Raw genomic sequence first — 71,669 nt, 5'->3', positions numbered from 1 at the left:
TGGCCATTTGAGAGAAACATCCCGCGAGGGCCATTCACCAAACCACAGGGGCCCAAACGCCGAGGCCATACTATCGAGAGGGTTGTACTACTAAGAGGGACATACTACCAAGAGGGCCATACTTCCAAGAGGATCATTCTGCCGAGAGGGCTATTTGTACAAATCGAAGCAGCGTTATTTGTAAATCATTTGGGAGGGCTGGCCCATGCAAGCAAACCATGTGAGGCCCAACGAAGTGAGTCAATATCGAAAGGGTCCTTTATTTTCAAATAACAACAAAGAGGGCCATCAAAAACCACGCAGGGTGCTAAAGCAAAAACACAGGGACGAGATAGTCATTCAGAGTTAAGCGGTGTTGAGAAGGTCAACCCACAAAACCAAGAAGATACAAGCCAAAGCCACGAAAGGATGGTAAAAGCATAAGAGCAAGAGCTGAACCACAACGTTACCCGAATAAATGGAAGAAGGTTAGCAGCCGCCAAGGAGAGGAGTAGGCTGATCAAACCCTACCCAGATGCATGGGGAGGAAACGTGGAATGTATTCTTACATAACCAGTCGAGATAGAGTGCCCATGAGAGTCAATCTCTCCGACCAGGAATTGGAAGATCGCTCCACCCCGTGCTCACCCCTACAAATATGTTTTCATTTTCTTGCATTGCTTGCTTTGTTTTCAAAAATTCCCGCAACCGGTTGGGCACACACCAGAAAAGTCACAAAGGCATTCCTGCATAAGGGATACCCTTTTTCTTCAATCGAGTCGAACTATAAGTGACTTGATTCCCAACTAGGGATATGTAGGTGGGCTCAATGCCAGAGAGTCAGTCACACTCCAACAAAACACTTTGGGTTTCTCAGTTTTGACATTGGGAAATTCAAAATTTGTTTAAACCTGCACTTAGAAGTCTGATTGAGTCGAACTATAAATGGCCTGAATTTTCATGTAGCCCAAGATAGGTAGGAAACCCAAAGACCAGGGTCTGGCCATATATTTGGAAATTGTATCAAAAAGAGACGTATTTTGAAGTTGGTCAGCCAAAAATCAAGTTTATCAAATTTCGATGATCAAGGATGGGTCCTCCATCCCCGAACACCGAAGGGGCAGTTGTTGATACCTAATTTTTGACCTGCAATAATTTTTTTTAATTATCCATAGTTCTTGGTATCAAATGGAGTGAAATATGTATTTTGTACAAAATTATTTCGACAATATTTCGTCATTTCATTTGGCAAAATTAGTGCAAATATATTGTAAATCATTTAAAAGTAATTTACGTATTTTATTATGAATATGAAAGTATTTATCAAGACTAAATTAAAAAAATATTTTACTCCATTAATTCAAGAAAATTGATTAAATAAATATATGGTCAATTTGCCTCTCAATTTTAACGTTGCATAATTTTATTTGCATGCTCAAATTAACTACAATTAGCCATGTGATAAATTGTGGTTATATTTGAAATAGTAAATTAATTGCTATGTGTTAATTGTGGCTATATTAGAAATAGCCAATCACTTGATTAAAAGTCGATTAGGGTTGTAATGGCGATAATTAGTCATTTTACACATTTAATCATATTGGAATAGTTAGTCCTTTAATTTGCCTAAAATGAAAGATTTAATTAATTGTCATGTTTTAAAATTTGGCCGTCTATTAAATTTCGCATGTCCTCCCGTTGCAAATATATACATATATGCACGAATATACATGTATATGTACAGATATATGGGTATACGCTTGTATACATGTATAAATGATGGGTCATCCCTTCTCCATTTGGAAATCTGGCTTAGTCCAGCCCAGTTGGACTGAGACCCTGGCCAATCCCCAACTCCCTATACAAATACGCCAAACGACGTACCAAATACACCTTTCATTCCTTTAAACGGGGGCATTTAATTATTAGTCACTCTTTAGTTTTTTATTTTAGTATAGGTGACTCAAGTTTTAATAATTAGGTAGAGGTGATAATTTTCTATTAGTGTTTAAGGGATTTGAAGTTGCTTGCTTTCTATTTTAAAACTTTAACCCTCAATCTTTATTTTTAACACTTTGCACTCAAGTTTTATTTTTAACACTTTGACCCACCCTCGCCCGGACCCCGCCGCCCCCGACCCCATGCCCCCACCACCCTCCCCCCCCCGCCCCCCGCCCCCACCCCACCCCACCAAACGTTTTTTTTTATTTTCTTTATTTTTTTCACCCCCTCCTCCTCCCAACCCCCTAACCCCCCCTCCGCCAAAAAAAAAAAAAATTAAATTTTTTTTTAATTTTCTTTTTATTTGTTTTTTTCACCCCCTCCTCCTCCTCCTCGCAACCGTCCCCCCACCCCACCCCCTTCCCCGCCCACCTCCCGCCCCACCCCCATCCCGCCAATTTTTTTTTTTATTTTCTTTATTTTGTTTCACCCCTCCCTCCTCCCAAACCGCCCGCCTAACCCCTCACCCCGCCCCCGCCCCCCCCCCCCCCCCCAAAAAAATAATTAATTTTTTTAATTTTCTTTATTTATTTTTTTCACCCCCCTCCTCCTCCTCCTCGCAACCCCTCCCCCCCACCCCACACCCTCCAAAAAAAAAATTAATTTTTTTTTTGATTTTCTTATTTATTTTTCACCCCCCCCCCCTCCTCCTCCTCACAACTCTCCCCCCACCCCCACCACCCCCCAAAAAAAGTTTTAATTTTTTCTTATCAGTCTCCACTCCTCTTCCCAATCCCCCCCCCCCCCAACCCCCCCCCCCCAAAACTATTAAAAAAAAATATTTTTTTTTTATTTTTTTCACTCACCCCCCCCTCCTCCTACCACCCCTCACTACCCCCCCCCCCCCCCCTCAAAATTGCTTTTTTTTAAAAAAGTTTTTAAAAGTTTTTTTTTTTTTTGCACCACCCCCTCCCCCACTCAAAAAGAATATTGAAAATAAGTTTTGATTTTTTTTTAGGTTTAGAAAAGTTTGGATAAAATTCGTTGTTGTTGTAGTGTGTTTGTAGTGAAATAGATGGTTTTTCCGTTGTTGTCCTGGTATGGTTCGAGGTTTAGGAAAAGATATCCAATAGATGTTTTTTCTCGTTTTATCCTGGTATTTATCTAGTTATGTTTATAAGAAGATATCCAACAGATTTATAGTTGTCAGAACAAGTTCTACACTTGTGGCAACAAGTAGATAATGTACAACAACTACAAATCATTGATATAGCTTCGCTTATTTGGTTTTGTTTTGTATAAAATATCCAAAGCAGATTTGTAGTTGTTGTCCAATAAAATGCTCCATAGTTGTTAATTGTGTTATAATAACAATGCCATTTGTCTGAACTTTATGACATTTTAATGTTATTCTTTTTAGAATGTTAATTTGTTCTTGGTGCTTGTGAACTTGGTTTATATGATATGTTGATCATGTTCAAATCACAAATGTGTGTGTTGTTAATAAATTCTTTCGAACGCTTTTAAAGTTAAAAATTAATGAACAAACAGAATTGTTACAACAACTAGTAACTTGTGTTTTATCCAACCGCTAAAAGATTTCCGAAATAAGCAACTGCTGCAACAACCTCGATGTGCCTTATAAAGGTAACTAAGTTACATGTTGATTTTTCCAACAAGTGGAGTGACTTGTTGCGGAAAGTTGGTAACTTGTCGTGTTTTATCCAACAAGAGTAAGGACTTGTTCAACAACTATGTCTTTTTCGCAACAAATACTACGCTTATTGCAGAATAGATACACACTTGTTGCAACGAATGTACATATTACAAACAGAATCTGGGATATCATTTGATTCACCCATATTTGGTGATCAACAAGGGAATCAATGACATTTAGTGATAAACAAAGAAAATCAATGATAAGTAGTGATCGATATAATACTTAATCAATTTGATGGTAATTTGAGTGAATATGCACTAAATCCAATGATCATTAGAGTGAATTGATGTGAACGACTTGATTCACCCATATTTAGTGATAAGCAAAATGAAATCAACGATATTTAGTGATCAATATATAATACTTAATCAATTTGATAGTATTTTGAGTCAGGAAAGATGATCTACTAAGTCAGTATGCACTAAATCGAGTGATTATTATAGTGAATTGATGAGAACTACTTGATTCACTCATATTTAGTGATAAACAAATGACATCAACGATAGTTAGTAATCAATATCTAATACTTAATCAATTTGATAGTATTTTGAGTCAGGAAAGATGATCTACTAAGTCAGTATGCACTAAAACGAGTGATTATTAGAGTGAATTGATGTGAACTACTTGATTCACCCATATCTAGTGTTAAACAAATGAAATATATATATATATATATCTACTAACATCCTTAATGGATTAGATAGTAATTTCATAGATTAGATGGGCAATTCTAAGTGTATTCTTAGAACAGATATTACAGTTGCTGCAACAGATACCATAGTTGTTACAAAGGATACTATAGTTGTTCCAATGATACTACGCTTGTTCCAACAGATACTACATTTGCCGCAATGTATACTACACTAGCCGCAAATGCATACTACTTGGTTCACCCATATTTAGTGATCAATAAAGGAATCGGCCATATTTAGTGATAAATATGGAAATCAACCACATTTAGTGATAAACAATGGAGATCAACCATAATTATTGATCAATATATATACTTAAGCAATTTGATGGTGTTTGGGGTCGTGATAGATGATCAACTAAGTCCAATGCGCACTAAACGGAGTGATCATGGGAGTGAATTGACGTAACTACTTGATTCACCCATATTTAGTGATAAACAATGGAAATCAACCATATTTATTGATCAATATATACTTAAGCAATTTGATGGTGTTTTGGTCGATAGATGATCAACTAAGTCCAATACGCACTAAATGGAGTGATCGTGTGGAGTTTAATTGATGGGAACTACTTTGATTCACCCATATTTAGTGATAAACAATGGAAATCAAGCATATTTATTGATCAATATATATACTTAAGCAATTTGATAGTGTTTTGGGTCGGATAGATAATCAACTAAGTCCAATACGATTAAACGGAGTGATCATGGGAGTGAATTGATAATAACTACTTGATTCACCCATATTTAGTGATAAACAATGGAAATCAACCATATTTATTGATCAATATATATACTTAAGTAATTTGATGGTGTTTTGGATCAGGATAGATAATCAACTAAGTCCAATACACACTAAATGGAGTGATCATTGGAGTGAATTGGTGTGAACTACTTGATTCACCCATATTTAGTGATAAACAATGGAAATCAACTATATTTAGTGATCAATATATATATCTACTAAAATCATTAGTAATTTGTTGCAACTTCTTCCACAACTGTATGATCTGTTGCAGCAGATTAGTAACTTGTTTAAACAGATTAGTTACTTGTTGGAACGGATTAGTAACTTGTTGAAACAGATTAGTAATTTGTTGCAACTTCTTCCACAACCCGTACATTATCCGTTGCAACAGCATTAATAACTTGTTTAAAAATGCATTAGTTACTTGTTGAAACGGATTAGTAACTTGTTGAAACGATTAGTAATTTGTTGCAACTTCTTCAACAATTGTATGATACATTGTAATTATTTAGGCAATTTGTCTAAAGAGATTAGTAACTTATTTAAACAGTTAGCAATATCGTGAATATGTTGCAATAACGGAGGAGTTGTTGCAACATATAAGATACCTCAATTTTGCAACATATGAGTAAGTTGTTGCAACATATAGATACCGCAACATATGAGATACTTCGTTAAATATGAGTAAGTTGTTGCAATAATTCAAACAAGGTGATTAATCTCGCAACAATTAGTCAACTTGCTTAAACAATGATCCATCTTTGAAAGATTAGTAACTTGTTGCAACTTCTTCAACAAGTGTATGATCCGTCAAAACAATTAACTCATCCGTCATACATATTTTTTAGTTTTTACAATAATTTAAGCAATTTTTTAATTTTTTTCCCAACAAGGTGAGTAATTTGTTGTAACAACTAAGCAACTAAGCAACCAAGCAATTCTACTATATGCATCTATTGCAACAATTAGTAAGCAAAATAAATAAGTTCATAAACAAGAATTGTTCAATGTACCACCTTGGCTCCAAATACCACAACTAATCAAAATAAATAAGTTCATAAACATCATTCACAAATAACATAAAGGACAAAATATTTATAATTATTTATGAAAAACTACTATTATACATATAAATAATTATAAAATTTATGTATATAATTTATTGGTTTGGTTCGGTTATTTATTCCGTTATTTTTTAATAGAACCATAACCAAACTAAAATATTATCGGTTTTTAAAATTTAAAACCAAACCAAACCAAATCAAATGTTTGTTTTTTTTATTTGGTTTAGTTAGATTTTCGGTTTGGTTTTGGTTTTAACCAAAACCGTGAACAACCCTAGTTGCAACAACTAAAAATCATGGATATTTTCTACAAACAACCAAATAATCAAGCTATGTCCAATAGATTTGTAGTTGTTGCAACAAAGATTGTCTACTTGTTGCAACAAGTGTAGAGCTTGTTGCAACAACTAAAAATCATTGATATCTTCTACAAAACGTAACCAAATAATCAAGCTATGTCCAACATATTTGTAGTTGTCATAAACAGATTGTCTACTTGTTGCAACAAGTGTAGAGCTTGTTACAACAACTACAAATCATTGATATCTTCTACAAGGTAAAAACAAATAATCGGCTATGTCCAACAACAGGATTAGTAGTTGTTGCAACAGATTGTCTACTTGTTGCAACAACTAAAAATCTGTTGGATATTTTCTACAAATGTAACTAAATAATCAAGCTATGTCCAACAGATTGTAGTTGTTTACAGATTAGATTTACTTGTTGCCACAAGTGTAGAACTTGTTGCAACAACTACAAATGTACTGGATATCTTCTATAGACAACCGCATAAATACCAGGACAAGAACAAAAAAAATCATATGTTGGATATCTTTTCCTAAACCCCGAACCATACCAGACAACAAAAAAACCTTCTATTTCACTACAAACACACAACAACAACAACACTGGATTTTATCCAAATTTTTCCTAAACCCAAAAAAAAAAAAAATTCAAAACTTCCTTCCAAGATTTTTTTTTTAAGGGGGGGGGGGGGGGGACGGATTTTTTTTTAAAAAAAACAAAATTAATTTTTTTTCGGATGGGGGGAAGTAAGAAACCAAAAAAAAAAAATTCAAAACTTCTTTTCAAGAAAAATCATTTATTTTTAGGAGAGGGGGGAAGGGTGCAAAAAATAATTTTTTGAAAAACTTCCTTTTTGGAAGGGTGGGGTGTAAAAAAAAAAAGAAAAACTTTTCAATTTTTTTTGGGCGGGGGGGGGGGGGTTTATGAGGAGAAAGGTGAAAATATAAATAAAAAATCAAAAAACAAAATTTAAAAATTTGGTGGGGGAGGAAATGTAAAAAAAAAATTAAATTTATTTTTTTAATTTTTTTTTACGGGGTGAACAAATAAAGAAAATAAAAATTAAAAAAAATATGGGGGGTGGGGGCGGGGAGGAGGAGGGGGGGGGTGAAAAAGCAAATAAAAAAATTAAAAGCAAAAAAAAAAAAAAAAAATCGGGGGGGAAGGGGGGCGGGAGGTATGAAAAGCAAATAAAAAAAATTTGGGGGGGGGGGGGAGGGTGGGAGGAGGAGGGGGCTAAAAAAGAAATAAAAAATATCAAAACTTTTTAAAAAAAAAAAAAAGGGGGGGGGGGGGGGGGGGTGGGGTGTGGGAGGGAGGGGGTGGGAAGAGGGGGACTGGTAGAATAAAGAAATAAAAATTATCAAAACTTTTTAAAAAAAAAAAAAAAAAATTGGGGGGGGGGGTGGGGGGGGTCGGGTGTGGGGGGGGGGTCAAGGGAGGATGAGATGAGAAGGGGGCTAGTGGGTTTTTGAATTAAGTGATCTTTTTGTATTTTATAAAAGACAAGAAGTTTTAAAAAATACACTTTGAACCTCAATTATCTTAATCCCATATTTAAATGGGTTTTGAGATGAAATGGTCCCCACAAGTCACCTATACTAATTTCATAACTAAAAAGTCACCTTTAGTTAATTCTTCCTAGAAACAAGGGTATCTACGTGAAAACCCTAGGCACTGCCGCTTCTCTCTCTTCATCATTATGCCATTTTAGGCAAAATCAAAGGTATATGTTTCGTTTGTAGTGTCTGTACAACCTTTCGGGCAAGCATTTAATGCTTCTCATACATTTCCACCATATCACAACCCGAACAAGGTATTAGTTTTGTATTTTTATCTTTTCTACAATTCACGGTCTAATGACTGAAATCCTTAATGGGTTTTGTAATATACGAATTTGAATACCCGTTTTTGACTTGCTTTTGTCGGTTTGAGGGGAATTCAAGATAATTCCCGCCAAATTTCACTATTCCACATTGAAAATTAGGGTTTTAATCATTAGGTTTGGGGTTCTATATAAAGAACCCCACTCTTCACATTTTAGAGAGACAAAAATTCACGAAAATACACAAGTCCCACATTTGAGAAAAAATATACTCTATATACGTAGGGATCTAGTAATTTGCTGGAACCTTTACTTTATTGAGTTCGTTAGTTGAAAAAATTAATTTTTTTCTTTTGTTTGTGGCTGAGCTTCGGGGCTAAGAAGCAAAAAAAGATCTCCAAATTCCAATCTCGACCTAGGCTACACACAAAAAAAGGTAAATACTCTTCCTTCGAGTTATTTGCTTTAAATTCTGGTTCATTTTGTGCTTGATAGTTTAATGTAGAATAATTACGTGTTAATTAGTCATTAGCCTATTTGTAGTAGTTTATATATGTTTAGTTGATTAGCTTAATCGTGTATTTAGCCTAGTCCAGTTATTGGTATGTTAATGCTCGGTGGATTAACTTATCTGTTGGTAGACCTTGATGTTTTAGTATAATATAACTTCTTGCTTAGTTTCTAATTGACTCATGAGCTCATTCCAGTTTAAGCTAAACCTTAATTGCTCATTATATCTTAATTTAGGAACCACACATGTTAGTTTATTGTTTTGCTGTGTATATTAGTGTGGCTTAGTCCAGTTCAGCTATTGTTTCAACCAAATATAGGCTAAAATGAATCTGCCTAGTCGCCAACATGCTTGCAAGCCCCGTTTAATCTGAAAAGCTACCCAACCATGTACTCATTAAAGATTGTCTAGTCCCTAGCTTGTACAAACATTATCTGCAACAAACTTTGGTCAGCTATGTGTCATTAAGGTCTTTATGTACCCATTCATTCTTAAATTGCTGTCTGTTTGGTTTAAAGAAGTTTATTGGTGAGTCTAGTTACTATTGCTACATTTGTGAGAATTCTCTTTTGTTGGTTTGCATGTACCTCTGTTCAAAGATGGGTTGAATCAATACATATGCTTGTTGTGCCTTAGCCATTGCTTTAGCCATCATGATGTTTGATCCCCAATGTTTATCTTATCTCATCTGTGTCAAGTTTTCCCTTTGTATGTAAACATATGGCTAAACCCTGTTGAAAGGGAATAATCACGTTTAAAATAATTAAGTGGTGGTATTTTCTAAGCAGTCTATCAGTAATTCTATAATAGTGTCTTGTGTAATTGACAATACTGTGTGCTTAGACCTTTGTATAATCCTTCACCTCCTACTTGTTCAACTGGGCAGCCTAAGTGTGCTTTGGGAAACTTAGATGCTGCTCACGATCATTTGACTTCAGTTTAATGAGTATTTATATGTCTATCATGATAGAAGAGTTATTTGAAAGCATGTTGTCGTGCTTTTGAGTTGTTGAGAGGACTAAAATTTTTATTAGTGATTGAGAGTCTTTTAACAGGGAAAAAGTGTTGTGCTTGGATGGACAATTTCACTTAATATAAAAGAGGATTTGTTTGAATCACCAAAGTGTAAGAGTAATTTGCTAAAATGGAAAGATGGGATCTGTGTGTAAAGATAACACTTGTGCATAGGTAATTTTGTGTCCTTCTTGGTATGTCTGTTTGTACCCTACCCTTGTTGTTTCTATGAAAATGCTATGTGATTGGTGGACTAAATTGTTGTTCCTCTTCTAGAACAGTTTAAGTTATGTCATGCACACTGGCCTATTTTATTGCTTGATATGCTCCCGAGTCATTTGAATTTGCTTGTGCTTTTCTCCAAATATGAACGAAGAGAGGGTATTTTGTTTTGTTCCTATCTTCAATCAACATGAGTGCCCATGTAGTCTTTTTTCTTTTTCTTTTTTTTTTTTTTTTTTTTTTTTTTTTTTTTAATTTAAAACCACATAGCAGGATGCTAGTAGTATTTGATTTCAAAATCAATGAATAGGTACAGAAACCCATCTAGTCTCTTTGTATCCTGAATTGGTAAAATGTAATGCTTCATTTTGTTACATGCTGTGTTTGAAATTTCAAGTCAAAGAAAATAATGTATGCCAATAACTGTTATGGTCCATGGAGTCTTTATTTCCCCTCCCTTATTTTCTTTGAAAGCTGAATGAGAAGACTGAATTGCCAATGTATGTGTTACTATTTACTCGATGAATGTTAAGGTAAAGGCCAAATCCATCGACAGACACATGAGGTCGTTCACTTCTTTCATTTGAACACCTAAAGTGGCTCTTGTTCCATTTAGACACTTCAGGTGGGCCATTCCTATTCCACTTAGACACTTTTTGCACCGTTATCGGAGCAAAATCAACACGCCTCTCTACGTGGATTAAGTGGCCAATTAAATTGTGTCACTCATTTAAATTGTGCCAACTCAATTAAATTTGTCCAACTCATTTTAATTGTAAATTCACTAATTTGTAAATTCGTGGAGTTTTGACCATTAAAAATTGGGGCTTTTGGGCCGGTTGGATGTGCAACGAGGGTGGCGCCCCCTTGGTGTTAGTTTTGCTCCGATAACGGCAAAAGTATCTAAGTGGAATTGGAATGACCCACCTGAAGTGTTTAAATAGAACAAGGGTCACTTTAGGTACTCAAGTGAAAGAAGTGGACGACCATAGGTGTCTGTCGATGGGTTTGGCCTAAGGTAAATGAATAGATCGGATGTTGATGCCTATCCTTTACATATAAATAAGTACATGTTTTCTTTTTGCGTTTGAGTCAAGTTGAAAGTCCAATTTTTCTTGCCTATACTGTTTTCTCTCTTCCTTTAGCATTTTGTTAGATAAAGATATCATTAATTATAATCCAATGGGTCAAAAGTACAATACGCTCTCTGCGGATAAATATCATATTAACAAGGCTCGGAGAAGGGTAAACGAGGGTAAATGGGTCAAAAGTACAATAACGAACAAATGGGTCATTACATTACTATCTTTATAAAAATAGAATATCTATAATTACGAATAATAAATAAAGAGATTTTGACCAAATATTTTGATCCTTTAATACAATATTTATAACAAACAATATTATACGAATATATATATTCATCATTAACTACTTTTGCTTCGTTATATAAAGTGTGATTAAGCTTAAAATTTGACAACTAAAAATAATAAATTAGATTTTATGCATCTTCTTTGCCTATAATAGTGAAATATTATTTAAATGTCTATGTTGTTATGGGTATACAACAACCATTCTCTATAATAGCTAAAAAAAATTGGACCCACCATGCTATTTTTGAGAGGTTTGACTGTATATATATCACTCACCAACTAAACATGAGAAAACATTTTGTAGGAAAAATGTTCCATGAAAAACATGTTTTAGGTAAAGAAAAATGTTCCAATTGATGAACGTTATTCCTTGCTTTGCTTTATCTTTTCCTTTGCTTTATCCAAATCAGTAACCGTTACATGGTGCTTCAAAATATTTACATTGTTTTTTCTTTAATGTACTGCAATATAGGAATTTCTAGGTATTCTGTTAGATCATAGAGATAAGATCTTCAACTACATGCAAAGAAAATCACATTCCTCTGATGTTGCTGAAATTGAAAAGCAAAACTATAATAATGAAAAATCTTTTGTTGGAGGAAGAAGTTCAAAGCCGGTTAACCATTCAAATCAGAACTTCCAAAGTAATCATGCTAATGCTTATTAGATGACTAACAAGGTAATGCTGCTCATTGTTCTTTGAGCGATGATAATGTCAAAAGTGAGCGATTCTTCTAGACAGTTTGAATACTCAAAAAGTATGATTAATTGTTGCTTTCTCAAAATGTTTTAATGAGTGTCAAAAAATGTAGTCCTACTTGCGGTTGATCTAGGATTCCTACGTACTCCATAATTTTTAGGTTTGAAAATGAAGATTTTGAACTATTTAAGCCAATCGATTTTTATTTCTCACAGGCACATCTATGCACCCATCTACATAAGATTGAGTCAGATGAGTTCTGGAAAACCCACCACGACTTGTATATTATATTAGATCTGCGGACATTTATCAATTAGAAAAATATTTGACATACGTAGTGTAACTATAACCAGTAACATTTTTTCCACCTAGACCTAATCTTTACAACACCATAGGAGTGAATGTATAGCCATGCATACTGAACCCTATAGCATCAAGTTTACTTAGTAAATACTTTGGCTAAAGAAGTGTGTACTAACACTGTAATGACCCGTTAGGTATTTTTGGTTGCTTTATTACTTTTGCCCATGTGAACCCTCCCCTTTGCTTGTTTAGAAATTTGCTAAGTTATGTAACTGATAGTTCTAAGTGCACTCGTGTTTTGATGATTGTCAAACAGTTTCAGAACTAAATAGAGACCGGGTCTATAATTTGCTCTCTGTGCACCTTTCACTGTTGGCAGAGACGGCTCTACAGCCGAGCCACTTGCTGCACACAAGTACAATAGTGAGTTGGCCCATGCTTTAGGTCAAAATTGATGAGTGGTCTCTTTTCACCCCACATGCACCCACTACAACATGATGGAAACATATTTGGTAGACTTGAAAACCTTATTCTAAATCGTGCAGAATCTGCCGACACAAGTTTCTGAAGTGCTCTTAAGAACAAAGTCATCGACAAGCCAAAGAACCTGATCCAGACACAAGATATTATCTATGTTCTTTAGGTTGTTAGTCTTTGTTTACTTGTGCTTAAACTGTAAACCTACTCTTCCCAAAAAGGAAGTTGTTTGTAGGTGTTTTAAATTCTCAAGATTGCTTCCACAAGCTCTTGAGTGGTACACTAAGCTAGAGTTAGCTTAGTTGTATTAGTTGAATTCTCAAAGGTTGCTTGTTTGAAGAGTGCCTTCACAAGAACTTTGAGTGGTACACTAGGCTAGAGTTAGTCTAGGTGTATTAATTTCCTTGGCTTGAGTTAGTCAAGTGGACGTGTTTGCAATCGGTGTGTTGCAAAGGTTCAGGTACTATGGGAGTTAGTTCCTAGGTTGCTACTATTATAAGGCTAGGGGGATTGTGGGAGTTAGTTCCTAGCTTACAATTGGTGGTAATCTGAAGTTTCTCGTGTAGTGGAGTTGAAATCCTACTGGGGTAGGTTGTAGTTTTATTCCCTTGAGCAAGTAGTTTTCCACGGTAAAATCATGCCTTCGTTACTTTCATCGCATAAATAAGTGAATCCGATACACAAATATGTTTCTCATATATTATTTGGTGGATGCACAGCCTGCATCAATTGGTATCAGAGCGCGTGCTTTCTAAAAGGTTAACACCTAGAAAGGATATATGAAATGGTAGCCCCACCAAATCTGGAAGAAGGACAGTCATTCACCAAACTTCCCAGATTTAATAGAAAGTACTATGGATGGTGGAAGACTAGGATACATGATTTCATCATAGCTGAAGACTCAAAGCTATGGGATGTCATATGTGACAGTCCCTACATTCCAGTTCACACGGGTGAAGACGGTAAAGAGACCACTGTCAAAATAAGAAAGGAATACAACAAAGCTGACCGAAAAAAGATTGAAAAAAACTATAAAGCCAAGAAGATTCTTGTGTGTGAAATAGGATTGGATGAGTACAATCAAGTCACAGCTTGTTCATCAGCCAAAGAGATCTGGGAAGCGTTTCAAACTGCCCATCAAGGAACAACTCAGGTGAACAACTCCAAGATTGACATGCTCACCATGAAGTACGTGATGTTCAAAATGAACGAGGGTGAATCCATTCATAAGATTCACACCAGATTCACTTTTATAATCAATGAGCTCTACTCTCTCGGAGAAGTCATCACAAGCACCAAGCTGATAAGAAAGTTACTTGGTGTGCTACCTGACTCCTGGTATAGCAAGGTAAATACTATCTCTGAGGCCAAGGATCTTAGAAAATTGACAGTCGATGAAATGAAGACTCATGAGATGAAGATGATCATGAAGAAGGAAGAAAAGAATGAGGTGAAGAAGGAGAAGAGCCTAGTTCTCAAAACTGCAAGAGGAGACTCAAGTGATGACGAGTCAGAAATGGCTTATCTCAACCAAAGATTTCACAAAATGATCAAGAAAAGTAGGGGATTTCCCAAAACAGGAGGCTCTAGCAGAAACTTCAAGGGAAATGACTATTGTTATCATATATGTGGGAAACCTGATCATTTCATGAAAGAATGTACTCAAAACAAGCAGGACAGTTATAACAAGACTGCAAAGAGGAACCAGGTCCCTGACAGGAGTTTTAGAATGAAATAGGCTGACAGGAGTTTTAGAATGAAAGAGGCCACTGATGAGATTGTGAAGCAAGCACCTAATGTTACACCCCATAGTTTCTGTACGTTGAGATTCGTTCGGTGTTAGCTATTCAATTGCAGACATCGGAGTTATTGTCGAGAAGATACAAGATCATAGATGCTCTTTTTACAATTATAAGAGTCCGAATTCACCTAACAGGTTATAGAAGGATTGGAAAACAAGTGAACTAAGGAGATTAAGCTTTTGAGGCTTTGAAGGAAAGTTGGGCAAGGTTTGGTACGAAAATTTTGGTCTAAATGGGAGAAAGAATATCTTTTAGTATATTAAGAGTTTTGAAGTGGAACAAAAGTCTAAAGTGAAGCTCGGGAAGCCTAGTTTCCAACGCAACAAACCGCTCCTCAATAGGACATCGGGGTAAGGAGATATGGACATTACAAGTCGGGCTGACACACCAGGAAAATGGTCTGTGCGAACGCGCCAGGGAGCGGCGCGAACGCGTATAAGGCTAAGGGCCAACATAGCGCGAACGCGCTGAACAATTTTGAGGCCCGGGTTCGAGATGAAGGTTATATTATAAGAGTGCAATAATAATATACATGTGACATTTGGAGACCATATGGTATAAATCAGGTAGTACGTTGCTTGAGGAAAGCCCTCGTTACTGTAAGCTAAGTGGGATCCACATGCTGGGGTTCTATAAAGGACATATGAAGATATATATGAGTAGTACTTAGAAAGTTGAGCAAGTCCTAAGAAGGACCCTTAAGCCAAATATAGGCATAAGCCCTCCAAAATGACGATTTAAGGAAACATTTTCGGATGATCTGACTTGGAGGGGACAAAACGACATTATAAGTTTGGAATTTGGAAACCCACAAAGAATGAAAGTTGTAGATAATTGAAAGATAATTCCAACCACAGGTCGTGGGACCTCACACGATATCGGTATCAAGAGTTATGACCTTTTTACTGAACGAAGGTGCGGTAAAAACTAAACGCCGCAGCGAACGCGCCCGTGGGGGCGCGATCGCGCCGAAGGAATTTCGTCGGTCCCAGCAGTAACTCCGGACCGTTATAAAAAGGGGGTTATCCCCCATTTTCTAGCCAAACACACCCAAAAACCTCTCAAATGCTCTAGAAAATTCGCTAACCTTCCCACACCCACTTTTAAGCAAAAACCAGGTATAATTTTCAAATTCCGGTCCGGATAGCGTATAGTTATTGTTGCAGAATCATATAGCGGCATGTTGTGGCCTAAACTTAGGGTGGAAAAGTGAAGATACAAAGAATATTAAATGGAGAAAGGTATGGATCTCTTCATATTTATGTTAATACCGGCTTATTCACGAAAATAGAGCGTAAAATGATTGATATAGTGAGTCGAGTAGTTATGAAAGTTGGAAAACAAGTAAAGGGCCGTTTTATATAATACTTTGGTATGGGAAATGACGTTATGGATGTTGGTATTGTTATTGTTGTTATTGGTCGTTAGATTAAGAATTCAGCTAGGCATATAAACAAGGGAGATCTTTGCCGATTTTCGGCAAAATATAAAATAGTTTAGTTTGAACACTAGGACAAGTGTATGATAATGAGTCTAACATTAGTGTGAATCCTCTCTAATGTAGATTTACGAGCTCGGACGCATAGGCGTAGCTAATAAGAGGCCGAGTAGGTATGTTAAGGCTCGTCCCTTTCTTTCAAAGGCATGATTCCTGTGATTATAATTCCATAAATGTTTTCATAGCTTCCTTGCTTTCAAAGTTAGATGTTTATGAATCCAAGGCATAACTCCTTTCCTAATAATTCATAAATGTTTTCCAAATGTCCGTATTTTCTAAATCAGAGATTTATGGCTCCCTAAGCTCTTATGATAACAACGATGAACCTGTTTTCACAATGATAATGATGATGTCAAAGATGAGAATATTTTCCTATGATGATGATGATTCTGTGTTTAAAGGTTCCAAGTTTACGATTTCAATGACGATATAAGAATGTTGCGCTATTTCTTGATTTCTCAATTTTATTCATCGATGATGGTTATTTTTAAAGATTCCAAAGTATACAAATTGACGCCTTATGAGATTTATGATCTTATTCTATGTTTTCTCTTGATGTTATTCTTCATTGATAGTCTCACCTTATAATAATTGTTCCTTCAAGATAAGACAAGGCGATGATGATTCTTCCATAATATAATCGGAGGTTTCCGACCTTACGTCACTCCGATAGAGGCATAGTTTTCTTTGGGCTCTCATACATGCTGCTTATATGATATATGTATATGTACATGGGGAATATGGGAAAAAGGGAGTGGCGTTATAGACGCATAGCCACCTGATCAGTTGGTATAATATGATATCATCCCGGATGCGGGATGCCCGGACGCGGGGTATATGGTTACATTTAATCAGCCGACGTTCCCGCACTATCATATGTTCTATTTTATGTATACATGTATAAGAAATGTTTTTCAAAGAAAGTTAAGCATGCATGGTATCCGCCCTAAGAGGCATCCAGATATACAGGTTATTCTCCTATCTCATGTTATATTCCATATGTCTTATTTATTACTATTCATGCCTTACATACTCGGTACATTACTCGTACTGACGTCCTTTCTTGTGGATGCTGTGTTCATGCCCACAGGTAGTCGGGGAGACTCGTGCATGCACCCCCAAGAGCCTTGTCGCCACAGCTCTTACGTAGCACTCCACTACTCTGGAGTTGCCGCTTATCGGTATATTCTTTTATGTACATATTTGGGGCACGACGGGGTCCTGTCCCGTCCTAATGTTCAGTATTCCAGTTAGAGGCTCGTAGATACATATGTGTGGGTAATAGATGTCTCATGATCACCTTAGTGTACATTTTTATACAAAGACTTTTGACACTTCGAGAGCTTATGTATATATGTATACTTTGTGAAGATATTTAGTAACCATTTCACCGCAAGTATGTTGGGAACTATGATTGCACAGGTTGAGCGATAGATAGTATGATAAGGGGTGTTCGGTAGCTAATACCGGGTACCTGTCATGGCCTTCTTGTTGGGTCGTGACACTTGAAGCCTGGGGAGACACCTCAAGTGAGTCTGAGAATGAAAATGATAAAGGGGAATTGTCCATAATAGCAATTGATGATAAAGAAACTGAGCATAAGTCAGATCTTGTACTCACGGTTGAATCTGACACGAATGATGATGATGATGATGAGAACAAAGAGGCAAAGTTTTTTGATATGAAGAAAAACTTGAAAGTTTACTCTCAAAGGAAACTCATGTCACTGTCAGACGTGCTGATTGATGCGTATTACGCCCTGATCGTAGAGACACAAGAGTTAAATCTTACTTTTGATGTAATAGAACTGGATAGGGAGGACTTGTAAGATATGAAGAATTAAGTTCATGAGACAAACCAACAAAATATCTTATTAGATATTCAAGTGAGAAAAGATGAGGAATTCTCCTTCAAATAAAGAGGAGAAACAGGCAAGACCTTCTTTGATCATGAAGAAGAGCTAATGAAAGTAAAATTGAACCTCATTGCTGAAACTAAAAAGAATGCGTACCTCAAGAATGACTTAGAAAGGGCTAAGTTCGATCTTGACAAAGCTCTCAAATGGATCTGGTTGTCTGATGAATTTACTTCCAGAAATGAGACTAATGGAAATAAGAAAAAAGGACTTGAATTTATGGAGGAGAAGGCGCCCTACAATCTTCACAATAATCACGTTTTCAATATGGAAAACTGGCATACACACACGACGGACAAGCTGATCACCAACAGGAAGCCTTTGAAACAAGGACTGAAGCTGTTCAAACAGAAAGGAACTTTGTCAAGAAGGGAACGAGAAAGAAAGGAGCAGGTCCTTAAAAGAAAGGATCTCGAAGGAAGAAAAAGAACATGCTACTCGAGTTGGATAGAAGAACATTAATCCATCCTTTCTACAACTACAAAGGACCCAAGCTGGTTTGGGTTCCCAAATCTAGCTACTGACATCACCTAAAGAGGTAGGAGAGAGAAGGAGCAGTCAATATAAATTGATATATCGTGACAGTTCTAAGATGCAAGACTGAAGTCAAAAGGTCTCCTTTCAAATCCCTTATAGCAGGATGTGTGTCGTATCGAGAAGAGTTTTTTCTCACTCTCAAATGGTGCAGGAAGGGATCTCTCAATGGCTACAAAAAAGGTTAGGTACATCGTTGGCAAGTGTTTTTTGGCTATGTCTAACTCACTTTTATACCATTATAGGTAGCATACATGGGAGGATCAGGATAGCTTAAGTGCAAGTAATTCTGCATAGTTCACAGTGATTGCTGATATATTCAAATAACCGTTTAGAGACCTTATCTCCGTATCTCAGGTCAGTAATCCTTTCATTACTCATAAATGTATTTGAACTGTAAGATTTCAAAATAAAGTATATGTCCTTTCCTCTTCCAAGACCTTTCAAAATAGTATCTGTGCCAAATCGTCACTTAAACCAATCCTTTGTCCTCTATTACACCTATTCCAAAAGCGTCAACTCAGCCTGTTTAAAAGACATCCTTCGCATCCTGTCATCTATTCACTTCCCCAAATCTTTGAAGCATAGATACCAGGTACCTCCAAGAGGAGAAGTAATAAAAGAACCTACAAAATCAAAAGGTTCTCTTTGGGAGAGTTTTTGATGTCAAGTTGAAAAAGAGGAGCCAGAAATGAAGGATTTGATGGAAATGGTAGAATTCCAGGAGCGGAGCCATCTCTTTACTTAACCACCACCATGTGTATATAAAGAAGAAGTGGTTTAATTCTATAAGAATCTGCTCTGCTCTAATAATGCACTGGCCTTAACAGTGAATCTGACAAAGTGTGTGCTTATTAAGTCGACACTTGGGAAAATATTGGGAGTAAAGACAGCGAGACTGAGAGCTGTAGCAAATAAGAGATCTCTAAAATCCTAGAAATTCATTGTTAAAGCTGCAGGGTCAGCAACAACAGCTGGTCTCTGAAAGGGTGAGCTTAAGCTTGAGCATCAATAAGCTCTCGAGTTTGGCAGCATGGGGTTTTTGTCAAGGATGTAGGGATGTTTTGCCATCATGGTAGCAGACCTGGGTCTAATAAAAGCTCTTACATCTTTTGAACCAATCAACTTATCAGCCATCATGATTGAGAGAATGAGTAAGGAAGGTCCAAAGCAAACGTTTCATTGTAGTCAATTCCTTCCTTCTTGGTCATTTTGAGGGCTTCTCCCAGTATGGAAAAATCATGGTTTCACTCCGATCCTCCGTTTTTCGTGTGATTCCTCACACACGCTCTTCTTGCACTAGCTTCAAATAGACCTTGTTTACTGATGACAACGGTTCCTGGGCCAGTATGTTCAACCTCACCATTCCATACATTGCTTCATCCAATTCCATGAGGAAAAGATGCACTTTTTCTTCTTCCCTTTTGGTTTCTAGGGTCATCCCTAGATTGCACATGCATTTTCCGCACTTGCAAGTTGGAATCTGTTCATAATATGTCAATTCCTCCCACAGCTTAGTGTGTTTTCCATAGTAATCCACCATGTTCCTTCCCTTCTGCTTGCACTCCGTGAGTTCCGCGTTTAGTTGTTACATCCGAGGGCCATTGATAACGACGAACAGCTCTCGGATGCTCATCCATAATTCTTCCGCTTCCTCTTTATGTGAAACCGTTGAGCGAAGTGTTGGTTCTATGGTGTTGCGAATCCACGACACCAATAGTGATTTTATAGTCCACCAATCTTCCAAGTCTGGCGACTCTTCATCTAGCTTCTTGATTGTACCGTCAACGAAGCCAAATTTCTTCCTTGCTCTTAGGGTTGTCCTCATGAATCTAGCCCATTCTTCATAATTTTAACCATTCAATTGGACTTGTGTCACCACAATTCCAGGGTTATCATTCAACATAATGTCATAAGGAAAGATTGTTTTTCTTTGGGTTTTGTTTTCTTCACCGACAATTCCTTTGCTTTTATCGCCTGTTTCTCCATCACCTGCCATTGTTTTAGGATTTTTGTGTTCTTTCTAACATGGCTCTGATACCATGTTAAAATAAAAAGAGGGACGAGAATTTAGAGAGTCAACAATAATGGAAATTCTTTTTGCCTTTGTATTCATCATCATGACCTCCTTTTCCTTCTTAGCCTAGTCTAATAAAGTAACCATATTCTAATAGGACTACAAATCCTATATTACCATAATTACAAATGCACCATAAATAGACCAAACTTATTACAATTAGGAACAAACTATAAGCATTTGTGAAAGTCATTCCATAAGTTTCATGATAATTAATCATCTAGTAGTGACTAACATGACATATTTTAGGATTGTTTCCCCTTCTCTTCAAAATAAAAGATTGTTAATATCTATCAGGAACATTGGCATACACTAGTAGTGTAACACTACCAAGATATTTGGAACTACAAGGATTTACAAGTGAAGCTTGCTGACTCAGTGTCCTCAATACAGTCAATATGCGTGACATCTGAGACTTGCTATCTATTCAAACCAAAGACAAAATCTCAAAAACTCGGAAAATATCAACTAGAACTCCTTTCAAGTATTTGCCTTTTGAGAAGCTCGTTTTCCTTCCTCAATTTCATTATCTTCTGCTTTAGTGTATGCATATGTTGACTTGAAGTCAAATCCTGTTGGTACTCAACCAGTTTTGTTCTGCTGATAAACACTGCATACACGAAAGAAACACTTTATTTCTAGCTGTTGTCAACTATAGAAGTAACTCATCCCTTTACTTTCAGGTTATTTGAAGTTGGGTGACATGGGAAAGACAATTAGAAAGACCATAAATGTATCATAAGTTACAACACTCACCTTCGTTTTCCATATCCTGGAGCTTCTTGTTCAACTCATTTTTCTCTTCTTGTTCAACCAGGAGACAGTCTTTCAAAACTTGAATCTCATAATGATCTAGGATATCACAGCTTTAACATTTAGCAGGGGAAGAAAATAGTATGCAACTCAAACAAGCATATAACAGTTCTTGGAACTTACATCTGGAGTCTACATCAGCAGATACTTGACCCAAGTTTTTTCTAAGAGCTTCTATTTGGCTCCTATGCACAGCTAAATCTTGGCGAAGTTTCTTTATGGTTGCTTCGCTAGCAGCTTCCTTTGTTTGATATTTCCTGATTAACATAATCAAAGCCAGAATATATTTTGCTGAACGAGCAACTGTGTTTTTTTTTTTTTTTTTAATGTATGTATATCTCATAATACCAAAGTTACCTGATCTGAGATTCCAAATCTTGAATTCTCTCTGCATGATCCCCTTTAAGTGATTCAATAGTTCTCCTGTATTCCTATTTACATGTTCCAATAATCAATGCTGGGTGTAACTGTAAAATCTGACAAAATTTGATAATCATGGGAAAACATGGGATTTGACCTTTCAGATATGCAGAATATAAAATCAGCAATTCCCTGTATTTTGATAAAGCTTCTATGTATCTCACTACTTTCCTCTTCCATTGCTCCAGGGGAGATGTTCTTCATTTAGTTTTATTAGTAAAATAAGACAAATCAAATAGTACTACCTTCATCCGGAACACTCTTTCCATTTTGAGTCATTCCAAAATGATAGATACAATTCTACTAATGACATTGTTCTATACAATTTTCACAACTTTCAATAAGTCGAATACATTTTAACTATTAGAATTTTACATTTAAATTTTAAAGTACTGATTTATCTACCAACTAACTTATCAACCACTACTTCAATATTTTCTTCAACCATCACCAAGTTAATGTGTCGGTCAAATTAATTAAACTTAATATCTACTGAAACACTGTCATATCAAATTGATCGAAGGGAGTACTAAGTTTGACTCAACCAGCACCAATGTATGAGCAACAATTTCCTTACATTCTATTTTCACACTCTTCCTCTTTATCCCTTCAATCTAACCAGATATCTTTGAATTAAAGATAATTTATGTGCAGGAAGACGACTTAAACAGATATGTTTTGAACATTGCATTAAGATACCAAAATACTCTTATTGTGTCTTAATATTTGCCGGAACTCACATTTTCTTTCTGGCAAAACTCATTACGAATTCTCTTCAGTTCCTCCTTCAAACTCTGGCAACTTGAATGGCTTTCAATCTGTCACGTTATTGGAAGAATTCAAGATAATCAAAGAACTTCAGCAATGAAACATACAAGACGGACAGGCAAGCACTAAGAAAGCTCTGAAATATTTAGCCTTCTTTCAACTGCCTCGTTCGAATAAACAACAGGAGAAATGGTTTCGTTTTGTGTATGCACCTTATCAGAAAATTTGTTGAGTGATTCAGTGTAGAGATTTCTCAATCGATCATTTTCTGCAGGTATTAGCATGGGTTATTTGATATGAAGAGGACCAAGTCCTACACAGGAGCAACTAAACAGCTTAAACTCAAATCTGAGGCTCATATTTATCAGGTTGGCACAAGTCTGTAGACATTGGAGTATCCCTCAAACCATGACTATTATTAATGTTTTCTCAGAGATATTACTCGTAAGATTGGGGCTGCAAAATGTTATAGTAATGGAAGCTTCAAAGCATTTCATTTCACATAAATCACCTAATATCAGGATGTACTGCACTGAAAAAAGGATAATTATCAAAGGGATCTACACCTGAATGAAGGAAAATGGAATTTTTTCTCCTCATCTCATATACCAATTAAATAAGCCTTCTCCTTTTTACCGTAATGAAATGCATAGGTCAATTTGCAGGTTTGAAAGAAAGTGAAATAATTATCTACTTAAACCTATAATGATCCTCACGGTCACATGTTCTCAAGATTTTAGTAAAATGAGTGCTAAAGAACATATGGATCTGAAATGTAACCCCTTCTGCATAAATGGATATCTGAAAGAACACATGTCATCATGTATACATATGCCTTTGATTCTTAGTTAGCTCTTTGAGATCCTAGACAATAATGATCATGCTTCTCTTTCATTATGACCTACAAATAATGTGATACAACAAGATCAAATAAACATATACAGTACTAGTTTAAACATGCCTAATAATGAAGTCGTCTCAATATTACAGCAATTACCTCAACTTACTAATCCCAGCTCCTAAATTCAACACTGAGAAATACAATACCAATGTATCTAATTAAAAAACTGCAAATTTTCTATCAAAACATGGCCAGAACGATGCTTTGTTCTTTGATCAATAACTTAAACTTCAAGAAATGAGTGCTTCATTTGCACTCCTGGAGTTGATAACCAAGGCATCCCACTCTCAAGCATAAGGTGCAGGTTTTATTTGTTGCATAATGATCCTTAAGTTTACTTCATTACCTTACGCACCATAATTTAAATACCAATTCACAGATTCTCATAGCCTGTGAATTTATGTCCACCCTCCCCCCAAAGTAAGCAACGATATCCTCGACAAATCCAGTATAATTCTTTTTTTATAACACAAAAACAAGAACCTTATAGCTGATCATTAACTAATTTTTTAGGAAATCGCCCTTTAGTTGCTTTTCCGGTAAAATTAAGCCAAATCTTCAGCAAATAAAAACAAATTCTGCAGTCTAGTCCTGATGTTTAGAGTTGAGACCAGTGTCAAATCCTATGAAATTGTAAGTTCACATCCAACTTATATATATATATATATATATATTTTTTTTTTTTGAAACTGGTAACTCACATCCAACTTATATATTACCCCCTCCGTCCCAATTTATGTGGCACAGTTGGCATTTCAAGAGTTTTTCTTTGACTGGAATTCCTTTAAATGCCTTTTAAATATTTTGAATTGTCAATTATTGTGATTTATAATACTTTTTACGTAGTTTCCAAATATGTAATGTAAACAAATTAAAAATTCTTCGTCCGGATACATGGTCAAAATTAACATGTTTGACTCTCTAAATCCGAGTTGTGCCATATATATTGGGACAGAGGAAGGACTACTCCTTCTGTCCCATTTTATGTGATACTTTTCACTTCCCGATATTCATACTACATGAACTTTTACCAAAATTTTAAGATACATTTTTTCACCAAATTAATATTAGAAAAGTTGCAAATTATAATACTTTTGATGTATTTTTCAAATATATATACCCTAAAATTTGAGTTAATCCAATCCAATTTACCTTCAAAATTTAGTCAAATTAATTCTCGAAAAGTGAAAAATATGCATAAAGCTGGACGGAGGAGTACTATTTTAGTAGTACAAGACGTGTCAGTTTCTATGGTCATCAAGAAGTATTCCAAATATACTCCAAAAAGAAAGATACCCTAAAAATTCAAAATCCTATGGAGCATTAATGAGGACAATTATACTAATAACTCTCGAAATAAAAGGATAGAAGTAGACCAGATTGTAGGCTTTGTATAGTGAATTCAAGTGCTTCACGTTTGTTGCTTTCTGTAATGTAGTCCGCCTGCAATGTTTGAAGCTCCATAGCTCCCTTCTTATATTCCTGTTAATTAATTAAAAAATATAAATAGAAGAAGCATAAGTGAGATAGGAGTGTCGTGTTACACATGCACTTACGTCGTATATTTGGTCGAAGCTCGAAAGCAATGATTCCGTAGTTTCGTCAGTTATTGCAGCCATTGTTAGTGATCTTTCACAATTTTTGATTTTTGGGCAATTGAAAATGGCGGTTCAAAAATATTTGGAAGACAGTGTTAAGTTTTATTGGTGGGATGACATTCTTTTCATCCCATTCTTTTCCCTTTTTAAAAGATTTAAAAGAGTACGCAATTATTTTAATTATAAAATAAATAAATAAAGAGTTTAAGCAATTTGGGGCCACTCTATCTTGGTTTAAGTGAGTCTGGTCGTTGCCTTGTAGCAAGAGAAAGAATATGACATATTATTTTTACATATATTTCATTAAGGGGTCGTTTGGTAGCTGGATAAGAGACAAATTATTCATGTATTAATTTCTGCATTAATTTATACTATGCTTAATAGCTAGTAAAGAGACATCTTATTTAAATATTAATTTCTAAATACTTATACCGCGTTTGGTAGCTAGTTAGGAATAAGTTATTCATGTATAAAATTAGTACGACGTTTGGTTTGCAGTTTAGAAACCCGCATAACTAATACATGAATAAAAATTTGAAATGACAATTTTACCCTTATCATTCCCACTTAAATACTTTCCTTTTCTAAACCATATTTTTATATAGTTTTTTAATATAATGTTTTAATATTTTCCAATTAATAATATTTAAATTTAATTGTAAACAAATTAATTTTAAGAGGTATATAATATTTATTAATTTTTAATATAACAAACCAACATCCATGGTCCAATTGGAAAAACTCCCCCAAACATCGGACACGATTGAAAACACTGAAAAACCCTAACTAAAACACATCGGCCACCCTTGGATGGCCACGGCGGCTGGCGGCCAACCACCACCAGTGGTTGGCTTGCCCAACACAACCCCTACAACTGTAACCAACTACATTGGGGCGTTACATAATACGCTAAATAACACGCCTGATCAAGAGGATATTGAAGGGTTTGCTCTCAAACCAATTAATTACCGACATGGAGAACCAACAATTACATGGACCAAGAAGGAGTTTGAACGCTTATCCGGTCGCCAAAATCTACGATATGCAGTGGTGGTTAAATTCTCCTACGGAAGGCCTGATCTATTTTCTTTACGGAAGAATATGGCAACACAATTGGAGATTAAGGGGAATTGCACTATAGGCTATCTTGAAGAAAGACATGTTTTGCTCAGATTATCTTTATTGGAGGACTATGCTGCACTATTGTCTCGAGCAGGGGAATTTCATGTTCATAACAGATACTTTCCAATAAGATTTTTGAAATGGGATCCATGGTTTAACCCCGATGAAGAAACCACAACCGCAATAGCGTGGATCTCTTTTCTAGGTTTGCCTACAAATATGTTTGACAAAGAATCTATGTTCTCTCTTGTCACGACCCGACTAGGGCCATGATGGGTACCCGGAGCGGACTACCGAGCACCTCTCATTACGCTAGTCATCATACTCACCCTGATCACATATGAACTCCAAGACAATACATGAATATACATAAGCCCTCACGGCTGCAAAAATGATATAAAAAAATGTACACTGATGTAGCCATGAAACAACCACTACCCACGTATCCGTATCTCCTAGCCTCTACTAGAGTACAGTGACATAAGGACGGGACAGGACCCCGTCATGCCCATATATGTACACAAAAAAATACATCAATAACTGGCACCTCCGGAATAGTGGGGTGCTCCTGTGTAGCTGCTGATAGACTCCTATGAATCTAGGCCACCTCCCTGTCTACCTGTGGCATGAACACAGCGTCCAAAAGAAAGGACGTCAGTACGAACATTATACTGAGTATATAAGGCATCAACAATAATAACATATCGAAGAAATAAGGGAACATCACGTAAGGAAACAACCTATAACTGAATGTCACTTAAGACGGAATAATGCATGCTAACTTACATTATAAACATCATCATAACAAGTATGCATATATAAGCTGCCCGACCATATAGGTACGGTGTGATCATAATTAGCCTGCGTCCAGGCCTCCCGCATCCGGGGTAAACATCTCATGCCGCCCACTAGTGGTGTCTGCCCATGCCCTCTAGACATGGTGTATATGTCGCCCGCCTTAGCGGTGTCTGCCCGGACATATAGGCACGGTGTAATCTCATTATCATATACTTATCACAAAGCATGCATAAGAACTCAAAGATAAACTATAACTCTATCGGGGTGACGTAAGGTCGAGAACCCCCGATTCCATTATGGAGTAGCCATGATCATCATGCCTCACCTTGAAGGAATTAGCATTGTAAGGTGAGTCTAGCAACAATAAATAACATCAAAGAATCGTATAAGAATCATTAGCTTCGTAAAAGTATCATATCATGAGCTTTAGAATCTCTAGACGTAGACTCATCATCATCATTATCATATTCATAACATATCTCTTATCTTTATCTCATGAGAAGCTCTTTATAAACATAGACTCATAGTTTCCGGAATGTAAGAAGGTCATGGAAAAACAAAGGAAGTCATGTCATAGGAATCATGCCTTAGAAAAAGAAGGGACTAGCCTCACATACCTTTACGTCTTTCTAACTTTATCAATTAAATGCTTCCCTCCAATGTTTGCGATTCTACATCCAAGAGAATTCGTACTAAGGTTAGATAATCGGAAACATGCTTAAGCTTAAGCTAAAGCTAACGAAAATTGGGCAGCATTTCCTTTGTTTCTACAACTTCCTCCATATGACATAACAATTCCCAAACATCAATAACAACATACATAATATCGTAATCCGTAGCTTTGACAAGTTTGACATTATCCAAATCTCAAAATTCCTCTCAAAGTCATGCATAACCATAGCCATAATATAACACCACATTCATCCTCATATAATGGTTTTTCAATACTCTTAATACCATTTATAACAAGATTATACTCACAACATGTCAAGAATCATGATTCATGTTAAGCTACTACTTAAGAATACCCTTGTTTCACACTTGAGCTCCATTTTCTACTTTCTTCCATAATCCAAGTCTTTCAACCATTCAATATTCTAAATAACATGAAATGATCATAAACCTCACCTTTGATTGTGTAGGAGCGAGTTTTGAATAGAGATGCTTCACTTGAAAAAAACCCTAGCTACACTTCCAAAGAAATTCTTGACTTCTAGCAACCCTAGAGAGCTTCCTTGCACTTGATTTCCTTGGATTGATGATGCTTTGATTTGCCTTGGATTTATGTTAGTGAAGGGTGTGGAATGTTCTAGAGACTTAAAGAGAAGTGGAGAAGTTGGAAGAATGAAAATTTTGAAGTGGGAACACATTTATATATTCGAAAAATACTCAGCCCGTTGGGTGTTATACGGTCCGTATAAACTTATACGGTCCGTATAAGTGATCGTATTTCACCATCAGGGAAATCCCTATTATACGGACCCTTATACGGACTGTATAAAGTTATGCGGACCGTATAAGTGGTTGTATAACTCCACTTTTCTAAAATTATTTCCGTCGTTTCGTTTGATCTCCAATCCTTATGGAGCCTTCTTAGCACTTGTTTAACACTTCATTAGCAATCTAAGGGGCATCATAACTCTTCTCAGGACATTACTAAGTCGACATTAGCTCAGTACCTTGCGAAACCTTTCCAAAACACAACGTATACTTCGCCGTTCTTAACGACTTTCTTCTCTTGCTTCAAACGCCTTTGGAATCTTAATTAGAATCGTTAAGTACTACTTCTTACTTGTAGAAACATCATATACTTCTCACCCTGCGTTAGTCTATCTACCATACAATGACATGAAATTTTTCGAAGTGTAACTCTCTTCCCTCATTTAAAAACATTCGTCCTCGAATGTTAAGTTCTCGGGAATTCTACAAAAATTTCGCCAGAGTTTTCCCTGTAATATGGCGCTACCATCCTATCACAACAACCCACAATAACAACGCCTTACAGGGCTATAATACAATGGCAAGAAAATATAGCCACACATGACCAAAAGCACTAAAAGGAAAGCATTTCATACCTCATAATACCGATGTCTTATCTTTAATCTCTTCCGGGGGTGGAAACAAGTGCGGATATTTGGACTTCATGTTTTCTTCCACTTCCCAAGTCATTTCTTCTAGGTTATTGTTTCTCCATAAGACCTTGACTGAAGCTACTTCTTTGTTTCTAAGTCTCCGTACTTGCCTATCTAGTATGGAAATAGGTACCTCCTCATAAGTCAACTTTTCCGTGACTTGAACATCATCCACAGGTATGATTCTAGTAGGATCTCCGACACACTTACGGAGCATTGATACATGAAAAACTGGGTGGACTGCTTCATGTTCTGGAGGTAACTCCAGTTCATAAGCTACTTGGCTTACCTTGTCGATAATCTTATAAGGTCCAATGTACTGAGGACTTAATTTTCCCTTTGGTGATACCTTTAAGAATACTCAATCATCAACTTGGAATTCTAAGTCTCGTCGACGGTTGTCCGCATAAGATTTCTGGTGACTTTGGGCCGTTAGTAATCGATCTCGGATGACCTTGACCTTTTCCACCGCTTGTTGAATCAATTCCGGACCTATTAGCTGTACCTCTCCTACTTCAAACCACTATTACACCACGAAAAATTTCATGTCGTTTCACAGTAAATATACCAACACAGGGTGAGGCGTATATGATATTTCCACAAGTAAGAAGTAGTACCTAACGGTTCCCATTAAGATTGCAAAGACGTTTGAAGCAAGAGAAGAGAGTTCGTTAAGAAAGGCAAAGTATACGTTGTGTTTCGGAAAGGATTTGCAAAGTACCGAGTTAATGTTGACTTGATGATGTCTTAAATAAGTGTTATAATGCCTCTTAGATTGTTAATGAAGTGTTAAACAAGTGCTAAGAAGGTTCCATAAGAATTGGAGACAAGACGAGTCGACGAGGACGAGTTTCGGGAAATTATGGATTGTACGGTCCTTTATACGGACAAAGATAAAAGATACGGCCCGTATATCTGTCCGTAGAACTTTCCCAGAGTAGGCTCTCCACTGGAAGCAATATACGGTCACATATACGGACCGTATAAATTATACGGACCGTATGTGTGTCCGTATAATGCCGTCGGGACAGATTTTAAGTTTTATAAAGGAGGCCCCAAGTTCATTTATTTTATTTCCCATTTTCTCTCCACTTCTCTCCAAACCTATAGAACTTTCTCCACACTTCACTTACACTTATCCAAGGGAAAATTAAAGATCAACTTCATCAAACCAAGAGAATCAAGTGCAAGGAGGCTCTTTGGGGTTGCTCGAAGTCAAGAAATCTCTTTGGATTGGAGCTAGGGTTTTTCTCAAGTGAAGTGTTTTCATCTAAAGACCATTCCCACATTATCAAAGGTAAGTTTTATGATCATTTCATGTTATTTAGAATATTGAGGGGTTGAAAGACTTGGATTATGGAAGAAAATAAAATATGGAGCTCAAATGTGAAAATAATGATATTTTTGAATAGTAGTTGACATGAATCATGACTCTTGATGTATTATGAGAAAAATCTTGTTGTAAACGATACAAATGACGTTAAGGAAGTATAATATGAGAACGAATATGACGTTGTGTGATAATGTTGGTTATGGGTGATTTGAAATGGAATTGGAAGAATTGAATAAGGGGTAGTTTGATGAAGGTTGTTGATCATGATATTATGAATGTTGTTGTTGACGTTTAGGAGTTGATATACTATATGGAGGAAGTGGTAGAAACAAAGGAAATGATGCCCAATTTTCGTTAGCTTTAGCTTAAGCTTAAGTATGGTATCTATTATCTAATCTTAGCACAAATTCCTTTGAATGTAGAATTACGAACTTGGAAGGAAGCGTATAGTCGGCAAGTTAGAAAGGCATAAAGGTATGTAAGGCTAGTCTCTTCTTTTCCAAAGGCATGATTCCTATGACATAATTCCCTTTATCTTTCCATGACCTTCTTACATTCCGGAAACTATGAGTCAATGTTTACAAAGAGCTTCTTATGAGATAGATATAAGGGACATGTTGTGAACACAATAATGAAAATGATGAGTATATGTCTAAAGATTCCAAAGCCTGTGATATTATATTCTTATGAAGTTAATGATTCCTTGATGATATTTATTGTTGTTACCCTCACCGTAATGTTAGTTCCTTCAAGGTGGGATACGATGATTATGATTACTCCATAATGCAATCGGGGGTCCTCGACCTTATGTCATCTCGATAGAGCCATAGTTTCTATTTGAGTTCTAATGTATGCTTTATGAGATGTATATGATGATGAGATTACACCGCGCCTAGATGGCTGGGCATGACACCGCGAAGGCGGGCGGCTTGAGATTACACCGCCCCTAGATGGCCGGGCATGACACCGCGAAGGCGGGCTGCTTATGATTACACCGTGCCTAGAGGGCCGGACATGACACCACTAGGAGGCGGCGTGTGATAGTTACCTGGACGCGGGTTGATGATGATGGTATATATGATATGCGTACATGTGTTTTCCTTTAAAGGTTAAGCAGGTTGTAGCTTCAGCTCATGTTTAATTGTTTCCTTATTATGCTATTACTATTCATGCCTTACATACTCAGTACAATGTTCGTACTGACGTCCTTTCTTTTTGGACGCTGTGTTCATGCCCACAGTAGAGAGAGACGGTGTGGGATCCGCAGTGAGCTTATCGATTCACAGAGCACTCTATTATTCCGAGGTGCTACTTATGATCACATTCCTTTGTGTATATATATATATATTTTGGGCACGACGGGGTCCTATCCCGTCCTTATGTCTAGTACTGTAGTAGAGGCTCGTAGATATGTATGTGTGGGTTGTTGTTGTCCCACGATGATCACATTGTACTTTTGTATATCATTTTTGTAGCCGCGAGGGCTTATATATGTACATATGGGTTGCTTTGGAGATTATATATGTTTAGGATGAGTATGATGATTAGCCAAACGAGAGGTGCTCGGTAGTCAGCTCCGGGTACTCGTCATGGCCCCTAATCGGGTCATGATAACCACCCAATTGGGGATCTACACTTTCTTCAATATAGAGCTTCATACGGGGACATCCAAATACTTGAATGATTGTTGTTGTTGTACGCAAACTCAATAAGAGGTAAGTGATCATCCCAGCTACCCCCAAAATCTAGCACACATGCCCGTAACATGTCTTCTAAGGTCCGAATTGCGGCTTGCCCATTAGTCTGTGGATGAAACGCTGTGCTAAATCTCACTCGAGTACCCAAACCTTCTTGGAAAGACTTCCAAAATTTAGCTATAAATTATGCTCCTCTATCCGTGATTATGGATATCGGGACACCATGAAGTCGCATGATCTTTTTAAGATACAACCTTGCATAATCTTCTGCCGCATATGTGGTTTTGACTGGAAGAAAATGAGTTGATTTCGTGAGTCTGTCCACGATCACCCATATGGATTCATGCTTGCGTCGGGAACAAGGCAAACCTACAATGAAATCCATGCTGATCACTTCCCATTTCCAGGCTAGAATTTCCATGGCTTGTAACAATCCTCCTAGCTTTTGATGCTTAATTTTCATTTGTTGGCAATTTGACATTGAGCTACAAATTCGGCTTTGTCTTTCTTCATTCCATCCCACCAATACAGTAACTTGAGACCGTGTTACATCTTTGTCGCTCCTGGGTGAATAGAATACCGAGGGTAATGAGCTTCTTCTAGAATCCGACGATGTAGTTCGGCAACATTTGGGACATATAACCTGTGTCGGTACCTAAGAACTCCATCTATAGAGACTTCAAATGGTGACTCCTCTTTCTCATGGAATGTATCTCTATAGTGGCTCAACTGGGGATCTTCATATTGGCGCTCTCCCGCCTCCGTATCTAAGGATGAAGCAGTTGGGTTGTGGATACCAATTCCTGCATTGCCTGAATCAATTAGACGAACTCCGAGGTTGGCTAGCTGGTGGAGCTCACGAATTAATTCTTTCTTCTCCGGAAGGACCTCACATAGACTACCCATTGATTTGCGGTTAAGTGCATCAACTACTACATTCGCCTTTCCGAGGTGGTATAAATACTCACATCATAATCTTTCAATAGTTCTAACCACCGCCTCTGCTGAAGATTTAACTCCTTCTGCTTGAAAATATATTAGAGACTCTTGTGATCCGTATAAATATCAACATGAACGCCATACAAATAGTGTCTCCACATCTTTAGTGCACGAATAACCGCAACCAATCCTAGGTCATGAGTTGGGAAACTCTTCTCATGTTTCCGCAACTGCCGGGAAGCATTGGCAATAACTTTGCCGTGCTACATCAACACACAGCCTAACCCAATACCAGAGGCATCACAATACACAACATAACTATCTGGCCATTCTGGGAGTGTCAGGACTGGGGCTGAAGTTAATCTATCCTTCAAATCCTGAAAACTGCGTTCACAATCATCAGCCCACTGGAGTTTTGTTGACTTCTGAGTTAGCTTCGTCAATGGTGCTGAAATAGAGGAAAACCCTTCCACAAATCTTCTATAGTAACCTGCCAATCCCAGAAAACTACGGACTTCTGTAGGCGTTGTAGGCCTTGGCCAAGTCTTCACAGCCTCAATTTTCTGAGTATCAACTCGAATGCCGTCAGCTGAAATGATATGGCCCAGAAAAGTCACAGAATTCAACCAAAATTCACATTTCGAAAATTTAACATACAACTCACGAGCCCGAAGAATCCCAAGGACAATGCGTAAATGGTCTGCATGCTCTGCTTTTATCCGAGAATATACTAGAATATCATCAACGAACACGATCACGAACAAATCTAAGAGATGCCTGCATACATTATTCATCAGATTCATAAACACTGCCGGAGCATTAGTTAACCCAAATGACATCACCCGAAATTCATAATGGCCATATCTCGTTCTGAAAGATGTTTTGGGAATATCTTCTTCTCTAACTCTCACTTGATGATACCCCGATCTCAGATCAATTTTGGAAAACCATTTGGCAAACTGTAATTGGTCAAACAAATCATCGATTCTTTGAAACGGATATTTATTCTTTATCGTCACATTATTCAGTTATCTATAGTCAATGCACATTCATAGGGAACCATCTTTCTTTCTCACAAATAGAACAGGTGCTCCCCATAGTGATGAACTGGGCCTAATAAATCCTTTCTCAAGCAGATCTTTCAATTGCACCTTTAGCTCTTTCAACTCTGCAGGAGCCATTCGATAAGAAGGAATAGATATAGGCTTGGTGTCCGGCAACACATCAATAGCAAAATCAATCTCTTTTCGGAGGAAGGCCGGGGAGCTCATCTGAAAATACATCCGAAAATTTATTTACTACCGGGACGGATTGAAAAGTCAGTGGCTTTGCTTCGGTGCCGTGAACTCGGACTAGATGATAAATATAGCCTTTTGCAATCATCTTTCTCACCTTAAGGTAGGAAATAAACCTACCTCTTGGAGATGCTGTATTACCTTTCCATTTAAGTACGGGTTCTCCCGGGAATTGGAATCGAACTATTTTCATTCTGCAATCAACATTGGTATAGCAAGAGGCCAACCAATCCATACCCATAATCACATCAAAATCTAACATTTCTAGTTCAATCATATCAGCTGTAGTTTGACGATCACATACCACAATCACACAATTTTTATACACTTGCCTCGCTATTAATGGATCACCAACCGGGGTAGATACCTCAAAAGGTTTAATTGGCTCGGGTTTCACCCCAATACGACCAAAGAATATAAGGGGTGATATACGACAACGTAGAACCCGAATCAATCAATGCATAAATATCATGAGAAAATATGGATAGTATACCTGTAACCATATCAGGGGAGGACTCCAGATCCTGACGTCCGGCTAAAGCATAGATACGGGGCTGGGTGCCACCTGAACTGGATGCTTCCCCTCTGCCCCTACCGCGGCCTACTGAAATCTGGGGAGTCTGCTCTACCGGGCGCACCGACGAGGAAGAACAGCTGCGGATCCTGTGAGCTGGACCCCAACTCTACCACTCATCGATGGACAGTCTCGCAAAGATATGCCCAACCTAACCACAGTCATAACAAGCATCTGGACCTCGGTGACACTGATCAGAATGTAATCTACCGCGCTGGCTACATCGTGGCACTGGTGGTCGCCGCTGGCTAGGATCACCTCCAAACTGAGGACCTGAGGCTCTCGAACTCAAACCTGAACCAGAATAAATAGGGCGATCAAATCTTCTGCCCGAAAATCGAGGAGGTGCACTCGTCGCGGACTGGCCCGAATATCTGGAATACTGTTGCTGCTGACCCCCTCTATACTCACTACCAGCACCGGCAGATCTGGCCCTCTTGCTCTATCCTCTATCAATATCATGCTCACCCCTCTGCGGCTGTTGCTGCTCCTCTAAATTCTAGGCGTGAGCCTGAATACGGGAGAAGTCCATCCCTTCCTGGAGTGAAGCTGTCAAACAATCTTTGAACAAATGTGGCCCTAAACCACTCATAAATCTGTACACTCTATCTTCCATGTCAACTACCATAGTCGGAGCATATCTAGCCAATGAGTTAAAGTGAAGGCTATACTCCCGAGCACTCATATTCCCTTACTTAAGATTCAAGAATTTATTAGCTCTGGCCTAACGGACCTCGGGTGGCAAATAATGACCAATAAAAGCTTTCACGAACTCTTGCCAAATCGGGGGAGGTGCATTTTCCTTTCTTGAAGATATCCATTTATTATACCAAAGAATCGCTACATCCCGGAGTCTATAAGATGCCAACTCCACGGATTCAAGAGATTAGAGGCATGGATGATTCTCAATGTTCTCAGCATCTCATCAATAAAACCTTGCGGGTCTTCATCCGATTTTGACCCAAAAAATTCTGGAGGATTTAAACTCATGAAATCACGGGCCCTAGCACTAGTCGCCCTGTCACCTGGACCCGTGCTCTATCGTTGTGCCTGAGCGGCAACTAGCTGTGTCAATAACTAAATAGCTTTGGTCATTTGTTGACTCGAAGCACCCGGTAGAGGAACTGGAGGCATAGGAACCGGAGCTGAAGCCCCCTCTTGTTCTTCTAGAATAGGCGGAGTGTGAGAGGTATTGGATAGAGCCTCATTATGAGATTCACCTTCTTCTATATTTGTTGGTGGCTTCCTTTCCATCCGCCTTTTTGTCGTAGCCTTACCCTTTTAGGCGGCTGTGGCTTTTCTCTTTACCGGCATTGCTGAAATCATAACGCACAATTAGGGAAAAAAAATCTTATAACATAGCTCTATCGCACGATCTAATAAGAAGAAGAATGGTCATTTTTCTTAGATGCCCCGCAGCCTCTTGTTTATAAGTTTGGCGCGCTTCACACCCATAAACGAGACTCTGCTGGACACAGCTCGTAGACACATCCTAGGACGGAAATGCTCTGATATCACTTTTGTCACGACCCGACTAGGGCCATGACGGGTACCCGGAGCGGACTACCGAGCACCTCTCATTACGCTAGTCATCATACTCACCCTGATCATATATGAACTCTAAGACAATACATGAATATACATAAGCCCTCACGGCCGCAAAAATGATATACAAAAATGTACACTGATGTGGCCATGAAACAACTACTACCCACGGATCCGTATCTACGAGCCTCTACTAGAGTACTGCGACATAAGGACGGGACAGGACCCCGTCATGCCTATATATGTACACAAAAGAATACATCAATAACTGGTACCTCCGGAATAGTGGGGTGCTTCTGTGTAGCTGCTGATAGACTCCTATGAATTTGGGCCACCTCCCTATCTACCTGTGGCATGAACACAGCGTCCAAAAGAAAGGACGTCAGTACGAACATTGTACTAAGTATATAAGGCATGAACAATAACAACGTATCGAAGAAATAAGGGAACATCACGTAAGGAAACAACCTGTAACTGAATGTCACTTAAGACGGAATAATGCATGCTAACTTACATCATAAACATCATCATAACAAGTATGCATATATAAGCTGCCCGACCATATAGGTACGGTGTGATCATCATTAGCCCGTGTCTAGGCCTCCCGCGTTAGGGGTAAACATCTCATGCCGCCCACTAGTGGTGTCTGCCCATGCCCTCTAGACATGGTGTATATGCTGCCCGCCTTAGCGGTGTCTACCCGGCCATATAGGCACGGTGTAATCTCATTATCATATACTTATCAAAAAGTATGCATAAGAACTCAAAGATAAACTATAACTCTATCGGGGTGACGTAAGGTCGATGTCACACCCTAATTTCCGATAGGGCATGATGGGCACCCGACCCTTACCTAGGGCCGAGCGAACCCGCTGACTTTCGTAATACTCATAATCATACTGGGCCCGCAAAACATGACAAGCACATAATGAAATTTTTTCGGAAAACAAGCATGCTTAAGGTATGAATACGGTTCCTTTTCATTGTTAACGAGTGTATTTAGAATTTTAACGGAGTATGATGTGTTCGGAGGTATACAATATTCCGAAGTATAATGTGTTGTGGCGCCCAGATGGAGTGGCGACCACGTTCTGTCCGCCGGGTCCCATTACGGACCGTATGTGATATGATATGATATGTGATGATCCGATGATACGATATGATACGTGATATGATATGTGATAATATGACGATATGATTTGATTTACCGAGTCCCTCACTGTAGGGTCCGGGTACGGTATGTTTATGACTATTATATTATATGGATCGGGCCGTACGTTCCTCGCATTATTATATTATATATGGATCGGGCCGTACGTTCCCTACGTATTATATTATATATGGATCGGGCCGTACGTTCCCGCATTATTATATTATATATGGATCGGGCCGTACGTTTCTCGCATTATCGTATTATTTATGGATCGGGCCGTACGTTCCCGCATTCGGTTAATGTCGCCTCATATGATGTGTTTGATTTTTCGTATGTATGAGATGTAAATATTTTTCACAACAAAGCGAAGCATTTTGGCATTCGATTATCATATCCGTCTTTGTATCTCTTATGTATGATTTGTATGTCGATACAAGCACTTTGGTATTCGCTATCGTGCTCATGTTCGTACTCCTTATTCGGTTATGACTTCGTTTTCTCGTATGCCATGCTTTACATGCTCGCATATTCCGTACGACCCCTTTCTTCTGGGGTCGCGTTTCATGCCGCGTGTGTACTTACAGATGAGTAGGGGACGTTAGCTGCAGATGTTCCAGCTAGATTGGCGAGCTCCATTTCCTCCGGAGTGTTGCCCAGTCAGAGTATTTATGTTGCGGTATCATGTTTCGTGGTAGAGACTTTGCAGACAGTGTCGAGTGTATGATATGTCAGATTTGTTTTGAAAGCGGCTATATAAGCCGATGTATTGTTGTGCATTATATTACAGATTTCATACGATTACGTACTTTATTTGATTTGAAAAAGGATGAAAAGCATGTTTGTTTTCCGAAAATTTTCATTATGTGCTTGTCATGTTTTGCGGGCCCAAGATGATTATGAGTATTACGAAAGTTAGCGGTTCGCTTCTACTTCTGGTAAGGGTCGGGTGCCCATCATGTCCTATCGGAAATTAGGGTGTGACAGTCGAGAACCCCCAATTCCATTATGGAGTAGCCATGATCATCATGCCTCACCTTGAAGGAATTAGCATTGTAAGGTGAGTCTAGCAACAATAAATAACATCAAAGAATCGTATAAGAATCATTAGCTTCGTAAAAGTATCATATCATGAGCTTTAGAGTCTCTAGACGTAGACTCATCATCATCATAATCATATTCATAACATATCTCTTATCTTTATCTCATGATAAGCTCTGTATAAACATAGACTCATAGTTTCCGGAATGTAAGAAGGTCATGGAAAAACAAAGAAAGTCATGTCATAGGAATCACGCCTTAGAAAAATAAGGGACTAGCCTCACATACCTTTACGTCTCTCTAACTTTATCAATTAAACGCTTCCCTCCAATGTTCACGATTCTACATCCAAGAGAATTCGTACTAAGGTTAGATTATCAGAAACATGCTTAAGCTTAAGCTAAAGCTAACGAAAATTGGGCAGCATTTCCTTTGTTTCTACAACTTCCTCCATATGACATAACAACTCCCAAACATCAATAACATTATACATAATATCGTAATCCGTAGCTTTGACAAGTTTGACATTATCCAATTCCCAAAATTCCTCTCAAAGTCATGCATAACCATAGCCATAATATAACACCACATTCATCCTCATATAATGCTTCTTCAACACTTTTAATACTATTTATAACAAGATTATACTCATAATATGTCAAGAATCGTGATTCATGTTAAGCTACTACTCAAGAATACCCTTATTTCACACTTGGGCTCCATTTTCTACTTTCTTCCATAATGTAAGTCTTTCAACCATTCAACATTCTAAATAACATGAAATGATCATAAAACTCACCATTTATTGTATAGGAACGAGTTTTGGATGGAGATGCTTCACTTGAAGAAAACCCTAGCTTCACTTCCGAAGAAAATCTTGACTTCTAGCAACCCTAGAGAGCTTCCTTGCACTTGATTTCCTTGGATTGATGATGTTGATCTTTGATTTTCCTTGGATTTATGTTAGTGAAGGGTGTGGAATGTTCTAGAGACTTAGAGAGAAGTGGAGAAGTTGGAAGAATTAAAATTTAAAAGTGGGAACACATTTATATACTCGAAAAATACTCAGCCCGTCGGGTGTTATATGAACCGTATACGGACCCTTATACGGTTCGTATAATCTTATACGGTCCGTATAAGTGACCGTATTTCACGATCAGGGAAATCCCCATTTCTATTGGGTTATACGGACCGTATAAATGGTCGTACAACTCCACTTTTCTGAAATTATTTTCGTCGTTTCGTTTGATCTCCAATCCTTATGGAACCTTCTTAGCACTTGTTTAACACTTCATTAGCAATCTAAGGGCCATCATAACTCTTCGTCAAGACATTACTAAGTCGACATTAGCTCAGTACCTTGCTAAACCTTTCCGAAACACAATGTATACTTCGCCGTTCTTAACGAACTTTCTTCTCTTGCTTCAAATGCCTTTGGAATCTTAATTAGAATCGTTAAGTACTACTTCTTACTTGTAGAAACATCATATACTTCTCACCCTACGTTAGTCTATCTAGCATACGACGACATAAAATTTTTCGAAGTGTAACACTCTGGCTAAAGCAGTGGGTACTCCACTTGTGATTGATAAAGCTACAACTAACAAAACAAGGCCAAGTTGTGCACGAGTTAAAGTGGAAGGGGAATTATTGAAGGAATTACCAAAAAGGATCCAAATTAATTGTCTTGATGAGGATACTGGGGAAGTGCGAACAAAGTGGCAACAAATTCAGTGCGACTATTTGCCAAAGTATTGCACACATTGAAAATTACAAGGGCATGACATGGATGGATGTTGGAGTATCCACCCAGAATTTAGACCAAGAAAAGAAAAGGAAGAAGAGAAGGAGCAGATGCAACAGCAAAGTGATAAAACCAAATCAATGAAGAAGCAACAACATGCAAATCAAGCATCCATATCAGTAGAGAAACAACAGCTAGATGTGGGTCACAGGCAACCACCAAACTTGGGCAATAATGGAAAAGGGAAAAAACATGAGGAGCCAAAACAAATTGTACAAAAAGTAGTAAAATCAGGCAAGTTTATGGAAATATGCATGAACAAAAGCAATGGAATGTAGTACAAAACAAGAAGAACAAAGGAACTATAACAAGGGTCATCAAGGAGAAAGAGGATAGGAGGTGAGGAAGAAAATCAATGAGAAGCAAACCTATGCAAAAAAGACTAAAAACAATAACAAATTCAGTACTCTTGAAAATCTGGACAATGAGGACAAATTCAAAGATGGAAATAATACACAGGGAGTTCAAGATGAGCAGAAGAAGGTGGAATCAACTAAACCTTGGATAGAGGCCTCCTTTGGAAAACAACATGATAAAGGGAGTGGGACCAAAGTCAAGAATTAGGAGAAGACTAATGAGATGGAGAGTGGGAAACATAATAATGAAGAGCAACAAGACGGAGGAAAGGAAATCGTAACATAGCAAGTATAACACTTCAACAGAAACAAGGAATATAACTATATCTGATAGTGACAGTTCCAAGTTAGAATTAGTTAGAATCAGTGATAGCCAGCAACAGTAGGAATATGATATACAAGAAGAGAATTCTAAAATAATGGAGTCAGAAAGCGTGAATGATGGTGCAGTCAGGAATAACAAGTTACCTGAGGAGAAGCCTCCTGATGATAAACCACCAGATTTGGTTTCTGAAGTATCTCCATCTAATAATTATGTTATGGATGATAAGCAAGATGATGAGCACAATGCAGATGAGATACAACATAAAGAAAAGCAGACAGATAGTATAAAATATCCAAAGACAGAGGAATGCAGGGGGTCAAGTGGTGTCCAATCTAGAATCACAATTTCTGGAGCAAGAATCAGACAAGAAGTCATAAATCCCAATAGACATTGGGGATGATGATCATGTGGAACACAGTACAAGCATACATCAGGAAGAATTACAAGGCAACATGGGAGATATTTCACCTAGACAAACTGCAAAAGCAAGAAAGGAACAAAAACAGTCAAGAGCAATCAGAGGAAAAAGTGTCCTCCTAAAATAATCGAGGGTAAAAAACAAGGCTAGCTATTGCTAAATCATCTAATCAATGAATCAACCCACGATATGGAACATAAGGTCCATAATCACTAAAGCAGGACTTTGAAAGAGTGGTTATGATGAATAGACAAAAGCAATTCAATTTTAAAGCTTTGATGGAACCATTTCAACATATTAGACACATAGATATGTATAGACAATGGTTGGGAATGCGAACAGCTTGGCACAATATCAATGGGAAAATTTAGGTGTTTGTTAAGGACGAATTTCAAGTGGAAACAATGATGGATACTGATCAGATGCTAACTCTCCTGTTGACATAAGTGGATGGTCCTCAGGAAATTACTGCCTCATTGATCTATAATAGTAATGAACAAGATGCTAGAATAGAACTATGGGATGCAATTTATGAGTTATCAGTACAAATTCAATCTCCCTAGTTGGTAGGTGGTGATTTTAATGTGATTTTGGATAAGGCTGAGAAATGTGGGGGTTTACCAAAAGATCATTTGGGGGAAACAGAAGACTTTTTGCATTGTCTAAATCTTTGTCAGTTATCAGATTTGGGCTTTAGTGGTAGCATTTATACCTAGTGGAATGGTAGATCAGATGAGGCTTGTATCTTCAAAAGGATGGATAGATGTCTGGGAAATCAGACTCTGATGAACAAATTTCCTAATTTGGAGGTGGAACATCTAATTAAACAAGGATTTGATCATGCCCCTTTGTTGATTACTTACAAGGAAGATAGCAGAATCATCAAGAAATCTTTCAGATTTCTTAATTTTTGGGTGGAGCAGGAGACTTTCTTGGAGGTTGTCAAACAGAATTGGAATGGAAACTTTGGCCTAGACCCCTTTTTTTAAGGTACACACAAAATGAAAAGGTCAGTAAAGCATTATCTAAGTGGAGTAGAGACACCTATGGGGGCATTTTCAAGAAAATTGCATCTTTGGAAGAGGTGGTGAAGGTACATGAAATGGAATTTGAGTAACATCCCTCTAGTGCAAACAGGGAAAGGTTACAGAAGGTACAAGCTGAGCTAATCAGATTCTATGCAATGGAGGAAAAGATCTGGAAGCAGAAAGCTGGCATGCAATGGTTCAAAGATGGTGATAGAAACACTAAATTCTTCCATGCACATGGAAATGGTAAAAAAAAAGTAAATTGCAGATTAAGAAGATACAAGATCCTAATGGTATATGGCTTGATCAGGAGGTAGATATCATTCAAGAGGCAGTTAGATTCTACAAAGGACCCGTTCTCTAAGAAACAACATCCAACTGATTTTGATATTCTTGATAATATCCCTAGGGTGGTTTCTGCAGAACAGAATGTAGAGATTCATAAATTCCCAGATGCAGATGAAGTAAGAAAAGCTGTATTTGGCTTAAATACTGACAATGCTGGTGGTCTAAATGGTTTTGCAGGGAAGTTTATTCAAAGATACATGGGAGATAATTGCAGATGATATTGTGCAAATGGTGCAATCCTTTTTCTGTGGGCATCAGCGACCTAGGTATATCACTTGCACTAATTTGGTGCTTATACCTAAGAAAAAGGAGATTTTAACATTCTCAGACTTGAGGCCTATCAGCTTAAGCAACTTTACCAGCAAGATTTTCTCCAGAATCATACATGAAAGGTTGGTACAAGCATTTCCGTATATTATCTTACCTCAACAAGGGTTTTGTAAAAGGCAGAAGTATAGTGAAAAATATTCTGTTGGTACAGGAAATAGTGCATGACATAAGGATAAGAGGAGAACTGCTAATGTTGTGATCAAGTTGAATATGATAAAGGCATATGACAGGGTTTCTTGGTTATTCTTGATAAAAGTGCTAAGGAAAATGGGCTTTGGTGAAATGCTAATTGATATGGTTTACAACATTGTCTCTAATAATTGGTATTCTATCCTTATTAATGGACAACCACATGGTTTCTTTAAATCCACAAGAGGGGTAAAACAGGGACACCCTCTCTATCCAACCCTTTTTATTCTAGCTGTTGAATGCTTGTCTAGGGCATTGAATGCTTTACATCGGAAGGAGAAGTTTAAGGGGTTTGGAATGCCAAAATGGAGTCCTTATATCAATCACCTATACTATGCAGAGACACAATCATTTTCACCGCTGCTGATGATTACTCTTTGAAGCTAATCATGCAGACTCTATCTGATTATGAGAAGGCTAGTGGACATCTGATTAATAAGGCAAAAAGTGTTGTTTATATGCATGAAAAGGCTTCTAATGTGGCTGTGAACCTAGTGCATAATATTACAAGGATTCCAAGAAAAGATTTCCCTTTCACCTATCTTGGGGTGCCTATTTATTACAGCAGAAGGATGATAGCACATTATAAAGAAATTACTGACAAGGTTAGTAACATGTTATTCTTTTGGACTGGTAAATTGCTTTCTATAGAAGGTAGGATCACTTTAATAAAGCATGTCCTACAAAGCATGCCTATTCATCTTTTGTCTGCTTGTGATCCTCTAGCTAGGGTAATTGCTAATCTTCATAGGATGTTTGCTAAATTTTTTTGGAGTAATTCAGTAGGAAATTCTAGCAAACATTGGACTTCTTGGACTGTTTTGTGTCATCCTTATGAGGAGGGGGGACTTGGGTTTAGAAGCCTTCAAGATGTATCAAAAGCTCTCTTTGCTAAACTTTGGTGGAATTTTAGAACAAAACAGTCCCTTTGGAGAATGTACTTAAGTAATAAGTACTTAAAAAAAGAAAATGTTGTTGTAGTTGCTTGGAAAAAGGGTACTTATGTTTGGAAAAAGATGTTACAATTGAGAGATCAGGTGGAACATGAAATCTGGTGGCAACAAAAACAACGGTTGTCTCACTTTTGGATGGATAACTGGACTGCTTTAGGGGCACTGTACCATGCTACCGGTGCAAATTTTGAATGTGATAGAACTGTGGTTCAAGTTCAGGAAGCTGCGGAAGCAGGGGTATGAAATGAGCCTATGCTCAGAGGACTACTCCCCAGTACAATAGTGGAACATATCCTGAACAAAATAGCACCACCAACAGAACAGGATACAATAGATAAACCATTTTGGAAGCCAGAACCTAGAGGTAAATTTACTGTTGGATCGACTTTCCAATTAGTGAGACGGAGACGAGATGTTATATCCCGTATTTTGCGTATTCGGAAGGATTCGAAATAAATTTGACTTGTAAGAAATAAGGTTATGTTTGATTTCTTTTCCATAGGTGTGTGTTGTTCATGACCTATTAAGGTGGAAATAGTGAGAAAGGCGAGGGGCAAAATCGGGAATTTCGGAAATTAATTTCGGGAATTACAAAATGAGGTCCACAACCAATTGGGCTAAAAATAGAAGAAGGAAACAATTTGGCCCAAAAGAGAGGGGTGGCCGGCCAAGCCTTGGCCCAAGCCCAAGTTTTAATTAGTTTTTCCATGTGATGAATATGTGGTATTAATAGAAGTTTCAAGAAAAATAAAGAGAAATGAGAGCAAAAAAAAAAAAAAAAAAAAAAAAAGAAGAAGAAGAAGAACAAAGCTCAAGCCATTCGGCCAAGAGCCAAGAATTTTACCCCCTTGAAATTTTGCTTCCAAAATTATTCTCTTGTGGTAATTCCACTAATTAAAGGACCCTCTTCAACGTGGTGTAGCTATTTCGAAGATAGACCGCTTGTTTCGTCAATTTGACCCTTGGCCAAGTGAAGAAGCTAGGAAGAAGAAGGTAAAAATTTCATTCCTTTCATCTTGAAAGAGATATGTATATGTGTCATAGGATGTGGGAAGGAGTGTAGAACAAAAAATCATGTGTTGTAGGTGTGTAAGTGTGTGGCCGAAAATGATGTGTTGGAGAGGAGTGATTAAAAATTTTATTTGATATGTCAATTGTGTTGTAGTGATCTTGTGGAGTAAATGGAAGAATGTAATCACAATTTGCATGAAAATTGGATGAAAAAGGATTGTAGGAAAATTTATGAACTTATGGTAAATTTATGTGATTATGAAAATGAGTTGTTAGGGTGCAAATCATGATTGTTGTTAATGAATTTGGAAGGTGAAAATGTGTTATGAATATTTATGTCGAAGATTAGAAGTTTCAGATGAATTATGGTTTTGGTGGAATTTTTGTATATTTTGTAAATATTTTGTAGAATGATATGAAATGTTTCCGAATTGTGTTGGAATGATCTTGAGTAGTAAATGAATACGAAAACATTGATATTGGGATTGGAAGTGCGAAGTTAGATTAGAAGTTGACGCACTATATAGAAAGGAATACTATTCATGCTAGAATGTGTTGTAATTCAATTGTTGATGTTGTTGGTATTGCCGTTGGTGTTGTTGTGGTTGTTGTTGTTGATATGTCGTCGAGTTAAATTCCGATGGCGCATTTGGTGGGAAATGCCGCGAAATTTCGTAGACAAGCGTCACTTTTTAAGATTCCACTTCTAAAGGCTGCTAATTTATATTTGGTAATTGTGACCAATCGTAGATTTTGGAATAAACGGGATTTGAATTTGAGAAGCGTAAGGAGCGAAAAAGGTATGTAAAGCTCTACCTTTCTTCCTTTGGCATGTCTTAGACCTAATAGGTTTGGATACGAGCCTCGGGACGATCTTATTCCTAGAAATCCGAGTTTGAATTTGACCACTTTTCATTCAATAGAATTGAACTAAGTTTTTCATACTTTCCGAGATAATTGCTTAAACATCTATAACTTGCCAAATGGAACCGAATGATACTAAGACTTTCATAAGTGACTCCCTAAGGCTTAATGTATATAATTTGTGTCCGCCACCTCCGTTGACCCGAGGTGGGCCCACTATTTCTAAACCCGCCCCTATTGTGTTATTGACTTGTTTTTGAGCGATGATTAAAGGAAACTTTTAACTACTCCCTTAACTATTAAACGACGCTATTTTAACTATTCCAAATGGAGTCCTATGATATATTTTGATATGTACAAACGATCTTAAAAGTTCTACTTTGACATAATCCGATCGAACATCCGAAAGATATTTGACACGAAATACCTCCGGTTATCCCATCGGACCTTTGATATGTTTGATATGCGTATACGATCCTAAGTTCTATTTGATTTGATTCGTAACGACATCCTAAAAGGGATTTTGACATAATAATGGCTACTGAAATGCTTATTGGACGTTCTGTACTTTAAAGGCTCGCAACTGTTGTATAATAATTCCGGTTGACCCGAGATTTGTTTCTGAGCCTTCAGATGTCGATAAATATGTATGAATATAAGTATGTCCTTGTACCACGCTTTTGGATTTACTTTCGCATCATTGTTCCGCCTACCAAATGATAAGTGTGGTAACTATTCCAATGAGTCTTATAAGATATTTGGATATGTAAAACGGCTCGAAAGGCTTTATTTTAATATCATCCATCGTGCCACCCAGATAAATATATGAATATATATATATATATATATACGTTATGACTTTCGTCCGACTCTTTCGAATTGATCTGCCGGTTGGATTTGCTTTGAAATGTTCGAAAAAGCTCCGTAAAAACGTCCGTAACTTTGCATACTAACTCCGGTCGACCCGGAACAGGTTTATGATCTCCGAATGTCAGTGAGTGTCCGTGTCTCAATTGAGTTTGGATGTGCGCGCGTATGGTTTCTCTTACTCGCTCGCAAGTTTTTCGCATGTTATTCACCGCGCCCGGGGCGTTCGTTATGTTATCGTGCTCTTTCCTCTGCATTGTTCACCGCGTCCCTCTCCCCTGCGGGCTGGGTTATGTTATATGTTTGTTTATGACGATACGGGGCGGTGGCCAGGATGGCATGTGATATGTTATTCACCGCGTCCCGCAGCAGAGGGCCGGGTTGCAGCACGGATATATATAACATATGATTTACCGCGTCCCTCGAAAGTGGCCGGATCTGTTATCCGAATATATGTTATATGATTTTGGCATGCATTGATAATTCTGTTCACCGCGCCCCTCACTAAGGGCCGGGATCTGTTGTACGCCCCTATGCGATTCTGATATGCACGGTTTGTGTCTGAAAGGTAAGTCTTCTGACTTTCTGTGTACTCGGTACTTCTTCTGACCTTTGGTACCGAAATATATGATCTGTGTCTGAAAGGCAAGCATTCTGACATTCTGGGTTCGTACTTCCTCCGACATACAACTTCGGTTCATACGATCCGTACTTGGGAAATGATTATTCTGATATTCCTAGTCTGCACTTTTCTGACATATGACACCTGCATACGTGATTAGGCGACCGAAAATAAATACTTGAAAAAAAATTGATGATGTATTTACCTTTGTACCGTTGACCCGATATGTTCCGGTTTTTCGTATTCCATGCTTTATATCTGTACATATTCCGTACCGACCCCCTTTCTTCGGGGCCGCGCTTCATGCCACGCAGTACGTACGGCATCGGTGATACGCCACCCTAGGTGCACGCAGTCGGTCGTTGCTTGAGTGCTCCTTTGATCCGAGCCCATCTTTTTGGTACAAACATCCTTGATTGTACATATTTTGAGTTTATGATTATTCTCGGGGGCACGGCGGGGCCCCGTCCCGTCATATGATTCTCGTTGTCCGCATTGTGAGGCCCGTAGACATGTACGTGGGTCATGGGGTCGCATTTGTTCGGGGATGTTTATTTGATTTGTGTCCTGTTTTCCCTCACACTTACGTAACTTGGTCTATTTATATGTTGTAGTGTAAGTAACGACTTAAACAAGATGTTTATGGTTTTCTCGCGCATGAAATTCATAATATGTAACCGCAAGAATAATTTGGATAAGTAAGTATGTGACGGTGCCCATGTCGGGCACTAGTCGCGGCCTGCGGGGTTGGGTCGTGACACGAGAGACTAGCAGCATATATAGAAACACATGGATTAAAGGATTGCCTTGCAAAATCTCATTCTTAATGTGGAGGTTTTGGAAATATAAACTTCCATTAGATGATGTTATACAGAAATGGGGTTTCCAATTTCCCTCTAGATGCTATCAAGTTGCCGTGTTCCGTAGGTTGAAAACTTTTCCCCATGTTTTCTTAAAATCTCCAGAAATTTCAATACATATGGAGACAAGCTTTAGTGGATCAAGTGGGAATTAACATTCAGGGAATGCAGATCATTCAGGTGATTAATTTATGGTGGGAAGCTCCGGTTAACCCTCATGTAAGGTACATTTTTAAAGCTATTCCATCAATTATATTGCGGGAATTATGGAAAAGAAGAAATACCATAAAACATGGAGGAAAGATGTCTCATGTTAAACTCATGTATCAGATCATGCATACTATTGTTTTATTCATGAGGGTGTGAAGGAGTAACTTTAAATATGCTTCTTACAACTGGAAGGAATTGGTTACTGTAATACAAACATATACCCCTAAAGTTTAAATTAGAATGGTGATGTGGAAACCTCCGGAAAGGGGATGGGTTAAATGTAATACATATGGTGCTTCAAGGGGTAATCCAGGAAGAAGTTCATGGGCTTTTTTGGTTAGAAATGAAAACGGGGATATCATACATGCTCAGGCAGAGGAGATGGTAGATGTTTCTAGCACAAATACCCAAGCTGAAGCCATGGCTATTCAAAAGCTACGAGGTTTTTAAGAGGTATCTACGTGAACCAAAGGATACTAGAGACAGATTCCTTGTTACTAGAGAAGGTGATTCATAAAAACTGGGAAGTTCCATGGCAGATTGTGACATTATTTGAGGAGATTTGGAAGCTTATGGAAGGCATGAATATTGAAGTAACTCACATTCTAAGAGAAGGAAACAAAATTGCTGATTATCTTGCAAATATAGCTCTGGATCAGGGGAGTGTATGCATCAATTCTTTTCAACAAATGGAAGTGGAGGGGAGAAGATTATTAACCAATGACAAGCTACAATTGCCTTACTTGAGGAGGAAATCATGTAGAAGATGACACGGAAAGCTACTCGTTTCTTCATGCTCAAATCCTTTGCGAGGAGAGCATGGAGAATTTTTTTAACTAACTGTTTGTTTCATTTTGCAGGTGTTACATTCTCAAGGAACATAAATGAGCTACATTCTTTGTGGAAGCAGAGGAAACTAGCACAACACACAGCATATCGATTGATCCTTATGAAGCAAAAACAGCCATTAACACAGGGAAATAACTCAGTGTTCTGTAACATTTTCACCCAACTGGTAATTGCTCGATGTGTGGTATTAGTACCATTTCATACTCATCCTATCGAACATGAATCAGAAGGATTGAATATGATGTAGACAAAGAGGTTCACATACAAGACATATAGAAAGATTCCCAATACAACAAGAACAGTGCAGATCCACAATTTTCAACAATATGCAAGAGAAAAACAAGAGGAAGGGGAGCAGATTAAGGGTGGAGGTACTGAAGAGATTTGGATTTGGCAACAATGGCAAGAACAATTCAAAAAACACATACGGAATTTCAAGATTTATATCAAACAAGACAAAGATACTGATGGAAGAACAGGAAAGTTACCTCAGCAAAGATGGATAATCTTCAATCCATTATGCATCAAATGCAAAGATATCATTTGGTTTACCCAAGATAAAATTAGGGCTCTAAGATACACCAAGAGCAACATCAATTGGAACTATCATCGGCGAGAAGGACAAATTTCAGATCTTAGCTTGAGCTTGAGCTCTTCACTAGCCATTTTAGGGTTTCCTAATATTGCCCTTCTCTCTCTAGAACATATCTGGCTGATGTTGTTGTTTTTACTTTTCTACTTATGTGTTAAAGACTCCTTTTATTTTAATAATAAATAAATATCCCGTGGGGCCTTGTTCAAAAAAAAAAAAAAAACAACATCCAAAGAAATAATTATGCATAACTAAACCTTGCATAACTAAATCATGCATAACTAATACCTGCATTACTAATAGTTACATTACTAATACCTGCATAACTAATAGCGACATTACTAATACCTTCATAATTAATACCTACATAATCCTAACCAGCTACCAAACGACCCCTAATAACATTCCTTTGAGATTCTGGACCTAACAGTAGATAGGCGGTTCAGATCGAATCTGACTCTTCTTTATTTGAGTTGCTTCCAAGTGTACAGACCGAAAAATACCTAATCTATCTTCTATCTATATAGAATAGGAGAGGCAAAAGCATGATGTGATGACAAGTGTCATCACCAGAAAATTCGTAATTAATAAATTAAAAAAATTGAAAAGACAACAAAAAATGAAAAAGAAAAGACAAGAAGATAAAAAATAATAAAATAATAATAAAAGAAAAAACTAACTTACCACATCCCATACCCCCATTCCCCGGCCATCAACTCACACACATGCACAGTTAAAAATTTTAAAAAATTAAATATAAATCCAAATAAAAACACGTTTTTTATTCAAAATAATATTTTTCTAAATTACTTTTTGAGAAATTTAAGGCTTGATTTAAGGAATGTATCCCTTATTTTTTTTAAATACTTACATAATAATTAGGACCAAAGAAAAACTATTATTATCAATTTTCGCCAATTCTCCATGAAATTGAAAAACTGTTATTTTCAAATCTCTATTTTTTAAATTGAACTAATTCGGCTGTTTCTATGATGCTCAAATAATTCTCTTATACTGGTCTAACGTATATAAGTTCCTGTGCCATTCTAGGGTGATCGTATTCAAGCCTCTATTGAGAAATTTAACATTAAGTACTTCAAAACCAAGATACGAGAATTTGGCCTATATCGCATGAAGTGCTTCATAATCGGACCAAATAACTTAAAGTTTAAGACAACGACACACAACCTCAAGCTCACAATCACATAAAGGACTTTTGTTGAGGAAATGAATGATCCTTCCTTTCATATGGACATTTTTAACTTGCATTCTTTTGACCAACTAACCATTCAAAGATAATGTCGATGAGTCACAATTATTCGGTAATTCTCCTATTACATTTCATTCTATTATTTGGTTTTATAAAACTGTGCGACTAACTTTAAGTATGTAGATGTCGTTGGTCAGGTTGTGATCTATTATATACATAGCAAAATATAGCTCATCAAGTGGCATGATGGGAATGGAACACATGGCAATTGAAGTTAAACATCGAGTTGTCATTCGATTTGGTTCGGAAAGAGAGGTCCTAAACAAACCTAGAGCAACTCTCTCGGACTAATTGGCCGGGGTCATTTATGGAGGATCAACGTTCCATAACTGTCCCAGATTTGAAGCAAACATTACGTCTTAGAATTAAAACAGCATTAATTGTCTATTATTACTCATTATTAGAATAAAATCACAGCTCAATGCTGAGATTAGCAGCTATATAAGGAGCCTAAACCTCTGTGTAATGGACCATCGAATACCATTTTTTTTTTCTACATAAAAGAATTCAGCTTATACAATTTAGCAATAAAATTATTCTTTTATTGATTTATTGCTCCGAGTTCTTCTTTCAGCAAAGGCTCAGTGTTCCTCCAGGGAGATATTCATTAAAGGATAATCTCAGAGACTACTCTGGCCCAACTTTATTTTACTGTTTTCTTGCTTTATATTGACTTGGTTTCATTGCTAATGTTATTACTTGATACTCATTCATAGCAAATCAATTCACTAATCCTTTACACAATAAACAAATTTAACTGTACTCTTTTTAGGGTAAACGATTTGGCGCCCACCGTGGGGCTAAGGATAATAGTGATATTTCTTTGGTAATCTAATTACCTTATTTATCACTTTCAAATCTTTGCTACTAGATAATATGGAATCATGACAAACACTGAAAATCAAGCTAATGGGGCATTGAACAATGTCAATGCACAAGGGATAGATCCGGTAACAAGAGAAGTCAGGGTGAGGAACGATCAAACTATGATTTCCCCTCGTGGATCCAAGCACACGAGAAATGATTTGATTCCTAATGATGACCATGAAGAAGAAGTGGCGGCTGTAAACCCAGGGCTAGCGAATATCCTTGACTTGCTGGAAAAGCAGCAAAAAACTATTACTGATTTACAAGCGGGGAGGAGTAATGCTGGTACAAATTAACCAAACACGGATGCAGAGCATGGAGAAGAAAGCAGTGATGCCCGAGGTGGCAGAACGACACCCGATGTTATGCAGTACGTAGAGGCCCTTTCCAGTCAGCTAGAGAAGAATTAGAAAGAATTAAACAGTCGACTGGATCGGAGTGAAAAAGAATTTAAGTCATTCAACTCCTGGATAGACCAGATTCCAAGGGCCTCACTAGTACTGAAGGGACCGAATTTAAAGAGATATGTTCGAACCATTTTCTCCCAGCGCAATGCCTAAATTGATCTTGAAAAGGTTTAAAATGTCGAATCTACCCAAATATGATGGGACCACACATCCTCAAGAGCATATGGCCTCATACACATATGCTATTAAAGGGAATGATATGCATCCTGATGAGATTGAGTCCGTTTTACTTAAGAAATTTGGAGAAACATTGTCCAAAAGGGCAATGACTTGGTATTCACTGCCATCAGAGCATTCGATTCATTCTTTTGAAATACTTGCGGATGCTTTTATCAAAGCGCATGTGGGAGCAAAGAAGGTGTCAGCGAGAAAAGTGGGTATCTTTAAGATTTCCCGAGGCGATGCTGAACTGCTCCGTGAGTTTTTTATAAGGTTCCTAAAAGAACGGATGTTATTGCTAGCTGTCCCAGACGAATGGGCAGTGGAGGCATTCACCAAGGGATTAAATCCAAAAAGTTCAAGTGCCTCATTAAAATAAAAATAAAACCTATTAAAATATCCCACTACAACATGAGAGGATGTTCAAAATAGGTATGAATAAAAAATTCGAGTGGAAGATGACCAACTCGGGTGACTGGCTCGGTCAACCGGTCGGAGTCAGAACCATGACAGGTTTAGAAAGAAAGTTGATTATGATTCCAGATTTGAAAAAAAAAAGGATACCAACCATATGGTCAACAGGAAAGGTCTCATTCAAGACCAGAATGGAATCAAAATAATCAATACGAGAGGCCAAATTCTGACAGAAAATACGATTCAGGTCAAAGTAGATGGGGGTTGCAGTCCAAATCTGCAACAATTGATTCAGTTACAAACAATATTGAAAATTTGAGGTTATCGAAATATAATTTCAATGTTGATGTAGTAGAAGTTTGTCGCAGCAATAAGTAAGATTGATGGTGCAAAGCGGCCCAGACGAATGAGATAGGATCCCAGCCATAGGGATTTGAGCTTATTTTGCTATTATCATGGAACCCATGGTTATCGGACCGCTGATTGTTGGCACCTCAGGGACCAGGTTGCACGGTTGTTAAAAGACTGTTACATCTCGAAAATTTTGAATTGTTGCCTTGTGAGCAGGCTAACGTGAGCTTAAGGTAAAATTTAGTTTGTTGAAGAAAGTGAAATGTAAGTCGTGTTCGAAAAGGTTTTCGCTATAATTGAGCTAATATTTATTTGGTAATGTCTTGAGGGGCTGCTATAGGGCCTATTGTATGGTTAATGAAGCATTATATAAGTGCCAAGAAGGTTCCACAGGGATTGGAAGTCAAACAAATCAACGAGAGAAAGTTTCAGATAACTGTGAGTTATACGACCACTTATACGGTCCGTATAACTTTATACGGTCTGTATAAGGGGCGTCCGTATAACACGACCCTTACAGAGAGGGATATTTTCTTGGTGGTGTTATACGGTCCACTTATACGTACCGTATAATATTATACGAACCGTATAAGTTGTCCGTATAAGTCCATCGTGCAGCTTTATTTATTATTATTATTTTTTTTGTATAAATAGAAGACCCTTGTTCTTTTATTTCATTTTTCCACATTTCCTCAAGTATTGAGAGCTTAAAACCCTTCTTCAAGCATATTCCACTCCAACCCAAGGGAAAACAAAGATCAAGAGGCAAGAATCAAGATATCCATGTGTTAGAAGTCTTGCTAGGGTTAGTAGATTACAAGAAATTCTTAGGTATTGAAGCTAAGGTTTTCATATAAGTTGATAGCTGCTCCAAAGCTTATTCCTATGAGATAAAAGGTTAGTTTTCATACTTATTTCATGTTATCATGAATGTTTGGTTGTTAAACAACTTGGGTAGGAGAAGAAAGTAGAAAGTGAGGTCTAAATATAGCTTTTATGACGTTTTTGAGTAGCAAGCTAACTTGAGTCATGATTCTTAGTATGATATGGGTATAATCTTGCTATGGAAGGTAATAATATTGATGAGGAAGCATTGTATGAAAATGTGCTAAGGATGGGTGTGAAGTCATTAGTATAAGTTGAACATGAGAATGAATTTTGAAGACTTAATGGAATGTGAGTACTTCATTATGATATGATGGATGTTATTATGGTTATTTGGGAGTTGTTTTATAATATGATGGAAGTTTACAAAATAGGGGAAATGCTGCCCATTTTTCATTAGATCATGAATTATTCTAGTTTGCATCTAAGAGCATCATTAAGGCTTAACCATGGCATGAATCCTTTTAAATGTAGATCATCTAAGCTTCAACGGGGAACGATAAGTGGTTAAGAAGACGACGAGGTATGTAAGGCTAATCCTTCTTTCATTAAGGCATGCTTCCATTGCTATATATCTTCCCATGAGTTCCAAAATGTCTTCCAAATGACTCCATCCCTAGAATTACTAAAGCTCATGATCCTCGATATTTTCACGACGCTATTACCTCCTTTATATGATAGTTAATCCTCTAAGGGTAGATGTAATGATGATGACGATGATGATGATGTTGAGGACATGTATGTACTCCTATATATACACATTTATATATTAAAGTATGACTATTAAGAATCCCGAGCTTGTATGGCCGGGTATGATATCTATCGCATGCACCACTGCAGTTGGGTACGGATGACAACGAGCAGGTAGGGGGTATGTATAACACCGAACTTTATCATGGTCGCAGAATGTAAGGCACCGAACCTCTATGGTCGGGTATGATACTTCTAAATGCATAAATGTATGAAATGGAAGTTTCCCATTAGAAAGAGGGTAAGCGAATATGATGAACGTCGCTAGAGTTATACATGGCTCATTCATTCCATGACTCGTCTATCTTTTGTTATTTCTCATGTTTCCATTATGTTATTGATTATGCTTTACATACTCAGTACATTATTCGTACTGACGTCTTTTTATTTGTGGACGCTGCGTCATGCCCGCAGATGGACAGGGAGACGGACTTGATCCATAGATTACTTGTTCAGGGACTACATAGAGGAGCTCCATTTCATCCGGAGCTGCAGCTGTTTGTATTATTCTTTGTGTACATACAAATGGGCATGGCGAGGTCTTGTCCCATCTATATGATATTACATACTCTCTTTAGAGGCTCGTAGACAGTTGTGTATAGCTAGATGTCCTTTGGCCTTGTTGGCTCATATTTTGTATATTATTTGTTAGCCTCGTCGGCTTACGTATATGGATATGGGCATTGTTGTTGATAATGATATAAATATGTCGTTGCCCAATGAGATTAGCATTATTGACGTATAGAAATCACGAGTAGTCCATGTGGCCCACCTAGATGTGAACATGAATGTACTATAAGAGGTGCCCGGGTGGGTTAGCACCGGGTGTCCTTCATGGCCCTTTGGTTGGGTCATGACAAAGACAGTCATTCAAGAGAATTCTTAAGTGACAAGGCCAAGGATAACAATGGAAAGAATAGGGATTCAGTCAAGCAAGAGGTTCAGGAACCACGCCATGTGATCAATATGATAACTTTGGAGCCTATGAAAACCAAGGCAATTCCCCTAGTTAAAAGGATAAGTTGCCAGGAATTTGCAGACAGAGAACTCTGGAACCTGAACAGAAGAATGTGTTGTTAGTTCAGGAACCCCGTTGTGATGATTTGGTAATTTCTGCTATGATTAATAATTGTAGAGTTACAGGTGTGGAAATCATACTAAGAAATGCAGTGAACATTATTCAATGCGGAGCCATCAAACAGCTGGTAATGATGGGTGAGCTAGAACTATCCGTAGAGGCAACCAGAGAAATAGTCGGGCCTGGAGAAATTGCGAAGGGGGTTGTAGAGTTGTTAGTTGTTACAGGAGGCGGTGAAAAGAGCACTAAATTTCGGATAGTAAATGGTGGCATACATTTCAAGGTTCTATTGGGAAGGCCTTGGATTCAGGATGGAAAAGTTGTGATCACAGCTTCGTTCAAGCGGTTAGAATTTCATACACCGGAGGGAGTTGTGTATGTCCCAGGGAAAAGTTATGACGAATGGTATGTCCCACATCGACATAACTAAGAACGTCAAGGTGGGCTAAGTTGCAGAAAGAAAAAGGATGAATGAACGAGAAGCTGCTTAACTGGATAAGATTACAGGGAAAAAACTTGCACGGAGTAAATGATAATTGTTCGAGGTAAGTTTAATTTTTTAAATGTGTTTTCTAAGAAGTTATAACATTTATTGCAGGAAAAAGAGAAGAATGGTTCCCGACGAGAAATGAAGTCAGGAGCACTACAAGATTAGAGGGTTACTCGGAGGATTTTGAAAATACGTGCTGCACTCTTTTTCCCTTCGACTGCTTTTTATCGCGTAAAAAGAAGAAAGGGTTTTTATGGCAAGGTTTTTAATGAGGTAGCAATATAAAACGTATGGTTGATCGCCAAATAAAGGGGAACATTGGAAGCTTAAAAATGAACACCGATGGTATACTGAGGACTGGTGAGGAAAAGGTCGCTCAGAGTCGTAAGCCTTCAAGCTGGAGTATTTGTATTAATCAATGTTGTAATACTAGGGACTGTCGGGCTGGTTCGTCTTTCGGTCAATTAAAATATCCGGATAGCCATTGTTCCCGGTAACTTAATACATGTTGTTGCAAATCAACGAAAGACGAATATATCAGTCAAATAGAATTTTTCTCTTCAATTTCATTATGTTCAAGAGTTATATGTACTCGATAAAAACACAAATCATAAGCTTATACTTAAATCAACAAATGCCTAAATGAATTGGAGACGTCTAATTCATCAGCATAATTATAAGGCCTTATACATAAAAAATTGAGTTGGAAGAATAATTCCAGACCAGTAAATCTAATATTTAAATTAGGAAGTATCTGAACCCGAATAAAGTCATTATGCAGATCCGGCTTATGTGCTTGGGAAATCTTGACCCCAATGAAATTGCTCAAATTGAAAATTCGGAAGTTGTTCAAAAGGACTAAGTGTATATAAAATGTTAGGCTTTAAAAATTCCTTCGTTTTAGAGTGGATAAGGATCGAAAGTCTTTTGAAGGAAGTCGGAGGTTGCTTCTTTGGCGTCAGAAACAAGGCAATAAAGTAAGTTTCGTATAACTAACTTTTCTATTTATTGCAAATTGTTTTGTATTACATTAAGGCAAAGAAATAGCTACCGTAAGAACAAAAATGTAAAGGCTGCTTGGCCGGACAAACACTATGATTTTATAATATGGAAACATAGTGGCTATAATTCAAAAATGATTCAAAGTCAGGAATACATTCTTTGGGAGATCAAAGGTATAACATAAGCCAAAGATAAGATCACCGAATGATGAAAGGGTTGCAAATGTGTCAGCAAATTACTAGCCTCAAGCTAATCATCGGTGAGAGCATCTATTGTTCTAATAGAGGGAATGTAAAGCTTTTTATTTAGTAGTTTCCATAAAGAAGAATTGGAAGTATTTTAGACCATGATCACCTTCTTCAAATCTCTCTGGAACCTTCTGCGAGGACGAGCAAGGAAAAATCTTGACAAGTTCATCAGTGGACATATCGAGAAGAGCATCAAGATCTACTCCTCTGTAACTGAACTTCTTAAAGGGCTAGTTCAGCAGCTTCCAAGTCTTGACAAGTTCATCAGAATCTTCACTTCCATGTCCATTCTCCCGGGAACCCTAGATATCTCCAAGGGCTAGTTCAACAGCTTCCAAGTCAATATCTGTCTCAAGCAGTGATGTGGCAAGATCAAAGGCCACGACCCTTGCCTCCTCAAGTGTGTCCCTCCGAGTTTCCAAGATGGCTAAATCACAATGGAGTCGCAACTTCTGACACCGAGCTTGGAGACGATACCATGAGGTTTAAATACTGGCAAGTTGGCAGAGAGCGTTGTTCAGATCACTTTCCAACCTAGCTGCTTTGCTCTGAAGGCCGACATAGGATGAAGCTAAAATCTGAAAGGAATTCTCCCGGTCCCTCAGGGAATTGGCAACATCTTCTAATCGCAGCTGCAGAGAGGATTGGTGTTACGACCATGTGTGTTTTGACCATTTTACCCCTGTCAATCCATTCCCGAGACTTTAAGCGAGTCTAGTTAAACTGAAGGATTTAGAATCATTAAGTGAAAGCAATTGACCAATAATTGACTTTTGGGTAAACAACTTTTTTTTTAGAATTTCGTCAATTTCGTGAGGTCTGAAGGGTCGATTATGACTTGCTGGGGTGGATGGTTTGGTTCCCGAGGCATTTGGTCACACTTTGGGTACTTGGTTGGAAACTTGTTTTATTTCGTTTGGGGATGGACTTGGTAAATTAGGCATCCGTTGTAAATTCCAAGGCCACGAGTGAATTCATAGCGAGTTTTAATGTGTTTGTGCATATCTGGTTTATGTATGTGGGGTCTCGGATTGATGTCGGGATTTCAGGAAAGACTTGTAAAACTAAATTTTTACTGGTTCAGGTATGACTGCCATGGCTGGCTTTGTACCACCATAGCGGGACTGAAACTAGCGTTCAATGATTATCCACCATGGCGGATGGTCTAGTCGCCACGGCGAGACCGCCATTGAGATCCTTGCGACTGCCGTGGTGGAATGACGGGACCAGAATTCTATGTATTCTCCTAAGTTCGATTTCATTAGTCAAAGCACTTCTAAAGCCTATCGTAAGAGCTTAGAGAGGCGATTATTAAAGAACTTGGGGGGAATCATCCTTGATGGTAAGTTCTAAACCATTATCTTGTTCATTTATTTCCCCTTTAAGTTTCCATGATAGTTCAAGTTCTAAATATGGTGGGTTGAAGACTTAGAATTCTAAATCATGAAACCTTAGATTGAATTAGTTATTATTCTTTAATTCATTGCTTATATCATCTAATAGTGTAGATTAACACATTCTAGGGTTAAATTGCTTGATAGTCCAATAATCAAATTATGTGAATTAGGGTTTCACCCAAATTTAGGGGTTTGACTAATTGATGAAATTGAAGGGTCTAATATGATTAGAAACCCATGAATTTAAGGATTATGATTGTTGGGACTATGAGGTAATTTCACTCTTAATTTCCCGTTTTGCCGTCGTGACTCGTTAGTGGATATTTTTGGTATTTTGAGTAACCTTTCCCGAATTGATTTCTCATTCGATTAGTTGGTTGTCGTGGTCATTTACTTACTTGCGATGTTATTTACTAGACTATCATCATTCTGAGGCGTTCAGAAATAGAAGGCTTGTGTGGAGTAGTTCGTGGCTCCTGTTCTGCATTCGAAATAGGTTACGGCTTACCTTAGTTAGACTTTGATTAGCAAAACATATATATTGTGTAGAATTGACAGGTGAAAGCATGATTAGGTCTTTGAACATGATGTCTGATTGGATATTACCTAGGTTGATATAACTTCTGACTATGTAGGCTTGTCGCCATTATTTACGCAGTGTGATGGTGTATTTGTATTCATACTGTGGTGATTTGGGATAGTATTCTATTAGGTTGATTGATTGTGGCTTGTTTCCCTATTATTGTGATTAGGCTTGTTGCCTTAATTGCTATATTGTGATACGTGTTGCACTCATTTATGTCTTGTTGTGTCATTTATCATCGGAGAAAGGAAAGATAATGAGATTAGGCTTGAACTGTGTTGTATAATTATGATAATATCATGCATGGTATACATTCTTATTTCACATGAACATTGACATCGAATTATGACTTGGTACTGATGATGATACATGAGTAAATGGAGCACTTTAGTGACACAAGACTTAGTTGTGAGGTGTACTTGATAGATTTGGAAGTAAAGGGTGTCATAGACCCTTTATGTTAATTGAGATGGTTTGTATGATTCATTCCATGGTTGAGCTGATTTATCTAAGTCCTGATATGGCTTATCGCATTGTGACTCATACTTTTATTGATTTATCATGCTTAATTTTGAGTTGGTGTTTCATATTGGGGTTCTAGACTTGAACCATATTTGAATACTAATCTTGCATACAATATATGTATATAAGGCACATCTTATAGGGGTGAGGATGTGGCTATATATATATATATATATATATATATATATATATATATATATATATATATATATATATAAGGCACGTTTGAAAGGGTATGAGGATGTGGCCTATTTACGAACTCGTGATCCGAGGTCCGTTTCGAGCCGGTGGACTAGTGATCCGAGGTATTTTCCAGAGCGAGGTGTACATGAACTTCGCGGGTCCCCTATGGGTCATGATTATTAAGCGAACAATGCCTTTAGCATGTGTGTACATGTTTGAGGTATTTGGCCAATGTATTGCATTACACAACATTGCACTTTATTTTGCATCATCATATGGCTCTTCACGTCTGATTTGGCATGGTTTGTTCGTATCATTGTAGTGGCATAAATTAGATTATGGACTGGGTCAGATTGCAGAGTAGTGACTCTGCCTAGGTTCAGAACTTGGTTTCATAATTATCGTTTGAGATTATTGAGACTTCACAGACTTCTGGTTTAGAAGTTTCAAATTAGGTTGTGATTCGGTTATGGGATATTTTGTGACCTCGGTTTAGGTATTATATTCCTATCTTCTTATCTTGTTGATTTTATGCTTATATGTGTGAACTAATCATAGTCGGCCTGTGATTATTACTCAGTACTTGTTGTTTGTACTGATGCTACTCTTAATGTACTATTCTTTGAGTGCAGAGTCTATTACTAGTTCGAGTTCTCGTCCTCGAGGGTGATCCGAGTCTACTCGACAGAGATTCCAGGGTGAGCTTTGGTCTAGATCCGTATTCAGAGATTCTTTTTGTATTTAACTGTCTACTTTGTATTCTTAAGACAGTATTGACATTTGAGATTTGTACTTCCTATCAGACTTGTATCTATGTATAGTGACTTTTGTACTAGTCCAGACCAGATTTTAGGGTTATTCTTACTTCCGCAGTTATCATTTATATAATTTGAATCCGTTAGTTAAATTATTGTTTATTTCGGCATAATACTTAGATATGATTAAAATGATTTGGGAATGGTTCGCCTACCTGGGGGACAGTGCAGGTGCCATTTCGATTCACGAATTGGGTCGTGACAAGTTGGTATCAGGGCCCTAGGTTACCGGTCTTACAAGTGTAGGAGCATGTCTAGTAAAGTCTTACGGATCGGTACGATGAGCTCTGTACTTATCTGCGAGAGGTTGTAGGACATTTAGGAAACTTCCAATCTTTCATTCCTTCATGCTACTTCATTCAAAGTGGTATCTAGTCGATTCCAATTGCTATATGAATTTCCTTGTCTTATTCTCCCATGAATAGTGGAGACTCATTTCCTCAACTCTTATGCAAGCAGTTTTGTTAAGACATGGCTTGGTATGGTGCTAAATGTGCCTTCCTGATTCGGATGCGTGACTAAGTTCAGTATCTAGCTAGGACTTAAGGTTTCCATTGTGTTGGATGGTGGTTGAGAATCGTTCATTGGGTGAGTTGTCTTGAGAAAAGGGAGAGATGGTACAAAAGGTCGCATGATCTCCAGGTTTTCAGTGTTGGGTTGCTCAGAAGTCACAGAAGTGCATTTATGACTTAACAAGTATGATTTGTTAGAGATATGTTTGGTTCTGGGAATAAATTTCAACTTCATCAGGGTATTATGATGGCGTGCGTGGCACGAGTGTAAGTTCAGTAAGAATCATTGGACTTCGGCAAAAATATAGTGACTGAGTGTAATAAAGAAGAGAAGTTGAGAATAAGGACATGAAGGATGACTTATGTGGGAAATGCGCGTAGTGAAGTTAGATTTCTTAGGGTATTTGGCTATGAGCACTTTTGTGTTAATGGGACGGAGGTGTAAGAAATAGGATTTGGACAAATTAATCTCTGCCATTAAAAAGGGAACAATTAGTATCTGACTTGCTCGTTGGGTTAAGGTTGCAGTTTGTACGAGAGTGTATTTCGTATTCGGTCGTGAAAAGTTAAGTTGGCTTTCGATGTGACTATATGGTAGTGGTTTGTGGGTTCTTTCAGGAAGTTATCGGTATTAGATCGAAAAGCAATGTTACTTATGACGAGTGGAGACTTAAGATGTTGGGCAGCTGTGGTCCTAGTCCTTCAGTAAATGGTATGTTCACCGGTTCTTCGTGTTTAGAGGAATGATAAGGATATCGTTTAATCGAGAGCTAGTGATTTGAGGATTATGCTGTGGTCATGCATGGTAGAATAGACACAAGGGTTCAGTGTCGAGTTGGTATGTTTGGTTATGCTGTGGGCCAAAGTGAGCCAGTGCTTGACTAATAAGAACGACTGTAGTGTTGATCAAGTGTGAAGTTTATAGTACTCAAGGAACTATGGGGTGTTGCATATAATATTGGATTAGGGTTGAGATCCTTGTACCTATTGTATAAGTTTGGCTAGTTCCTATTGCTACTATTGTTACTACTCGATTGAGTTGTTTGAATGAAAGGGACAGTCGCGCGAATGGTTAGAGGTGTTCCGGTTCGGCAAGTAAGGCAAGAGGTGATTCTTCGCGGGCGAGTAGCATTTAAAGGCATTGAAGTGGTAAATTAATGATGAGGTTTGAATTAATTCGAGTTGTAGAGAACATTTCGAAATTTGAGTTTAGGTATTTTGAGCAAAGGGCCCTTGGTGGTTATACGTCAGAGCAATAGTAGGACTATTTATGTGGTATGTTGGATTTAGAAAGTTTTTAGTTTTAGAGTTGAGTGAGGTAAGGAAACTCTAGGGCGTAGAGTGTGTGGCATGTTACTATCTTCAGGATTGTCTCGGCTAGTTTGCAAGACTTATGATTTTGCGGTATTCTATTGAGTGGGTTGGAGAAATGGTTAGACGGTGACGATGATTGTGATTTGTTGGAATTAGGGGACTGAAGAGTCAGGAAAAAGTATAGTTAATTGAGAATCGGTAAAATAAGGTACATCTTCGGGATTACTTAGGTCAGTATAGGTTGTCGAGATGTTGTCTTACGTATTTCAGACGAGGTATGGTGGTGAGTACGCTTAAGAAAGGGTGTCTACAAAAATGGACTAAGTGATATGACAGAGTTTTGTGATCAGCAACTAATTAGAAGCAAATTTCAAGTAACCGACATGTTAAGGCTTATGGAAGTGGCTTGTGTGATACACAGTTGGATCATTTCGTAACTCTCTGCAATAGATGAGTTAGTGTGGGTTAAAGAAGAGGATTTCTGGAAATCCCTATAATGTGAAGGTTAGAGTTGTATTTTCGAGATGAGACTGTATTCGTGGTAGTGTGTTATGCAGCGGGTATTACTAATTGAAGAACTTTAGTAAGCAGTTTCAGACTATTAACGGACTAGAATTAGTTGCACCTGATGGGTGATTGGACTGTGATTGGTTTCCGACAGGTTTGAAGTCGTTTCGAGTGACTATTGTTGGTATTCAGGGGTTGTGCATTCGTTCAGGGTCAGAATTGTTCGAATTAAGCTTGATGGACTATGTATATTGTTTTTCCTAGAAGGACTTCTAGGTTTCCCAGCAAATCATCTTCACGGATTCGATGGGTCACAGTTCAGATTTGAGGTATGACAGGTTTATCGAGCTTTATCGGGGTTTGTGAGCAGACTTGTTGATATTTTACAAGGGTCAGTTATTCGGATAGTTATAATGGTTTACGTCGGGCTTAGTAATGATTCGAGGAGGTACTATGGTTGTAAGAGGTCTTTAGAGTTATTAGATGGTTTTCCTACGGGCTTGGCTCGGCAAGGTATTCAGTGGGTTCCAGTATGGTGATTTGAAGGTTTAAGAAGACTTGGAACTAGCGAAGTCGGCTATGAGTAAGATTAGTTTGACGGAGTTGCTTAAAGTTGCTCCGATAAAGAAAGTATTCTTTTCTGGATAGAGTAAGTCATGATTTTGGGCTTGTGCTCGTGTGCTTCAAAGAAATCGTGGTGTGAAGAATGACTTTAGAAGGGTGAAAGAAAGGTTAGCAGAATCGGAGTGGGCTATGAGTATGTTTATATCTAAAGCTTCGTGTTATTCTGAGAAATGTTGTGGGACCTATTGGTCGCATTCAGAGGTACAGATTTATCGAATAAGAGAATTTCAGCAGAAACTGTAACACCTCGTAAACTTGAACTAGGTGTGAATATGTAAGAATCTAGTGTTAATATGATATTATATCTATATGAATCCATTCTTGATGAATTCGGGTGGAAGATGGTCGTTTTGAAGTCAAACCAACAATTGAAGTTCTTAAGGGCTCTTAAATTCGCCTAAGTTTTGGTAGGCCTGTCTTCTGGGCGATTTTCATGATAATGTGTTGCGAATTTGGAAACACTTCCTTGATGAAACTTGTATATATTTGAAATAGCTTTCCAATGGTAGGTTGCCCAGCCCAATAAAAGTTATGTACAAAAAGTTATGTCCGTTTTACTGAAGGGCACAAAAGCTGGAGATTTCGCCCAAAGTACGCCCAGAAAGTACGGGATGTCCTTTAAAGTACGGGACGTCTTTTTAGGACGTACTTCTTCCGTTCCTCACTGGTTTTTGTAGCCTAAGTACGGGCTACAAGTACGGGACATACTTCAAAGTACGGGACGTACTTTCACCGTTTCTGGCAGAAAATTGGGTTTAAAATAGGTATGGTCTTATTTTGTTCCCATTTTTTTTTTCATCCTTCCAAACCCTAAGGAAGAAAATCATCCCTCCAAGTCTTCAAATCAAAGGTAAGAACACCCTTAACATTACTAATCTATTCTAACATCAAACCCATGATTCTTAACATGATTCTTGTGACCAAAACCTAGGGTTTGCAGCATAATTCTTCCCAAAGTGATTCAAGCTAGGGTTTGGGTGCTCTTCATTAGGAAAGTGAATTGTTAAACTTTGTTTAACATATTAAGGTATGTCTCTTTTAAAAATCATTTTTGACTATAAAGATGATTTGTATGTCTCTCTTTTGAAAACTTATTTTGAATGAAAATCACTTTTGAACCTATTGTTGGAAGTATAAATTTTATTCAAGATTCTTTAATGAATGAAAGGAAAAGTAATCTTTTCATGATTCTTGAACTCTAATTCATGTCTAAATAGTGGTTAATGTGTGTGAGGGGACAAACCCACATTAAACCTAGATTGTAACAAACCCTATATATGTATAAGATATTATGAATGTTTTCCTCTATGAGAGATGCTTAATAATGATGGTTAAGAGTTGGTAATGACATTCTCATTGATGAATTGGGACATGGAAATCTTTTGTAAATAAGTTATACGTTTTTAAAATATTGATTGAAATGACTTAATCTTTACGATATGGCATAATGAACCTTAATGTTAATTGATAGTGTGACCTACCTTGAGATAAATTGTGAATCAACTTCTATGTTATGAACTTTGTTGTTGTGTTTGGCCTAGCTACTCAGGAGGAAGGGTAGCCACTATGGATCCTAGTGTGGTAATTGCCTAGCCATTCGGGAGGAAGAGTCGCCGCTACCGGATTCGCTACATAGAGTGCGGTTAATGCCTAGCTATTCGGGAGGAAGGATAGCCACCGAGAATTCCATATTCCGGTGTGGTGCGCTGTGACAAGGGAACCTCTACGGTCACCCCTTCGATGTGCTTGATTCTTGGGCCTGTATTGGCATGTGTGATATTCTTATTTTCTCATGGATTTGTTGTCGTTAATTATGATTAATTGAAAGGCATATTTGAAGTTGTACCTTGACAAGAGGCCTTATAATCGGTTTTAATAATTCTTATTGAGATACACAAACTAAATAACTACTCTTACATTGGTTTCACATGACTTTCAGGACTGATTTCTTTAAGTATTATTTTACTTTATTTTCGAATTACTTATTGTCCCCGAGGCACTCACTGAGTACGAAGTACTCAAGCATACCATTGTTGTTTTTGATGGTATGTTAGGTAATAGAGAAGAGTAGGTTCTTGATACTCCAGGTGTTTAGGAAGGACTTGCTGTTGCGGTTAATTTGGTGAGCCCACACATTCGTTCGTGGGACACCCTATTGATTTATTTATTCATTATATTAGTTTTTCGGGCTGCGTCCCGATGAGTCAGACTATTATTCCTTTATCTTAGAAGCTCCCTAGTATACATTTGTGGGTAGTTGTTGAGTTATTGATTAACTCTTGGGCACGTTTGTTACATCCCATGTTCTCATGCGTTGGAAAGTGTGCGAGTTAAATGATATTAGTAACAGACACGAGGTTATCCCCCAAGCTTATAGGTGGTTAAGGTGATGGTACACATGTATCGTAAGGATTTAAAGTTAAACCAATCGAAGAAAATAAGTTTTGTCGAGTTTCAAAATTTATTTGATGAAATACGGTTCAAGCTATAGTATCCCGTATTTTTGGACTAGAAAAATTTAATTGTCCAACATGAGCAAATTTACACGAGCCCGGAGAATTCGATCATATCCAAGGATGAAAATCAAGAGCTCGGTATATACAAGGAATGAAGTCCAAAAATTATTTAGGACTTAAAAAGTATGACGGCAGTGATTGAGAATAATATTTGGTTTATGTATAAAGAGGCTATGGACTAGAGTTCTACCACATGATTATGATAATGAGTATATGAAGTGTGTTAGAAATAATTGGTATTAAAGTGAATTGAGATCAAGAAATTAATGGACATAATTGGATAATTATTAAGTGGACATAATCCACGTGTCATGGTAAGGCAGCAACAAGTGTCCTATGTGAGGTGGTGGCGACAAGTTGGTATGTGTCACAAGGCCATGACAACCTTAGTGACACAATACACCAAAAGGTTTGCCAAGTGTAAGGTCAAATAAAGATATGTATTCCTTATCTCAAATTGGTGAATTCATACCAAAATAATCACAATGCACAGCAGCAACGTGATTGTAGATCATAAAATAATTTCTCATAGTTAGATGGGTGGATTCATTATAGAACATCTACACAACAGCAAGTTCGTGGCAACAACACTTTCCTCCGGTTCTAGCGGATCGAAGGTTACTTCATAGTGAAGCAAGGTGGAAAAAGAGTAGTTCTTGGAATATAAGGTAATAAATCCTCTCTCCTAGATGTATTTGATTTACCCAAGTAGTATCTACGTTGCTAGATGAATTAAATACGAACTTGCGAATAGAATTGTCATGTGATAGAGTTGGAATTGGGGGCTGTTTTTCTTGTTGTAATTATATGATACAAGCTGAGATTTGTAGTAAATAATGCTCTTATCATATTGAGAATATTTTTAAGGTTAAGAAGGAAACATACGAAAAGGTGCTATGGAGAATACGGATTCTAATTCGAGCTTGTCGCTCTTTGTAAAGTACGAAGTTGTTATGGATATGCATGTTGTGTTGAGATTTACTTGTGGTTATTGTTGTTATGTATTATGTGTTAAAAATGAAGGAATCTTGATATTTAATGTTGTGGTTGTTTTTATGAAATTGTTGGGACATGAATTGGATTAGATGTTCATGAGGTTGTGGGCTATTCTTGTTGTGTTGGAGGGATGGAAATATAGTTATAAGTATGTATATGTGTTGTTGTTCTTATTGTTCACGGTGATATCATACTCTTCTCCATGTATTTGTGATTTGCGAAGTAAAGTCGAAAATTGTATTTTCGATGTTGTAGTTCGGTGGACTGTTTTGAGTTTGCTATTAAAATGACATTGAAGTAGTTTCTTGTACATGGATGGTAGTTGATGTCGTTGTCGTGTTGTTGTTGATATGGCTCATAAATTTGGAAGAAAAAAATGTATAAGGTATCGCATACGAAGCGTATGTTGGTCTATTTGGTGTATAATCTTAGATGTTGATGATTTGAGTTGAAAAAGGATTAAGAGAGGTTATTGGGTTGTTGTCGTTGTTGTTGGTTTTGTTGATTGAGTGGTGGTTGTTAAATATTAGGGGAAATGCTGTCCGTTTCATTTTCGAACCAAATTATCATTGATGTATACGATATACGAAAGCCCTCTAAAGTTGTGTACGTATTCCTATGGTTATAGGTTTGGCATACTAATTGTGGAAAGTTCGTGATTAAGTTAAGTTCCTTGGACGACGTAAGGTATGTAAAAGCTATCCCTTCTTTCTTTTGGCATGTCTTAGATATAAGTGATGTATGATATGAGCTTTGGGGTAATTCTATTCATAAGTTCCGAGTGTGATTCATGATCCTTATTCACTTCTTGATGTTAGAACTCTTAAGGTAATCGAGCTATTGCCTCTCAAGTCTTCTAAACGTTGGATAGTAGTCGGTATGTAAAAGCTGCTATTCTTAAAGACTCTACAATGACTAATGTCCTTAACCTCTATAAGGTATTTCATATTATCTTGATACATGTCTATGATTTCCTGAGGCTCTATTTGATATAGTTCATAGTGACATTCAAAGAGTACTTAACATGACTATCGCCTTGATACTCGAGTGTTAGTTAGTTTACTTATTCTATTGAGTCTCAGATGATGATTTAGTTGCATATGGTTGCTCATGATATTCTACTCGTGCATGTTGTTATTGTATCATTCACCGAGTCCCGGGCCGGGTATGTTATCACGCACAGTTTCACTACATTGTTCACCGAGTCCCTCACTAGAGGGCCGGGTACGGTATATGATGATATGATGATACGATGATATGATTATGGCACCGAGTCCCATGATGGGCTGGATATGGTATACGTGTACAAGACTTTATTCACCGAGTCCCATAATGGGCCGGGTATGGTATATGATAATGATATGCATGATTTCATTCGTAAGGCATAGGTACAGTGATTTCTTGATTATCATACTTGTCTCCTGAAATCTCTACTTCAGATATGATTTCCTTTATTGTATTTCATACTTTATATACTCAGTACATATCTCGTCCGACCCCTTTCTTCGGGGGGGGTACACGTTTCATGCCCGCAGGTAGAGATACTCGCTTTGGTGACCCTCCAGCTTAGGACTTCTACTCAGCTGTCTTAGAGTGCTCCATTGTTCCGGAGCCTAAACTTTTGGTACAAATCTTTTGGTGTATATGTATATGTTTATCCAGGGGTACGGCGGGGCCCTGTCCCGTCATATATCACTGTTGATACTTTTAGAGGTCTGTAGACATATGTGTGGGTTGTATATGGATATTGTTTAGCAGTGTTGATATGACTTATTTTGGGACGTTCCCGTACGTAGTGGCAGCCTTGTCGGCTTGCGTATGTATATATATTTTGGGATGTTGTATGTAGTGGCAGCCTTGCCAGCTTGCGTATGTATATGTATAGTTGGGACGTTCCCATATGTTATGACAGCCTTGTCGGCTCGAGTACTATGTTATCTTTGATTGGTTGTGACTCCTCAGGAGACAGGTTACCTACATATATAAATGTGACGTTCTGAGATAACGTCTTGTCCTTGCAAGCTCCCATATTGTGTTTAATTTCGGGTTAACTGTCACACCCTAACCTTATAGGGGTGTGATGGGCACCCGACCCCACGTCCGGAGCCGAGCGAACCCACAGACTCTTGTTACGCACATAAATTTTTTTCTAATAAAGATAAAATACAAAATACAACTTTCGAAAAATAATTATTTTCGTTGCTTTCAAATTACATAAAACCGGTAGTCAAAACGAACCAACACATATAACGTATCTACGATGGAGCCGCTTACGGACGACAACCAACACCCACGACGGTACCGCAAAGCCTCTAACATCCATACGGAAAGCATATCATACAAACTACTAACTCGACAACACTCCGGAGCGAATGGAGTCGCCAACCCAGGCCCCAGTACATTTCTATAACGGGCGTTAATCATGCGGGAGTACTGCGCGGCATGAAACGCGACCCCGAGAGACGAGGGGTCGATGCACGAATATGTCCGAGTATGTAGGCATGCAACACAAAGTAACAGAACTATAACTGAACAGACAGAACTATCAGGTACATACACTACTCAGAATACCAGACGCTTACCTTTCAGACACAGTCCATACACACCTGTCTCATACGCCAGAAAAGGTACAGAAAGTAAGTAGGTCAACCGTAGTACCTGCTTTATTTTACAATCACGGACGTACGTCCGAAGAGTGCGAAAATACGAGTCGCGGAGATGTCACACGTCGGACGGATGCAACGTACGGATTATTCGGATAAGATTATGTATCGGACGGAATACCGAACGCCATTGAGAATGCTCGGATGACTTCTTATCGGACGGAATTCGGAACGTACAGAATATTCAGATGAGGTCATATAGCGGATGGAATACCGGGCGTACAAAATTCCAGAATGCGTACTTTCCGGACACAGATTAGATTATGAATATCAGAATCACATAAAATTTACACAGATACAGAATCCGGCCCCTTTACGAAGGGACGCGGTGAACAGAATCATCATATGCCAAAGTAACATATCTTATATGCGTGTAACGTGTCCAGCCTCATGCGGGGACTCGGTGGATAGACTCATCAATGCATGTCAAAATCATAGATCACATATGCATATAACGTGTCCCGGCCTATCGGAAATTAGGGTGTGACATTAACTATAGCTAACAGATATGTATACGAGTGTCCAGTTCGGGCACTAGTCACGGCCTATGGGGTTGGATCGTGACAACGTTGTTATGTTTGACAAGTATAGATAACTAAAG

General features: G+C 37.8%; 1 protein-coding gene across 1 annotated transcript; it reads right to left on the bottom strand.

Moving 5' to 3' along the window:
* Positions 1-20,862: 20,862 nt before the first annotated feature.
* LOC132040958 (protein At-4/1) lies at positions 20,863-25,316 on the bottom strand. The gene is made up of 8 exons (XM_059431657.1): positions 25,162-25,316; positions 24,982-25,087; positions 22,917-22,972; positions 22,677-22,754; positions 21,874-21,947; positions 21,640-21,773; positions 21,460-21,555; positions 20,863-21,313 (listed from the first exon to the last, which is right to left on the bottom strand). Exons 1-8 carry the CDS (start codon positions 25,222-25,224, stop codon positions 21,168-21,170), a joined length of 753 nt encoding a protein of 250 aa, XP_059287640.1. The 5' UTR covers positions 25,225-25,316; the 3' UTR covers positions 20,863-21,167.
* Positions 25,317-71,669: the final 46,353 nt, after the last annotated feature.

The sequence above is a fragment of the Lycium ferocissimum genome, chromosome 12, assembly GCF_029784015.1.
Source record: "Lycium ferocissimum isolate CSIRO_LF1 chromosome 12, AGI_CSIRO_Lferr_CH_V1, whole genome shotgun sequence".
In the NCBI taxonomy this organism is placed as follows: Eukaryota; Viridiplantae; Streptophyta; class Magnoliopsida; order Solanales; family Solanaceae; genus Lycium; species Lycium ferocissimum.
This window is presented reverse-complemented; position numbering and strand designations above follow the sequence as displayed.

Coding starts and splice junctions, on each gene's coding strand:
- LOC132040958 (XM_059431657.1), bottom strand. CDS start 25,224: ATGGCTGCAATAACTGACGAAACTACGGAATCATTGCTTTCGAGCTTC. Junction 21,948..22,676: donor AGTTTTGCCAGAAAGAAAAT/GTGAGTTCCGGC, acceptor ACATGTAAATAG/GAATACAGGAGAACTATTGA. Junction 21,556..21,639: donor TGCTGATGTAGACTCCAGAT/GTAAGTTCCAAG, acceptor GTGATATCCTAG/ATCATTATGAGATTCAAGTT.